The 72,089-nt window shown below is 40.3% G+C and overlaps 1 protein-coding gene across 1 annotated transcript; it reads right to left on the reverse strand.

Annotated features, from left to right (window-relative positions):
• Positions 1-14,709: 14,709 nt before the first annotated feature.
• LOC121652020 (teashirt homolog 2) lies at positions 14,710-58,864 on the reverse strand. The gene is made up of 2 exons (XM_042004545.1): positions 58,112-58,864; positions 14,710-18,455 (listed from the first exon to the last, which is right to left on the reverse strand). Exons 1-2 carry the CDS (start codon positions 58,149-58,151, stop codon positions 15,415-15,417), a joined length of 3,081 nt encoding a protein of 1,026 aa, XP_041860479.1. The 5' UTR covers positions 58,152-58,864; the 3' UTR covers positions 14,710-15,414.
• Positions 58,865-72,089: the final 13,225 nt, after the last annotated feature.

The raw sequence follows: 72,089 nt of genomic DNA on the forward strand, positions 1-72,089 counted from the left end.
TTCTTGTATTCATTCTTTTTCTGCTTTTTTGTTTTCTACCTGATCCTCTTCTTCTCTGGTTTGTTTCTTTCCCTGGTTGCATGTTAGTTGTTCTGCTTAGCACTGCCCCTGTGATTTCGGTGGTATTGCTTCGTCTTCTGAGTCAAGCGATGAATAGCCTGAAAATGGAACGAACTACGCACGTTACCGACAAACGAGATACACAAAACTGTCCGTCCGTCTCTGTATTCATCTTCTGCATTGAGCATAAATGGGCCTCAACACTGGACCAGCCTGCTCAAATTATTTAATACCACCCCCTTTCAATGTGGTCCCTGTATCTGAAAATGAATTTGTCTAAATAGTCAGTACAGAACTTTCTTTCCTGACCACTGGCCCATGGAACATGTTGATCTGTGGCTCATTGGTTCTTTTCTTCACTGACACAAGGACGAATCAATCAGATACTTTAAACCCCGTTAGGCTGCAGTGGATGTGGCTACCTGTCAGAACTGAGGAGAGGAAACAGAGGAGGTGCAGAGAAACTGCTCAATACAAAAAAAAGATGCTGCCAAATTTCCAAAAATAATTGACAGTTCGACCACAGCAGGACCTTCATTAATTTTCATGGATGATGATGATGATGACAGTAGAAGCTATGGTAAGCTGCACTGCTTTCAGTTCTGCTCTGAGTAAAGGGAACCATTAAATCCAGTAAGTCTGATCCATACGAGCCAGTTAGCAGTGAACACGCTAACAGTTAGCGGTGAAACGCTAGCAGTTTCCGAAGCTGTGATGAACTGATGAAAACACACCAATAAAACAGCTGTTTCATCACCACCTTGGTTTTTCTCCTTACTTTTATGATATTAGCTGATGACATCGCTGTTTCTAGTAGAACAGTTGGTCAACTGGTTATACATGGTTGATATTTACATTTACTGGAGTGCAAAGATTAGTGGTGTACGTAACCGTATATGGGCCAGTCTGGGCCAAAATGCAAGGACCAATTTTTTTGTCTCAGTCCACCCTTGGTTTACAACCAGGAAGTCAATCCTCAGTGATGACAATCAGATTCCTTACTGCCTGTCTTATGTTAAATCTCGCTATGAAATGACATCATTCAACTTTTTTTTGCAGCAGAATTTCCTTGTAATGAAAAAACTCTTTACAGTGTGAGGAAAAATCAGCCCTCTGAAGTGGATTCTGGTGAAACACTTAAAAACAGAACCTTCATCTGAGTCTGATAGGAACAAAAATGTGATACTGTTTTAAAAAGTAATTTCCCCTTGGACCAATCAGTGTAATTCTGATTGCTAGAGAGCATCAATGGGATCAGTTTCAATATGTTGTCAGGGGGAAACTATTTATTTTGGATGATCTTTCTGTTTGACAAACAAATGAGCAGTCTAACAGCTCCTTTTGGGCTCATCTGGTGCTGAAAACCTGAAAAACACAGCTTGGAGTTGAACAGGTAGCCCACAACTTCTCTATTAATGATTAACTTTATCAAAACTACTTCAGTCAATATTCCCAAACTTACAATTTCATTACATTTCATTATAAACTCATTTCAAGCCCACTGTGTTGGATTTATAGCTTCAAACTTTTCTGTGTGATTTATAGTCCCTGTGCCCATTTTCTTAAGAAAATCTTAAAAAAAAATTGTTAAAAATATAAAATGGAACATTTAATTAATCTTTTATCATTGATTCATTTCCATTTATCTTTATTTGTGCAGCATTAATTCACAACAAAGTAATCTCAAGGCACTTTTACAGACACAGTCCAGTTCAATCCAATTCACTGTATTCCAATTATAATCTAGTTAAAACGAATCCGTTATACGATCCACATTAACCCCATTTATAATGACTGTGTTCATATAAACCAGTTCATAACAACAATGACCAAACTCAGGAAACCAATGGATTGATTCAATCCTCCATCCTGAGCTACACAAGGAGACAGTGGAGAGGAAAACCTCCATCACAACCAGGAAGGAAATCCTCCATTACACTAGAACCGGGAAGGAAAACCTTCATCAGAACCGGAACCAGGAAGAACCGCCATCTTCCTAGACCAGTTGGAGGTGGAGACAACAGGAAAGAATAGTCAACAAGCAGCATAACTCTAGGCCAGGGATACCTGCTGAGAAAGAACAAAAGAAACACAAATTAATGACAACAACAACAACGTTTGATATTTCTACATGGAGAGTAAAGAGAGCGGAAAGGAGCCCAGTGCATCATGGGACGTCCTCTTTAGCAGAACTAAAGGGATGGATAAGGGTGACTAAGCCAAACCTACTATACGATTTATCAGGAAGGAAAGTTTGAAGCCTGATCTAAAAAATAAAGACAGTGTCTGCTTCCTGCAACCAAACTGGGAGTTAGTTCCACTAACTGAGTGGAGAAGAGTTTTAAATTTTATTCTGGATTTAACAGGAGGCCAGTGTAAATTAGATTAAACTGGAGAGATATGATCTCTGCTGATAATTCTCAACAGAACCATCACTGCAGCATTTTGGATCAGGTGGACACTTTTCAGAACATTTCTGGCACAGAACAATAATCAGGAATTACAGTCCGATCTGGAAGTAACAAATATGTGTGAAATTCACACCAACACAGCAAGACTGATAATGTGCTTCCATTTGTCTTACAGACAAGTGAAATCATTCAGTCTTTTTGTCTGTAAGTTTCAGAGCCTCTGTGTGAGATGTTACTTTCAGTAAACTGTAAGATGCATTGTTTCTGGCACCATATATCCGATCGACATCAGCTGCATTGAAAATTGTTACCATCAATGCTGTTTGGAGCAGAAACTCTTAGATACCCTAGACCACTGTAGAACTGAATCTAGATTAAATCCTTTCCACTTAAAATCGAAATGTTTGTGAGTGTTTGTGGTTATTTTAACCAGCAACCTTAACCTTCTGAGTGAGGTTTATTCCTGTCACAGCCTTTCATCCACCACCTTTTCCCTGCATGCATCACCTGACTTCCCGCAGGCAAACTTCTTCCACTCGTGAAATCAATTGACCAGTTTAGATTTAAAAGTCATGAGACAAACCTGACTGACTGGTGCAGAACTGCACTTTTACAGGCTGCTGACTGCTTTACCTTCATGCTTGAGCTGCATTTTTTTCTTAATAGCACAGAGACTGTGATGACGCCAACCATCCTGTCCACCACATTAATGACTGGTGAAAGCAAGGACATTGTTGAAAACTGAGCTTGAAGCAGTTTCAAAAGTTTAAAATTAATTGTTACAAACAGGTTGTCCCAATTTAAACCTGTCTGGTTGAATGACACATTTAAGTTTCTATACATCATTTTTAACTTTGTGAGGGAAAATCCAAGTTTTTGCATTTGGTTAGGATTTCTTTGTCTGCTTAAGTATACAAGTAGGCAAAAGCACTACAACATATATGTGAAATTAGCATTAGCGCTTTCACTTTCATAGGTAACGTGTGGCTTAAGCCATGTGGTTAAAGTCAGAATGTTTACGAATAAAGATTCAAAAAGCATAGAGGGCAAGACAGCCAAACAAATGCACAGATCTAACAATGTGTGAAGGAAATCAGAGAGTATATATAACAAGTGAGATAAATGTGTAGCAGTCAGGAAGAAAAACTAAATACAGGTAGTAATGCTAACTAGAACACTAACTAAAGAGCATGAAAAGTATAAAAGCAAAGAACCAAGATAAACTCAAGCAAGATTAATGAATAATTACAGTTTCATCTAAAACCTCCCATCTTTAGTTAGTTAGCTAGATAGGTAGGTAGATAGATAGATAGATAGATAGATAGATAGATAGATAGATAGATAGATAGATAGATAGATAGGCAGGCAGGCAGGCAGGCAGGCAGGCAGGCAGGCAGGCAGGCAGGCAGGCAGGCAGATAGATAGATAGATAGATAGATAGATAGATAGATAGGCAGGCAGGCAGGCAGGCAGATAGATAGATAGATAGATAGATAGATAGATAGATAGACAGACAGACAGACAGACAGACAGACAGACAGACAGACAGAGACAGGTAGGTAGGTAGGTAGGTAGGAAGAAAATTTGGGGATCATGACATATTTTTTTATGTGAATTATGTGAAATAGGCGAAGTTTTACATTATTTTATAAATTTTTGGCACTTAAAAATGTTTTGATGTTCCCACCACAGAAATAAAACGGCCCTTGTCAAAGTCTTGAACGATATGTAGACATAGATAATGGCAGAAGTTTGGTTTTGGTTTTGCTGAACTTAGCCGCTGTTGACTCAGGGCACATTCACACCAGCCTTTTTGATTTGAATCCTAGTCTGTTGGTTCAGAAAGTCCACTTCGTTTTGGGGTATTGTGAGTGTACAAACGAATTTGATTTGAATAAAAGAAGTGGACTCAGTCCACCTACAAACACAGGTCTTGGTCTGTTTCAAGTAGACCACATAGAGTGAGCGGGCTACCAAAAAAAGTGCATTGTGGTTTAGCGCATGAGATAGCGCATAAACATAACCAAAACAGAATTGAGTGTGGGGCGATAGACATCTCTGGATGGGAGAACTAGCTTGTTGTCAGATGTGGAAGAATTCGGTAAAAGTTTTAATATGTTGGGCCTCCTATTGTTTAACACCTACATGTGTATATATTTGGGCAGGGCACATTAATGCGTTATCATCACGTTATTCTTTAATTAACACTGTTCATTTTTTCATTGCACATTAACGCAGTTTTTTTTTGTTTGTTTTTTGTTTTTTTTTACTAAATGTGGTTTTATCTTGGTGGATTTGGTGAATAGGTTTTTAGGAAAGACGGCAAAGGTAAGACATGGCTATGTTTTAAAAACGTGAAGCATAAACTGGGCTTCTTTTACTTCTTGTTCAGTAAATTTTGGTCATAGTAAGATGAAACTTACAGGTTTGGAATCTGTGAGATGTCAGCTTTCAGTAGAGGAGTTGTTTATCTGTGTTCATGATGACAGGTGTACACGGGGAGCTGTAATTTGTGTTTACATGTTTTTTTGGACTGTATGTCTGGTCTTCTGTTTGTTGTCTTAACTGTTTGGTGGTATCATAGAAATGGTACCTGTCTGTTTACCTGATGCTGATATTCATCACATATTGTTCCTTCTGTGTTTAGAAGGAAGCAGCTTCACAGCTTTAAACTAATCCTGCTGACTTTTTAACCTTTAAGTTAGTAAATCCTGAAAATTAAATACATTTTTATTTCTATTTTTAAGTTTTAAAACACAGTAAAACATGAAACTTTTGCAAAAACAGGATAAACAAGACTTTCTTCTATGGGATGTAGATATTTGTGGAAAATTATGTAGAACAACAACAACAACAACAAATAAAAAAAACACAAAACAAAACAATAACAACAAAAAAAAAAAACATAGTTTCCAACCTGACAAGAAAAATAGATAAAAGAAATATGACTGGTACTTACTGGTAGTGTCACATATGTTGTGGAAAAAAAAAAAATAAATGAAACAGCAAAAAAAAAAAAAACCCTGCATTTGTTATTTTATCTATATTTAAAAACATTAAAAACATTTCTTTTGCATTTTTAGCCATGTATTAAAAGCCATTGTAGAATGTCCAGAGAGCCACTTGTGGCTCCAGAGCTGCAGGTTGCAGACCTCTGATTTATGTTTGTAAACCAGAATTTACTGTATTTTCTTCATATGAACTTCATATGGAAAGAGTTGGGGTGGAAAACAGCCTTGAAAAGCCTGAAGTCTGATTCAAACCTGAGTTTAAGTCAATGTGGTCTGAAAATTTAGTTGCCACAGCTTTTAATAAAACTAGTTTTTCAAATTTAATCTGCTTTTCCGAACCTCTCTGTTAAAACCTGTATGTTACTAATTCCAACAGTTACCAGCCAGAGTCCACATGTAGAGGTAGTAGGGGATGTTGGTGGAGTTGAGGAATTTGTTCCGAATTTAATGTACCAAAATTATTTAGTCAGATTTAAGGACATACTGTAGTTAAGGTATAATGTTATTCTCAGCAAAAAACAGTTGTCAGTGTTTGTGGTCTTTTGAATGTGCATGTAAAATCTGACCTTTGAAGAGAGGCCGTGGCGTTACCAACACCAGGGGGGAGACGACTAATCACACTGTCGCCAAATAAGAGTAAGACAAGCTTGGTCCTTTTTATCATGCACCCACATGACTTTAAAAGCTCCACAACATCATGCAGTGTGGAAGTGGTATGCTCATTTACAATATCTCTGTCTTCATCGGAGCTGTGAGCAGGAAAACCAGGTGAAATTCCACATCAAGCTGGAACTCCGACCATACATCTAGTGGTGCCTGGTCCTGCAGGAAGCTGTAGTCAGTTGTTATCTTGCTTCTTCTTGCACTGGTTGTTTTGCTCAGTTTATCTTTTAAGAACATTTAAAGCCCCCTTGTCATACACTGTGATATGAGAAGCTCACAAGAAATGACTCCAGCAGTAAGTCTTAATGGCTCCGGTTAGGATGAATTTTGTTCTCAGGCTCAGTTTCTGTTGTCCGTGTTTAAGCTCAAAATGTAGCTCGGAAACTCAGTTCCACATTTTTAGAACATATAACCATGTATTCATGTAGTATAGTTTCTGTCTGTATTTATGACTTATTTTTAAGCTGTAATTCGCCTAATCTTGACCAGTGATCTCAGTACTTTACTCATATAAAATTATCAGATAAATGATGTTTTATAACCCAAACTGATCGGTGAGGCTCTCTTCATCCTTGTCAGTACCTGGCTCCAGTTTATCGTTCACGTACTAATATATAAGTCAGATACCTCAATCAGGAATCAGGAGGATGGAGGTCTGGGAGAAGTTTAGGGGGGAAACTCCTTTTATGCCAATTAAATGCACCTCAAGAGACATAGGTTGAGACAATTTGTTACACTAGTTCTTAAAGTCTCTCTGCTGTGCTTCAAAAAACTTTAGATAATCATTTTTCACACATATAGCCGTTCCTGGATCTGTAATCAGATTATGATTCATAAAATTGGCCAAGTCCCCTTTAAATGATGAGAGCCTTTAAATATTGATGTTCCTGGTCCAGAGTAAATCATAAATGATCTGAAACTCTGGAGTGAATGAAGACATTGGGTTAAAAATGAACTCATCGCTGGAAAATCTACCTACCATTTTTAGACAGACTAATTTAAAGGAATATTCAGGGGTGTTTTTTTAAGTGCAGATGTGTAAAAATGGTTATGAGTATTTGTCTAAATACTGTACAAGCTGCTCTTCGTGACCATGATGTTGTACACCAAAACTGACAGGAATCAGTGGGCTCTAAGGTTGGTGAATTAGAGAGGAGGTTCGGCTGGAGAGCCAAGACAACAAACACTCAGAGAAAGGAATTTTTACAATATGAATCAAAGCAAACCTTAAAATTCAAGCAAATCTTCTAGTAAGGATATACTCTCATCAGACCATCATCAATGTTCATCACACAAAGTTACCAGTATAAATATATATATATGTATATATATACATATACATATATTGATATATATATATATATATAAACACATATGTATGTCCAGCTGTTGTATGACTCCCTGCCAATGATGGTCATGTCACTCTTGCCCCCCCCCCCCCACCCCCTCTTTCCTCCTTCTGTTGTCACAGATGTGATCAAACATGTTTTCAGATTTAACACTTATTTGCAGGCCATCCACTGATTCCTCAAAGCTTGCAGCTGTTAAATGAGTTGTGCGTGTTGTTATTAAGCCTCGTTTTAGGCGTGGGTGTCACCCGTGTTTTTTGTGTGTGGCCATTTTGCGTTTCCTCTGTGAGTCCAGAGATGCTTGGGAGGCACAAGCAGCCAGTCGGCAAGAATTAGAGCAGCATCCATGATTGTGCTGACGTCTGCAAGGGGCTGGGCTGGAGATTAAGCCCAATAAAAATGTGTGATTTGTTGCTTTCATATTTGGAAGATGTCAGCTTCAATTTGAGCTAGCACGCTGCCTTGAGGCAGGCTGGGTGACAAATATGAAGGATGCACTGATGAACTGCTGGCAATCAAGTGTTAGTTCTTTCATCCACTATATGATGGCAGTGAAAGCCTCCACACATTGTTAAACAGAAGTTTGACATCATTTTAGTTTAATATAACATCATATATCTGTACAACAGGAAGGAAATAGGAGTATTTTTGTAATCTTTTCCCTCATTTTGTTTTTGATCTGGGCTTCATGCAACTTTTTGGTGATTTTGATGACAGTTTTTCTTCTTCTATGTATTTTAACTCATTTGATTTTATTTATTTATTTTTTTTAACAAATAAATGAAAACCAACAACAACAATATAATAAGGTGAAAGAAATGCCTGAAATCACAGCACAAAAAACACAACATTTGGCTCAAACAGGAAAGAAAAAGAAGCATATTTCACCAGTAGCATTATTTGGTTTACCAAGCAGCATACATTTTGGGTTATTCTCCAGATGAAGAGCTAAAATGTTATTCCCTGCCCCCCCAAAAACCCTCAGGATTTTCCAACATGACTATAAATGGTGGGTTGAAGAGGCCATCTCTGTTTGCACTTCAGGTAAAGGGGGGGAAGTTTTGGATCAAACTTAAGCTGCTGAGACATGGGCTCTGTGAATGTCTGAATTTTAAAAAGCAAACGTTCATTGCTGAATAACTCTGAGTTGGTATGAAAGTAGTGTCCTTTCTGATTAAATCCCTTATCTGTAAATATCAGAAAAAGCATGGCTTTTGAAAGCTATATTTTTCTTTTAACTGACTAGAAGATGTTAAGTATGAATCAAATCAATAATAGAGGCTAAGCCTCAGCAGCCCAGTTCAGAAAACCAGCATCTGGAGAAAAATCAAGCTTATTACCTATTGGTGTGACCATGGAGGTGACCTGAGACCTCCCTTCAAGTCTCCTATAACTCACCATGCTTTAATAGCAGAGTTTTTAATCTAATCGCGTATACATAATTTTGGAGGTCCACCCTATGAAGGGGGAATAGTGTCGCCATTTTAGACAGGGTCTCTTATTCATCCGTATAGATGAGGAAAAAAACCATCCACCATTTAAGTTTACTGTAGTAGCTTTTATAAGCAGTAAATAAATATATAATAAACTGTTTATAACACACAATGATTTGTGTACGTATTTATTCACATTTTAATTTTTGCATTATATTCATCGGCTGTTTTTTATCATTCCATTTGATTCAAATACTTTATTTTGTTTTTTGTTTTTTTTATGTAGACAACAGACCCAGTGTCAAAATCTTGATTAACTGAGTTGATGTTTAGTCCCTAAATACACTCCCCACACTATCTTAAAACAAAGCTAGTGCTAGTATATTACTAGATTGGCCCAGCTATGTAGCTTTATGCTAACATCAGGTTAATAGCCTTACATAACATTAGTAGTTGTACTTGCATAGGAACAAAATCTCTTCTAGAAATATGTAGCCAGATGTCAATATTTTAAGAGCATGACTAATTAAAATTTACTTTAAACTGGTGTAGTGATACTGGTAATCCATGTAGGTATGGAAATATGTTTCTGTCCTTCTCTTCTAACAACCTGTCAATCACCTGAGGTGGCAGCTCCGTCCCTGGTACAGATTTATTTCAGGTTGCATTTACATTAAATTAAATATTCATAGCTCATAAATACTAATAAAAGAAATAAAATATATCAAAATAAAAAGGTTTGAAATGCAGCCCTCAGAGTCACTGTTAGGAAAAAAATCAATCACCTTTTCAAAGCACTGCAGTAATGAACATCTGTAATTATTAAATAATCGTTACATGTGTGCCGATAAAGGCCAGAAACAACCAGCTGAGTAAAGTTGCCTGAACATGACGAGGAGCGAGGATGGACTCTCTGTTTAAGATTCTGGAAGTTTCAAAACTATCTCATGCATTATAACTGAAGCACTTCCTTTGCTTCCCTGAGTTTAATCCTTTTTTTTCCAAGTGCTTCATCAACCTTCAGCTTTTCTGACAAGACAGAAGTTTCAGCATGTATGATTAATAAGATACAAATGTGCAACTGATATTTGATAAATGGCTTTGGTTTCATATTCATGATGTACAATGAATATGCAGCACCAGGGGCTTAGGCCTACTTGATTGATCAAATGTATTCCATTCATCACTTATTTTTGCTTAATTAGCATATTTGAAGCAACACCATTAACAAGGGAGGACTATGGGCTGTTTGGAAGATATGATGTATGTAGGAGAGCAGACATACATGCATAACTCTTTGTCTTGTAGTGCTCATATTTTCTAGAGGCAGAATTAATTATAAGGTAGATTTTACTCTAAAAAAGAAACAGTGTTGAGATGGATTATTTTTTTACCACCTTCGTATTCCTAATATTGCTCCATTTCTTATCCTCTTTGTGTAAAGAAAATTATGTCACAATATCTTTAATAGCACAATGTAGGACAATAAAATGTTAAGATAAGCACTACATGAAGAGAAAGAGAGATATAATGCTTTTTCTGGGATATTTCTCAGAGGGACGGAATAACCTGGGGACTTTGGGGAGAATAAATGGGAGAAAGGGGAGTTTGGATGTGGGTCGTTATGGCTATAAGTTGTAAAGCCCTTCATTAAACACATGAGCTAGTCATTACCCTGCTGCTGCTGCTGTGTGATGAACATTTTGAGCCCCCTCCCACCCCAGCTCTGGTTTACAGGCTGGATAATGCAGTGAATCCATGCTTGTCTGGCACAGGGTGAAGCAAAGTCAGGATCAGTGGAAATGTTTTTTGTGTGTATCGAAGCAGGCAAACTCTGATGCGTATTTGCCCTATTACAGCACATCAGCATCAGCCAGAGCACGCTAGTGTAAGCAAAGAGCATGCACTTATCATTATTGATAATATTTTTAATGACAGATTGACAAAGGGTTTGCAAATGTGAGCCGGCCTTGGGTTTGGTAAGGTTGGGTTTCACCGCGGTATGCAGTACACGTGTTGATGTGCAAATACATCAGCTGTTAGAATTGTATAGAAAGTATGTGTAGGCTGATGAATCATAAATGTAATATGTTTCTGCTGCTTGACTTTTGTCCATCTGTGATTGATATGTATGACACTCAACTTGTGCATGTGCATACGTGTGTGTCTACGGAGAAACTGACGTTGCTTTGTAATTAGTCATGACATGCTAATATACATGGTGCAATTAATGGTGTTAATACACAAACATCCTAAATCAATTAATAGAAAACATGTGAAGAATTATGGGCTTATTTCACTTCATTATATGTGATGTGTAAAAAAGAAAAAAAAAGAGTTTACAGTATTCTGATTTCCACAATACAACTGAAATGATTGCAGGATAAAAATCATATTAATCTCATTGTTGCACAGCTGTGCAGCATTTTTCTGTGCTAACAATAAATCCCTCATTGACTTTGACTTATTGGAGCAAATTATGGCCAGACACAACTAATTTCCTGTTGTAACTAAACTGATGATAGCATTGTCTTTCTTTGTGTTTTTTAAGTTAGGCCTTTCTAGGTTGTGCTGATTCCTCAAAATGCACTTGTGCCCTAAATATGCTCTGAATAATTATTTAAATCAACACATAGTAAATTGCTCTATAATGTTAAAACAGAAACCATTTCAGTAAAATGTGCACATTATTTGCGATATGAATTTAATGAATAAATCTAAACAAGCTGCTGTATTCTTATTGTTTCTCTGCTGCAGCTTAAGAACAATGCTTGATTCAGTCTAAAATAAGTTGCTCCTCTAAAACATAATGGCCCTGCCGACAAATCAGAGATCCACCGGTGAAGAAAGGCTCTAAATAATTTATAGCTTTAATCTGCTCACTGAGGTGTGTGGTCTTTGACAGTAATTATAAATGCAGGGAAAAATTATAGCTGAATACTTTAACTGCATTAGGAGTCATCTGATGAACAACGTGATTGCCTGCTCATTTCCAACAATAGGGGGCAAGTTGGTGTCACAGCATTCAAATCACCACAGTGCCCATGTGCTTTTCCCCATTTACCATCAAATGTCAGTTGATTGTTATAAAAAAGAGATTTGATGGGTGGAGGTAATTGAGGACTTGATTGCTTGAAAAGAGATGAATTGCATAAAATGTTTATGAATTTAGAAGGCAATTATTTTTAATAGCCTTGAAATAATAGAGCTGGAGGAAATATGTTTAATTGTTATGATAGTATCTTGCAGCAACAGCAGCAGCATTCACAGGGAAGCAATAAAATTCTGACAGGAGGATATATTTCTGAAGTGTATCTAAAAGTCATGAAGAAAGAAAGAACGCTGTACAGCAGAGGATAGGGTCCTTTGTCCTCTCTGTGGTTACAAAATCAGATAAGGTGCATTCAAGAAGGAACCACATCTGAAAACTGTAAAAACTAATTTTGGGAAAAATTTAAGTTTTGTATTTAACCCTTCTGCCCTTCTTTGTTCATTTTTATCACCTTTTTATTAAAATATGTATTATTATTATTTGGTGATCATTTTGCCTGTGTTATGACTAGTGGCATGATTTTTGTGCAGTAACTATTCTTTATTTTCTTTTTTAAATCCACTGTTTTTCTCTCACGTCTTTTATCCTTTTATGCTACTTTTCTCCATCTGGTGACCTTCCTGGCCAAAAATGTCCACAGAATGTTAGAAAAATTCTCAATGAACGACGGACACTGAGATCGATGAGAAGACACAAAGTAATCAAACATCTTGTTTTCTGATTCTTTTTTTTGTCTTCTCATAAATCACTAAAACAACTTTGGAGCAGCTCAAAACTACCAAACATTCAATCATTTTAAGACTCTTAACCCATTAAATGCCAGTTCAGTTATTTGAATAATTAAAAATTCATTAATTACGAAGAAAACATGAATTATTTTCAACATACTAAATATTAGGGGATGAGTCTTTGGTGGTGATTAGCAGCAAAATTGATTTGATTGCTTAAATTTTTTTAATCTATTAGATACTCCTGCTGGGGATCTTCGTGGCCATAAATGTGCCATTGACTTCCATTAAAACTACATAATTTAATCTCACAGTCATTCCAGTTGAAAATAATTTGTTCTTCAATGTCAGTATTTTATTTGGAAGAAAAATCCAGATAAATCACATTTTCACTGGATTCTACCAGATTCAACTGGTTTCCCATCATAGGCAGATGCAGGAAATCCTGGAATTTTTTGTCAATTATGTAACGTAGTCGTGGGACTACCAAGTAATTTCTTTATAAACGTTTAATCAGCATTTTCTTTAGGGATGCACCACAGCCACATTTTTAAAATCTGAGTACAAATGTACATTTGAGTTTTCACAGATACGAAGGACCGAAATGAATACTAATAAATTCCAGTAAAATTCACTGGTAAGGCGTGTGGACCAGAAAGTCAGATGTGACAACTGGTTAATTATGTGATAGGTTATATCAAATGGGTCATCATGCAGCCATCCTCTAAATGTAAGGCTTAAAAAACTGTCAGAACCTTCATAAGGAGGATAAAGTATTTTTTGATGGCACCTATATCCCCAAACTGAGCTTCCCTCACTAAGATGGGGCCAATTTTGGATTTTTAAAACAGCACCAGAAATATTTTCTTTGTTGACACCTGATGATAAAATCTATTTATTAATCTCTGAATTAACATGTTAATTTTGACAGCCCTAGTTTTTTTGTTTGTTTGTTTTTTGTTCTTTTTTTTACATTGGTGTTGGGTTGTGTAGTATTAGAACACTTTTATGAATACAGAGTATGAGCACATGCACATATATCGGACTGGTATTTGTGCACCCCTAATTTTCAAAATCAGCAATTATTTACACACACACACACACACACACACACACACACACACACACACACACACACACACACACATTTATACACTTAGTATAAATAACCAACATCCTTGATTGAACACACTCCTACGGGGCCCGACTAAAAAAAAATCTTTCACTTGCTTTTACAGTGTCTGGATCAGGTAACATGCAGGAAGGAACACAAACCTGGCAAAACAAACTTGGTGTGAAAATTGATGAGAACAAATGGGATCGTGCAAAAATTATATCAGGATATAACCATGACAGATTGTTAGTTTAAATTTCTCCACCAGGAATTGGGTTCTCAGCTTTCACCTCTCTGTCAGCAGGGACTTAACATTTATCGTGTTTGGCTCGTCCTAAGATTTGAGCATATGTCTTGCAAAAGCTGAGAAAATGCTTGGTATTGCTCTACATAAGAATCATAAATCCTGTGTTCTTGAATTTTTCGGGACATCCCAAGAGAAGATGCTCTTGATGGTGCTTGTTTTAACAGACTGTATGACAGGGATCACCACTCCAGTCTTCAAGGACCACTATCCTGCAGGTTTTAGATGTTTACAAATGTCTCCAACACACCTGATTCAAACTAACTGGATTTCCATAAGCTTGTCAATTTCTGCAGAAGCCTGTAAAAGACCCATTTGTACGAGTCAGGTGTGCTCAAGCAGCAAACATTTAAAACCTGCATGACAGTAGCACTTGAGGACCACAGTTGGTGTGCCACATGAAAGAATCCCTGACATGGATAACCAAGAAGTTTCTCACTAAAGCAACCTGGCATAAGCTCATCAGGAAAATTTGCTTGGCCTCCCCTCTAGCAAAATATGAAGCCCATATTGCTAATTTGTGTTTGCATGTAAAAACAAGTTAACAACGTTAACAAAAAAGAAAAAAAAGACAAGCCATTATCAAATGTTAATTCTTTATTTGAATAAGTAAAAAAAGGTGCAGGTATCACAGGTGTCGTCTGTTTTTGTTTTGTTATCGTTGTTGCATGAAAGTCACTGTTTTTCTCCTAAAACATATTTACATGAAATATCTTTGTTTCCAAACAGTCTAATTGTTTTTAAATCATGTACAGAATTGGCATCTAAACTGGTGATTAAACATTTATTAAAGTGCTTTTTTTTCTTCTTCTACATTTGCAACACAAAACATCTTTACATTAGCGATACACTGTACAGGCCTGCGTGTGTGGTGATGTGTCGGGCAACCTGCTTAATCAGCTGCACGTCTGTGCAGGTGGACTGCATCAGAAGTTGTACAAGTAGTTCAATTAGTTCATTATTTTGTCTTTGAAATACAATTGAAACTTGACATATACAAATAAATAGTAGTCATAGCCAGGGCTATTGCATGCAAACATCAGCAATTATGTTTCTTCAAGCAGTAATACATTTCATTACTGGTGGTGCATCTGAGCAGGGTGCAAAAGTTTCTCTTAGTGTTTCCTTACATCATCTCTAATCAGTGTGTCTTTGCTGTACTCCTCTGTCGTAATGAAGCACACTACACAATGCTAATCAAAAAATCATTGAAATATCTGACCCGTGTATTAAAATGAAAAGGGTAAAATTAAAAAAATGGAAAAAAGTGACAACAATAAAATGAAAAGCTACTCCTTGTCCATTTCCACATACTGTGAATGGTTGTCGGGGGATTTGCTGTGAGTTTTACTCAAATGGAGCTTGACTGCATGATTACTTGCAAATGTCCGACAGCAGAGCTTACATTTGAACTTTGAGTCAATGTCCTCCTCTGCGACCAAAGCCTCGTTAGCTCTGACGCTGAGGGCCTTGGACAGTTCTGGCTCTTCCACCTTTGTCTGGTGCTCCACTGGCATTTTGCACATGTCTTTGATTTGGAACCCGAGATGGGATTCCAGGTGGGAAATGAATGCGGCTGGTGACCTAAACTGGGAAGCGCAGTCATTGCAATAGAAGACTGGGTAACCTGTGTCCATGTTCTTCAGGAATTTGGTCCCTCCTGTTTTCCGCAGTTGGTATTTTACATTTGCTAACCAGTGGCTTATGGTGGTCATCGACAATCCGGTGAACTTGGAGATGTGCATTCGTTCTTGAGGGCCGAGATCTGAGAGCAAATACTTTCCCTCGGAGGTCTGGAACAGGCTGGAGGCGAACTGAGCTTGCAGGATGAGAAGGTGGCGAGGATTCCAGTTGGACTGTCTGCCTTTGCGCTTGTGGACGGAGTATACCTCGGCCGACACGTCCTCAAAACGCCTGACGTCTGATTCCAGTTTCATGGTGGGAATCCTGGACGGTATGGAGGGTTTCGGTGTGGTAGCTTTTGGAAGAACTTTAACCATATCTGCAATGTCAGACAGAGCATATTTCTGCAGCATCGGGGTGGAGGGCTGGAGCAGCAAGGAGCTGACCTTGCTGTGCTTAGATTTGGTCAGGTCTATTGGCTGGTCATCACTAACAAAGAGAAAGCTGTTATTAGGCCGGTTTCTTAAAGGACCTCCGAGCATTAAAGCCGGTTTCTCATTGGTACGGTTAATCTCAGCAAAAACAGATTGTGTGTGTGCAGATAGTTTATCTACTCTGGAGTTGTTGGGCTTATTTGCTTTTCCTAGATGATTGTTCAGAACTGACTGTAGTGCACTAAGAGGGTTTATGCCAAGTATATCTGGAGTGTCACTAAGAGGCTCTGAAGTAGTGCTGCGTCCATTGCTGGCAGTGGGGCTCGGTGTCTTGCCTCTGTCAGAGAAATCTGGGCTCAGCTTCCCTTTGATCGCTTCGCTCCCTTCATTCACACAGTCTGCATCAAGCTTTGAAGAGGAAGAGGAATCATCCTGACAATCGCTGTCATCATTCTCCACCAGATCTAACTTAATATTCTGACTTTCTTTACCATCGCTAATGCCAACCTTTTCTTTTTTGATGTCCACATTTTCATGCTGTCCCTGGGGAGCCTCAGCTCCCACAACACTGTGGTACAGCTTCGCCTTTGGGGCGATCGGCCTCAGCTTGTGGTTAAATGTCTGCTTGAGCAGAGAAGGGGGAGACGCAGATAGAGGGGCACTTTTGATGATGCCAGAGAGCTGATAAGCAGCGTGAATGCTTGGGTAGGCACTCCAGCTCGGGGTCCCTGTTTGAGCTTTATTGATGGCGGAGGCCACTGTATTGGCTAAAGATTTAAGGATATCCCCTCCTCCACCTGAGTCTTGTTCAAGATCCTCCTCACGGAGATAAGGGTACTTAAAAGCCCCATTCCCTGTTTTTTGATCCTCGCTGTCTTGCTTGTCATCTTTAGTTTCAGTTTCTTCCATTTTGTCTGATGAGCCTTCCCCCTGACTCTCTGTTTCACTGCTCCCAGGTGATGGATTTTTTGGAGACACTTTTTCTCCCTCAGTGTCACTGGCAGCGGGCTCGGCTAAACCCTGGATCTTCTCTACGGCCAGGGGGTCGAGCGCTAACTGCTTGCCCTTTTTTGAAGCTGAGTTTGTGACTTTGATGAAGTGTCCGGTGACCATCATGTGTGTAGTGAGTTGCTGCAGGGTGTCATGGGAGCTTCCGCACTCCATGCATTTGAGAATCTGAGACTTGCATGTCTCAAATTGCCACGTGTAACTGGCTCCGTTCTGATATCCATAGCGGTTATTGTTAGCATTAGAAATGGTGGCAGCACGCTGTGCCTCAGTGAAGCCGGATACTCCGGTCGTAGAGTCTGGGGAGCAAGGTCTCGTTGTTTCAAAGGCCCGTTTCTTGGCTGGTGGCAGTAATTTGGGTGTGATAACTGGAATTGGCTCTTTTAAAGGCACTTTTTGGTAATGCTTAGTTTTAATCATATGAACACTCAGATCCTGCAGCGAGTCAAAAGAATGGCCACAGAACATGCATTTTAAAACTTTCTGCGCATCCTCTTTACCCTCCATGTCTTGCAGATTTCGTTTCCTGGATTTGGAGGAGGAGGAGGAGGAGTTGCTCTGCTTGCTGTGGTTGTTGTCTTGGTAGTGTCCAGTCTTGTTCATGTGAACGGTCAGCTCCACCAGCGTGTCATAAGCAGCACTACAGTCCTTACAGCGGAAACGGCTAGCCCCAGTGAACACGGAGCCACACGGTTTGGTGGTCTGCCTATACAGGTGGACAGAGCTGAAAAGGTTGGGTTTGGATGCAGGTTTTGGGGAGAGAGTCTGCTGCAAGGTCTTGGAGAGTGCATCCTGGTGCCAGTCAAATTCACTCTTGGTGCTTCCATTGGTGCTGTCACAGTTGGCTTTGCTGGTGTTTTTACCCATTTTCAAATCCATCCCGATCCCCGTCCAGTAGGAATCTGACAGGAAGTTTGCATAGGCTGCCCTCATTTTCTCCAAGCTGCTGCCCATCTCGTCTTTAAGCTTTGAGCTGCGACTTTCTTCTTCTCTGTGGCTCTGAGGTGGTGATGAGGTTTTGAAGTCTGAAAGTCTGTCGCTGCTGTCGCTAAGGCGCGACTCCAGCTCTGCCTCTTGATTGGAAAGGACACTGATAGGCGAGTTCTGGTTGCTGAAGGTGTTGGTGCTCTTGTTGTCCAGCTCTCTGTCCTCAGACATTTTGGGGCTGGTTTTCTCTGAGCATTCCTCTTCAGTCTGTGGATCGTTCTCGCCATCTTCTTCAGTGATGCAATCCTGGAGGGCAGCATCTTCATCAGGCATGTACACTGGAAATGGTACAGAAGAAAAAATAAATTAATATACAACATTTAATAACTATTTTGTGTTTTTAAAACATCATTTTCAGTTTTTAACATTTATACAATCCATACAGTCTAATCCATTTAAGTCATCATAATAGCCACTGCTCTGTGCTGTGGGAGAGTACAGGCAGACATAATGCCTTTACTAACAGACTGCTTCTAGTGGAACAGCACCATTTGATTCACGACAGGCCATTGACTTAATGCTGTGTCCAAGGCTTTCCTGGCCTCAAGTTGAGATGTTTACAACAATCATTGGCTACTGAGTGACAAAAGGAAATTGATTCTTCTGGGGCCTGTTAAGTGTTATTGCAAATGACCTATTCTGCAGTGATTATGGATGCCTCAAAACTGCAATCAAAGTGTGAGCCTTCTGTTCTGGAGAGCATCTTAACCTCCCTCAAGCTACATGCGAGGAATAGAGGAATGTAAACTCAGACCTCCCACATCAATTCAGGAATGGCTTAAAAGACTTGACTGATAAAAAAAGAGAAAACATTAGTTTGCAAGAAATTCACCGATGACGGCAAAGTTTTAATATCCTTTAATTCAGCATCAGGGAAATGATTCTATGGACAATAAAAAACAAAACAAAAAGATGTTGCAAACATAAAAAAAAAGCTGATTCAGTTTCCACAGTTGAAAGAAGTCAATTATACAATTTCCAAAGATTACTGGCAATCTGTCACGTCGTTATGTTTCCCCCGACAGTCTGATGAACAGCAATTACTTCTTTCATTATTCACCTGTTTGTTCCCTCAACTCAGAGAGCACAAACATTATCACTTCAATTAACAGATAATTAAACAAAAGAATTTTAATTGACACGTTTCCCATCATCCAACTAACTAGTGGAAGCTCTGACTCAGCATGGCAGCAAAGGATTAAACACGATGACTTCTTCAGGTTTTTTTTAAATCAACATTATCACCACTGGTTTTTACTTCTCTTAGTAAATGCAGTTTGTCAGAATTGTCATATCTGTGATATTTTCCACCTCACAGTCATGCTGGAAAATGTGCATTTTAGGAGAAACGGTGCAGATGTGCTGCATTTTAAAAATGAATAAGACATAACAGCCCTGTCCAGGCACTTCTGTATTTCATGTGGTTAATATTTCTCTTCTGAATAGAAGGCACTCTGTGAGTGGATGGCTGCAGCCGAGCACTCAGGCATCCCACGCTGGGCGGCCCGGAGAATGTCTTCATCGTCTTTGCCTTCTGAAAATAAGACTTTTTTTTCTATCAATATTTTACAAGTGCCTCGAGAGAAACCCAGAGATAGACTGCCTGCCAGCTAATGGACGGAGATGGAGATGAGGTTCGGACTTTCAAAACAAACACAGACACACACACTGAAGAGCCCCGATGTGCCGTGACCCTGCTCCACCGCAAGAGGGAGGTTTTCATTGGCCAGACAAAATCAGTAATGGCCCCCAAAACACCCTGGATGCAAAGAGGAGAGAGCTGTCAGGAGCACAGAGGTATGTTTTATTTATTATCTTATATATAGTTTTCACAGTGAAGGAGAAAAGCCACTGCTATGACAAGCTCCCAGTTCAGCGTTAAAACTGGAGGGATGTCCAGTCCAGCGGTGCACTCTATAAAATAACTTAAGTTAATGTAAAAGAAATTGTGGAGAAAATTTCCACCTAAATCTATTGCTTTAACTGACTGAGAAAGAATTAATTTGATTTACCTAAATGTAAAAATGCTGTATTAAAGTTACAAAGTAATGAAAGACATTCACGTCTGCTGCAGTACTTCATTCCTCTTCGCTGGTCGGTGTTGAGGTGTACAGCCACTCAGTTTGTGGATGCTGAACACTGAGCTAGTTGTTCCGGTGTTAACATTAACTGCTTTAACGCTGCTGCTGGAAAATGACTGTTTTTACTTATTTATCTTTTTTCTTTTCAGTGTAAAGTTTTATTCCAACAAATCCAGTTTCTGTGTTTTTCTTTCCTACATCTGACCCCAGCTGGGGGTAAATATACAATTAAATAACATTTCTGATAAATAACTTAACTTTGTTTTGTTGGATCAACACAATTAAATCATGTAATTGCACTATTATCAAAAGCAGTAGTAACAACCCTTTAAAATTAAATGAAGCTCATCCGCCTGTCATACAAGCTTAAATAGGAAGATAAAGTCAGTTCCTGGTTAATATGTAATGTTTACACAACTAGCTGGACTAAACCATGATAATTAACTAACGCTAACCCAAATACCCAAAAGTTGATCCAGAATATTAACATTTAGCTCAACTAATGATTTGTAACTAGATCAAAGTATTTGATTAGGTGGAAATTATTTCCAACATTTTATTACCTTCACATAACAAGTTATTATTTTGAGTGTAGCACATTATACTAAAACAACAAGATTTAAAAGATTACTTTTATTTAATAGAAGCTACATGTTGGACACCCAGTTGGCTTTTTTTGAGTGTGGTCAGGTGGAAACAAACAGACCAGGTTCTGAATATTCCACATGCCCTAAAAGATTAACAAAGGGGACTGTTTTCATGGAAACAGCCACTTAAGTGAAGTTATATCACTATTAATGTGAGTGTCCTTATCTCGGTATTTGAGGATGGAATTGACAGAGATTAACAGCTGCCCTTCCTGCTGTTCTCTGCCTTTCTATCAGATGCCCTAAGTAGCAGAAATCCAGAGGCACCAATTAACCTTCTGGAAGAGATCAGTCCAACGTACCCGCATGCCTGACTCCACACCATTTGTAACAGTGCTTTGCTAGCTCTTGATCTACCACGGTGCTGCTGCCACTCTGAGCTGCATCGTTTTCAAACTCAGAGACAAAAACACCTCCAGAAGATGTGTTTCAGAGCCAATGCTGAACAAAGAGACAATAAGCTTCACAGAGCAGCATTAATAAAAGAATCTGAATGTGTGCATCATCTCCTGAAGGAAGAATGCATATTTAAGCCATGAGAGAGAAAAGGGAATGCCTGCTTTAAAAACGAGGCCAAGTGAGGCAACTCCTAGCCTGACCAGCCATACAAAACAAGACGCTGGCATGCCTTGCCTGAGATTTAGCATGTCATAAACTGCTGTAAAGCCTCCAATCTGTGTCAGGACAAATTTATATCTTCAGACAGAGATATGCAAATGTCAAAAAACCTGAGGTGTCCATCATAAATCAGGTGGCTGAAGTGTTTATAACCTTTATCCGTTAGAACAGACTCTTGGCGTAGTGAGGCCTGGATTTACAGAAGCTGCAGCAGCAGCCTGTTTCTAAGCCAAAAGACTGCCCCCCCCCCCCCCTCCATCCAGAGAAACAGCTAACTGCACAGAAAATTACAGATCATATTCAGAGCTAAATTCACATTAATATTGCCAACTGGATCAGTGCTAAAAGCTTACATGACAACATATTTATGCCTCAGCTGTAAGCATTAGTATCTTCATAGACTACAATCCCCCCGTCCAAAATCTGTCCATCATTTTTACAAATGTATGTGACAGCTGTAAACGGGTATTCTGTTTCTTACATTAGCATGCCAGAAAAAGCTTTTGCAATGGTGAGAGAACATCAGCGTTTATCCACTGGAAGGTCAACAATTCCTGCATTAATCTGACAAGCCACAGAGAGTTAGCAGTCTGAGTAGCTTAGCTAATGGACAGCTGCAATACTCATCGCAGGACTCCGTGAGTATCCGAGGTAACACTATCTTCAGAGAAGATTGGGTAATTCATAGGTGCTAGTGACAGGTCTGCACGTCTGTGCCACTTTCCCCCACCGCTCTCTGCTTGTCTCAAGCTACAGTTTTTGCTGCTCGCAAATCAATATCTCTTTTTACTTCTCATTGATTGCCTAGCGGTGGGACCAACCTAAGCAGGACTGTTATGACATTTCTAGATTTCCCCCTGTCCTTGGAACAATCAATTACACGCGCATGGCAATCAAAACCTCTTTGCAAAATGAACCTGCTCCATGACATTTTCATCTACCGGATTTATGCCATGAGATAGGGAGGGGAAAAAAGAGAGGAAGAACAGGAGGGAAGTGAATAGGCAGGTCAGGATCAGTAGAGACTCTGCAGGCTGCATCAGTAAGACTGTTTCTGACATGGAAGCTAATTGTGTCTGTACATCCACTTAGTCTCCGCACTCATCTGTTGTTAAAAATTGGTGTGAAATGTCAGTCAGAAAGTACTGGCAAAACAGAACATAATTCCACCTAAAGTTGGGAGCTTGCGAAAAAAAAAAAAAAAAAAAGTCAGCCTGATGTGATTTCTTCTGAGCTATCATTAGAATGAGGAACACACGCCACAAGGTTGAATATTTGACAGTGATAACTCAGCGAGAAGCACACATCATGATCAAATAGCTGCATTGTCAGACATCCTGATGATAGTCTTGATGACACATCTGAAGTTAATTCTAAACTGAATCACATGAGAAATGGTGAAGACCTAATTGTGAGCCCCGAAGCCATCTGTAAAGATCTGTAAACACCTCTCTCTTCATTGTTCCCTGTCAGGAAACAGCCTCCTTGGGCCCAAGGACGCTGCAAAGTAAAGACAGAACAATCACAGCCAGGCTGCTCCCTTTGACGACATCTGTCTGGAGGTTAATTGATATCACAGAGCCAGCAGTTTTTTGACTCTGCTTTTAAACAGGAGTTTCTCATTAGATTCCAGACGATATTTAGAGAAACTAACGGCAACCATCATGTTGTATTTAACTTATTAGAAGCATTGTGGCAAAAATAAACACAAATCATGTGAAGGGTGCTGGTTTAAACCAGGACTGCCAGAGGGTCCAGTAGGCCCGCAGGATGAATTTGGTAAATATGAAAAAAACATAAAGGATATTAAGTGTAATATTTTAATAAAAGTAACTGTAATATTTTAGGAACAGTAACTGTAATTACTAATGTGTCCATGTGAGGTTTATTTTTTTTGTTTAAATGCCCTGCGATGGACTGGCGACCTCTCCAGGCCGAACCCTGCATCGCCTGCTAGCTGCTGGGATAGACTCCAGAAAATGGATGGATGGACGTTTAAATGTCAAATATTTCTAAGGCAGGGGGACAACTTGTTCTATATTTTCTATCTTTCTGACTTTATAGAACTGACATGAATTTATATTATGAGGTAAGTCAGGTCAGGTGGTCAGGATTACTTCATACATGTGCAAACGTACATGTATCGTGTATAATCATTTAAAATAACTTCTAGATCTGGAAACATTACTCTGATTATTATGTGAAATATTTCACTCCCAGATAGGATTAAATGTTTGGTGGTTTATTGATCCATTGTGATCTGAAAGTTATAATGCACATGTAAATGAATAAATATGTAAAATAAATTAAATATGAAAATAAATAAAAAGAAAAACAGTGAATATAAATACAATGATAAAATGTAAATGTAATTTTTATTTTCTGTAATTTTCTGTGAACTTTAAAAGTTATAAAAAGATATAGAATTATATATATATATATAGATATATATGAATGTAGGAATAACCAATAAAAATAAATAACATGAAATATGTATAAGAATAGAATAACAAAATGATGTAAATGTGTAATTGAGGAAAAATATAGTTTAAACTTCACTTGTTTTCTTAAGAAATTACAGGTTGTGCATAATATTTTCTAAAAGGATAGTTCATTAAATATAAAAATCTTGATAATGTACTTGTACTTCTTTGTACAAAAACAAAGGGAAAACGTGTAGTTTTCATTAGTTATAGGTTATTATGCAGTTTCTTTACTTGTTCAACCCACTGGAGATCAGATTGTTCTGAACGTGGAACCTGAACTAAAATGAGTTTGACTCTTCTGGTCTAAATGCAGCTATGAACCCCCACAAAGTGGTTTTGTTGGATCTTTTGAGGCTTGCAGTACAAAACCATGAGACGGGAACACTCTTAGTTCATTTTTGTATGCATGAAGGAGATGTTACTTAAAACGCATTATGTACTTCACTAAACACAAGCTATTCATGCAGATAAATGCCTTGCTTTCATACACCCTCAACTTCAATATTTAATAGTCCAATATAATCGAATAAATGCTCAGTTAAAGAAAAAGAAGACATGGACGACTTGAGGACAGATTGTGAACACAACAAATGGCACAATGTGTTCAGATGGACCTAGAGCCAGATTAATATGATAGGATCGCAAATATGACACCATATCCTGCCATCTGGCTGTTCATTTGGGCAAAAATTATCACAATAATTATGGCAATTAATCAAGAATGTTTTCACAACCAACAGTCTGTTAACTAAAAACAGAGCGAAATCTCATGCAGGAATACACAGTGAGCCGACCACCGGGGCATGCTCACTGCAGCCACACAGGTGGGGATTTGTAACTGGGAGACATTTACTGGGCGGCATCCGACCAGATCTCTAGGAGGGCCTTCTCTCTGGCATGACACGGAGCGACGCTGCTCCTTTTGATGCCTGCGAGAAGCTTCTGCTCTGAGATGAATCGGTCGGCCCTCGGCCTAATTGGAAGTGAGCTGTGAGAGAGCTCTGCAAGCTGCACTCCAGCACCTCCGTCACCACCGTAAAGGTGCCACCTCCACCACAACTCACCGAAAGGTCTCCCATCAGTACCAGCATTTCCATCAGCCCTCACAGACTTCCTCCTTTTAAACAATTAGCAGCACGAATACATTTATCTTAATGGTAGACACGAGAGTGGGCGGGGCTACAGACATGGCCTTAAACTGAGAGTAAGGAAAACGATGAAAGAAGGGAGACAGAAGGTGAACCTTTCTGGGAGGATAAGAATCATTTTGATGAATTATAAATGTTGATATTGTCCTGAAATGTGATCCGTTTCTTTAAGCAAACAAGTTCTAATATTTCCAAACACATTTAGCTCTGTGTTTATTTTATGGAGTCACATGCAGTGGCTTTTATGAGTCAGTAAAGCAATAATAAAGATATAACTCATTAAAAAACTTGTTGGTTTTTTACTTACAGACATGTTTATGGCTTGCATAGAGCTGTAAAAATAGACTCAGATCAGATTATAGAAGCTGGTCCTATAGTTTGACCTGAGAAATAGCAATCCCTTCGGGCTCAACTCCTAACCCTAGATTCAGGGTTAATGCATGAAAAAGGTCATGTACAAAAAAATGCTCATGCTAAGAATCACTATGAATGGCATATTTCACCGAGACAAATATAAAAAAAAATTATGCTTAAGATTTAGACAAAATCTTCTCTTCCATTTACGTGTGTTAAACTTTAAATAAATATGTGCAGGAGAGGCTGTGTGTGCTGTTTAGCATCAGCTCTGACTGTCTTGTGCACGTAAACAGACATGTAAGATAACGTTACATGTGAAGAGACTTAAAAGCCTCGGCGTATATTTGCGGGATTCCAGATGATCTTCCAGATGACTGATAAAGTTCCAGCTGGTGGAGCAGAGGCAGGACGGCTTCAGCTCTGCTGCATTTTCCATGAGGGGAGCGGCGTCGCGGCGCTCTGTCACTTGCTTTCTGAGGAGCCTGTGACATGGCTCTCCAGGAGCGACATGATGAGGTCTGATGGTTCCTTTCTGCAGAATAGCAGTTTACCCCTCATTCACCCTTATCAGAGAGCAAACCCATCATCTTACAGTACGCCACTCAAACTGCTACGCATATTGGAGCTGACCAGTCGAGCAAACAGGGTGGTACTAATAAAAGACCATCTTGCTTCGGTTCAAATTTCCCTGATTGAATGTCAGTCAGGAATGTTTGCGTGGCAGCAGGGAGGAAAGTGGGCCATCGTTTAAAGGACCACTGCCTTCAACACATAAGGCCTTTGTTCTGGTTTTATGAGATACTGAGTGAAAGGTATGATGGCCTGTAGTCACCGATTGTTTTTCATGCCAACCAGCCCCCTAAATAAAGAGCTTCTCCATTTCAAACTTGCCTCACCTTTAGATTCTGTTTAATCTGGAATCTGAGCAGCACCATTCAGACTGAATTATCTTCAGCTTTTATTCACAACATTAAAAAAAGCAGCCGGTTCGGAGTCCTCTTCACTCTTTACTGTGGCCTTTCAGTTTTCCCTGGAGAGCAGAAGATGTATACACAGTCCATACAGGCCCTGCATCATAAACTTTGCTTGAACCCGAAACACTGGCCCTGCCAAACAACAGGGGCCCTCCATCAAGGTCAAGCCTGGATGAATCCGATAGTGCAGCTGGAGGAGACTGTGTGTATTCTATTAAAACAATCTGCATTTCACCAACTCTTCCCTCCCACTCTGTCCCTCTATGGATCTTTCATTAGAGTCTGGATGGGCTCCAGCCAAAGCTTCCTTGTACAAGCAGTTTTATGCAGTTTTCAGCAAAAGGATGCTTTTTTTTTAACATTCCAAGTTCATTAATAGTAGATTGCCACTTTTTCCCTTCATTAAATACAATGAGGCTACAGAGTGAATCTGCAGCTGAAGCATGGTACTGTCAGTTTCCAGGGTGTCTAAAGGCTTCTTCATGGCAAGCATAAAGGGAGCGTAAAGCGAGCCAGCCAAACCTGGGGCTGGCTGGGACGAGACAAGCAGCGGTAAGAGAGGTTTCAAAACAACCGGCTCCCTCCTATTCATTCATTTTAATGGCAAATTTGTTGTCAAGTGTCCTCGGTGAAATGATTAGGGCCCGCTGTTTTCTGAAAAGTGCAAACTTCTGAATTTGCCTGGTGCGCATTGTCACTTTGACAGCCCGTTCTGAGAACAATGGCTGCCCAAACACTGAGATGTGCTGAAAGTTTCCCCTCGCTGCTGTTTGTGTGTATTATGCTGTGTTGATACTCGGATGGTGATTAGAATGAAAAAAGCAGCCAGTGAATTGGACTCCCAGAGCAGCCACATCAACCATCAGAAGAGATTGACAGTCACACCACTGAGCCAATTATTTAGCTTGATATGACCTGTTTCTATTAAAACTAGTTAAAGACTGCAGTCATTGTTTGAGTGTGTGAATTAATCCGCTTGTAAAATTTACAGAAAAACAGCAGCATTTAATGGCGGCTCTGCCCATTTAATGGTGCTTTTACAACATGACATAATTACAGACATAATATTGTTTCCATTAAAGTGTTTAAGTCGAGCACAGTGCTCTTGAAAATGCATACAAGGCAAGTTCTTCTTAGGTCTGAGATGTAACAAAAATACTACCTCCGTTTCAAAAAAGTCAGAATGCTGGGTAACAGTACATAACAACAGAATTCACCGATTTCCAAATCTCATCAACCCATATTTTATTCCCAGTAAAGCATAAACAACATATCAGATGTTGTAACTGACAGATTTTATCATTTCATGGAAACATGAGCTCATTTTGAATCAAATGGCAGCAACACTTCTGTAAAAAGTAGTTCCAGGGTGATGTTTAGCATCGTGTAGCATCTCTTCTTCTAACATCTGTCTGTAAACATCTGGGAAGTGAGGAGACCAGTTGCTGGAGTTTTAGGAGAGGAATGTTGTCCTATTCTGATGCAGGATTCTAGCTGCTCTACAGTCCTGGACCTTGGTTGCTGGATTTCTGCTTTCATGATGCTCCAGATGTTTAGTATTGGTGAAAGGTCTGGACTGCAGGCAGGCCAGTTCAGCAGCCGGACTCTTCTCCTGTGAAGCCATGCTGTTGTGATGGATGCAGGATGTGGTTCATTATCGTCTTGCTGAAATCTGCAAGGCCTTCCTGAAAGAGACGTTGTCTGGATGGAGCAGATGTTGCTCTAAAACCTCCATGTACTTTTCAGCATTAATGGAGCTTCACAGATGTGGAAGCTGCCCAAGTCATAGGCACTAATGCAGCCCCATCCCATCAGAGATGCAGCTTTTCACCTGTCCACTGATAACAAGCTGGATGCTCCCTCTCCTCTTTAGTCTGCAGGACATGCCGTCCATGCTTTCCAGAAAGAATTTCACATTTTCATCCATCTGACCACAGAACAGTTTTCCACTTTGTCTCAAACCATTTTAAATTAGCTTTGGTCCAGAGAAGATGGTGGTGTTTCTGAATTTTATGTCAAGGAAAAATTTTCTGAAATTGTTCCACTATTTTTAGACCCAGTTCACCTCTGTCCAGATTTACATCTGAGACTCTGTCTCTCTGAAATGCTCCTTTTATACCCAGTCATGTTACCAACCTGTTGCTAATTAACCTTTTTAGTTGCCAAATGCTCCTCCAGTTGTTTTTGATTTATACCAGTTACTTTTCCAGCCTTTTGTTCTTCCTGTTCCAACTTGCTGCCATCAGATTCACTATCAGCTTAAATTTTCCATGAAATGGTAAAATCTGAAATGTTGTTTATGTTCTATTGGTTGGATAAAATATGGGTTGATGAGATTTGGAAATCATTGCAGTTTGGTTTTATTTACACTTTACTCAGTGCTCTGAGTTTTTTTAAACTGGGGTTTAAACAACAGAGACAGCGCGCTATGTGAGTGGGATGCATGTTCACTAATAGCTGACTACAAACATATCAAAGCTGCACAAACACTGCCATTGGAAAAGTCAGAGCAACAGAAATGTTTTCTCCTGGTTTAGCCTACAAGCGGCGTGGCATTTCTAAGGTGCTCAGATATAATGGAGGAGGAGTCGCTGAAGACGACGAGGCGAGTGCAGAGCCTTTTTATTCATTGCATGGGTGAAAGTGGTTAATTTATTGAAAAGAAGGTAGGCGGACGAAGCAGCGGAACGGAACTGATACCCTGCGTGGCTGTAGGTTGTGCACTGAGGGGGAGGAGACAGGAGTGGAAAAGGAGGAAGGTTGGGGGTGGGGGTGAGGGAGGCGGAGACCAGAGCGACAGAGGAACGGTTAATGGAAATGAGTGACAGGCTTTCAGAATGATTTACAACGGGTGGCGCTGCGGCAGAGCCGGCACTTGATGGATGATCCTGAAAGACGGAGACGAACCATAAATCATGTCTTTGAATCATTGACAGAGATAAAGGAGGGGGAGAAAAAGCAATGGCATTGACGTTCATTCTTCCAATAATGTACATTGACGAGTTACACTACGGAGCCTTAATTAAAAAGTGAACACGGGTCTTCTCCCTCTCCTCCCCCCACCCTGCTGGCTCCTCCATCCTTCTCCTCTCTATAGTGATATCAATGGTAATTAAAGATGCAGCATCCCGGCCTCTGTCCCACAGCCACTTCCTCCAGCTTCCAACAGCAGCCAGATTAGATAAGTGTTCTGCTAAAAGATAATGTCACCGCTCAACAATATCACTGAGGGTCTGGCTCATTTGTCTCTACATCTGTACACAAACCTGAGACACGACACAGGAAGAAAGCAGCTCACATTATGGCTTTAAATACCAAAGAACCCTAAATGGTGTGGAATTCAGGCATAGAAGATTTGCCTTCTTAAACCATCCTCCCAACATCCTACTCTTAAAAATTGTGTTGTTCTGCCTTGAGTGCAGATGGCACTTTGATAAGCAGGAGGAGCCCTGTAGAAGCTCCAAGCCCGGATGAGTGGCATTCCACATCAGCTGAGCTCCCTTAAAATGCACACAATAGAGCAATGAGGTGAAAGTAATCCTAAACATCTGTCTTTGTGTTCTACATGTACAGACAGTTTGTTCAAGTTCTAGGAAAGACATTAGCGAGGAGGAGAGTGCAGGATGTTTCAATTCATGCACGAGTTCTCCAAAGGGATTAAGCCAGGCCTGTGTTGTCCTTCCTCTCTGCTCTGACAAACAAAATGGAGATGGCTGCCATACAAATGCAGATACCCTCTTTCATGAGGAGCAACAATGAGCATTTGCTGTCTTGCCATGGAAAACTATAACACAATTTCTGACCTGGGATTAAAAGCTGGGTCAGTGACCTGTCCTGTTGGGCTGAGATCAGGTCCAGCTGGTCAGCCTGCAGCGTACAGGAATACCCACCAAGAAAACTCTCTCTCCTCCAACCTCCTTAGAGCATCACATTCTGCAAGTAAGACACCAAGGACCAGCATGGACACCAAAAATTGTGGATAATCAATATCAAAATCACAAACGCTAAATATTTCAAGTTAAACATATTGCATCACTCTGAACAACAAAGGGTGATCCAGTGTTGGTGATGATTTATTTACAGGAAGACTAAGTCTGCTGCAGCTAGCAGCCACTGACAGTTGTAGCATCAGCTCCGTATTAACTCTCCATCCTCTTTCCATACACACAGAAACCAGAAAAGAACTTAACTTCCAGCCAGTCACAGACCCTGAAAAGGACGAGACTTAAGACTCAATGGAACATTTTTGTACTTAAAAGTTACATTAATTCATCATTATACGGAATGTTTGGTAGTTTTGATCAGAACTAAAGTTTTTAAAAATGTTTGTCAAAAAAAGCAAAAAAATTATGAATCTGTAAAGTTTTATATCAATTCCTTGGAAGTGGACATTTCTATCCATAATGACAAAAGAAGGCAGTAAATTAAACTGATGCTGGAGGGTTAATAGTGGCAATTTACTTTAGAAATGCAGACAACTGAACTGGGGAGGGGAGGGGGGGTATAGGGAGCACCACAGGGCAGTTGTGCTTTAAGCATCCAAATGGCTAGCAGCGGCCCTGATCCTCCTCTTCCTGCTGCGACAGAAGACATTTTGGCAAGCTGAAATGGAAACGAATGCACAATGGTCATCGAGCATTAAAAAACTGTGAAAACTATATTGGTCCAGTAAAATCCCACCCTGCCTAGTGTGTGTGTGTGTGTGTGTGTGTGTGTGTGCGTGTTCATGTGTGATTTCATGCTGTAAAAGCTCACGCTCAGGCTTCACGCGATCTGAGAATCATTTTCATTTGAAGGCTTGAAATTGTTCATATCATGTCTGATCGCATCCTTGCATCAAAACACAGTTTGATGGACAAGAGAAATAATTACTTGTCACTCACGTGTCTGGAGTTTCTCTTTGCGCCTCTTTTGTTGCTGTTAAACATGTTCCTCTGTTAAACACTTTTCCTTCACCCAACTCCAAAACAATCTAATTCAACTTTAAAGTTGAAAAAGAAAGCATTTCTTTTCATTTACAGAAGAAGAAAATAAATGTGTGAACTCTGCGGTTCTCATCAGTGACTGTTGAACTGAATGAATCAAACAGTTTGAGCATAATGAACCTCTTGGAGACTCTGTCATTAGTGGACAATAGCTCTGGTTGATCTTAAATGGTCTTAAAAGATGATCCATATAGTAATGAAGCCAGCTCTGTTGCTGGCCTCATGCCCAAAACGGGACATAATCAAAGCCACAGGGGACACGCCGGAGCTTCTGTTACCACAGCACATCCCTCCGCTTCCTTATTGTATGCTCTTTGAAGAGTAAAATCTGTTTGTCATTACACTGTGGATTCGGAATATTCAAATTCCATGCATGTGTTTCCCGGCTGTCAGCTGGGAGCTCGGAGCAGCAGGACGGCTTCTAACCTGCTGCGTCCTTTGGAAAAGCAGCATGTAAGTGTCCAAAGCCCACCCTCCTCTGACTCTTCTGCCCGGACCACCCTGCTCGCTGCGTTACCCTTCATGACAGGACGGTGCTGCTCGGTCCTTGGACCCATCTCATTGTTTTTCTTGGACCGTGGTGAAAGCAAATAGCAGCTAAAGGGCCCCGCGCTCGCAGTAAAAACCAAAAACCCATGCAGTCATTCATCAAAGCCCAGACAAGTCGCTGCTCCCCCACCAACTACCAACCCCCCCAAAGGCACAGCCATCCCCTCCTACCTCCAATTCTGGGTTTTAACTAGGGCTCCAAATAATTCCAGAAATGACAAATGATACTTATATCTCTGGTCTGTACCGAATCAATAAGCATGCAGAACAACTATCCATCTTGAGAGGTATCGACAGCCGCGGCCCGACATGAGCGGAGGATCACTTGGTGGCTTCATTCTGGGCTGCGATGGGAGGGACGCTTGCTGAAACGCTGCACTCATCTTTAAATTACAATAAACCACCCACCACTGATAACCATCTCCTACAGGAAGTGCATTATCTTTTGTTAAACAGGCACACAGCATCACAACGAGGAGACCGGCTGATCATTTGTGAGCTCAGACAGAGGTTATTATGACAGCAGTTTCTGCACATGTTTACATGGCAGTTGTGTGCTGGTATGAGCTTTGGGGGGGGAGCGATACGGCCCCTCTCTGGTCCCCCGGCTGGATGGGAGCAGCTGACAGATAGTACTTCAGAGCAGCTTTAGCTGCAGCTCCCCTTGAGGGGCTGTGATTGATGACTCGCGCTGCCACCTAGATCCATTTTCTCCTCCAATCCGACTCCTCAAAGGTAGAGTGGAGTCCTGCTTCTCTCTCTCTCATCTCCTCACAGGTTTGAGTGCAAAACGGAGCAACTTAAAAACATCCACTCTGAGCAAATTAAAAACAGAGGAAATAACTAGGAATAAATGCCTCACAAAGCCATTCTGATCCTGAACTTTAGATATCAGAAAAGTGGAGAAAAAAAACTATGCGATGTTTGCAGGCGTAATGTCATTAGCAGGAAAATGTTAAGACCCAAGACCCCTGCAGGTCTGAAGGCATTTAAGAACAGTTAGCTAAGCCATCTGGTAGACAATTACACAGGAACAAACACACCGCCTCAGCAAATAAAGCTTGGCTCATCAATCACCGGAATGGCCAGAACTTGGCCTGTTATTCCTCCTGATTTAATAACCCGGTGAACTGCAGTGTTATCCACCACAAGGCTTCGACCAGAGAGCACTCTCACATCCACCATATATGATGCCAAATTACTATTTTTTTAATTCCAGCACAGAATTTAAGAGGGAAAAAAACATCTAGATTGCATCTCCCTGTGATCTGCAGCAGGATGCAAATATAACTGTAAGAGAAAAAGAAGAGCAAGGTTAAAAGTAGAAACATTTCAAACTGACAATGTTTCCAGATTCAAGTAGTTTACCTAATTAACATTTTCGCCTTGCTTTTAATTCTAATCATACTTCCCCACGGGACCTGAACGTGGTTCATCTGGTAGTTGCAGATGTTAATGTATGAGATTGTGACCCGATGTCAAGCTTATTTTTGAAAATGACAGAACATGATCAGGAGCACGCTGCCGCTGAACGAAGCTCTGTGAAGTTAAGACAACAGCAGGAGACCTCAGAAAGAAACGAGCATCTTAGCACTGAAATGGAAAACAAGAAGTCTGAATTTCACCTGGATGCAGGTCGGTCTTTGAGCCAAGAACAAATTGATGTGTGTTTCTGGGTTGTGGGCTGGACAGCCTGTGTGGAAGAAAAGAAGTAGGCCACCGCTGCGGTCTCCGATTCTCCTCAGTACACGTGTCACCTGCCAGCTCATGTGGCCCGGCTTAGATGTGAACAGGTCTGGCAAGAACCAAATGTTTTCATTTACCTCAGGGGCATCTACACTCTGCTTTAGCAGGCTAACATGTCAGGATACCGACTTGGGACTCTGGGCCTCTGAGAGAGGTCAGAAAACATCAAGTTTTACCTCTGCTTGGCTCTCTGGACCTCTGAGCTCAACATCCTGACAAACATCACAGATTAACATCAACATCAGACGCAGCTCTGCACATAAAGGACCAAGATTTGTTTTACGGCACATTCAAACACCTCAGAACCTGAAAATGTGCTTCATTACACCTCCACGCTCGGATATGATGTGCGTTCACGTTGTTTGATGGATCCACAGTCTGCTGGGCAGCAGGGGGTGGCAGAGCTTCTTAGGATAACCTCAACACATCTATTTCTAGCTGAGGACTTGCTGACAGCACATTTAACTTTGTGATCTGCACATGAGAGACAGCTAACAGTTGCTGACAGCTAAAACAAACCCATTTCCTCCATACCATACCTTATTGACACGTTTCATCTGAGGTCAACTTCAACTTTCAGATGAGAATAAGAAAATGTACCAAAATATCATAAAGAGACGGTTTATTCCAGTCAGCTTATAGAAACCAGTAGCTCCTTTGGGGAGGCTCTGGTTGGGGGGGGGTGTGGGGGGGTCTGTCTATAGAAGCCTGATTTATGATCTACTCAGCTTTGCATGTGTGTTCACAGGTTTCTGAAAGTTACACTCAATTAGAGCAGCAGGGGTTAGGAGTATGTTTTCAGAGGATAAGTTAAAGCTTGACACGTTTATTTCTGCCAGTGCAGCTGAGGAGCCGGTGACAGTCTCATCAAAAGTCGTTTTCTTTGATCACCCAGCTCAAAATGTGGGAAATGGTAACCGTCCCTGACACGTGAAAAGAAAAATCCAAAGGAACACAAACTGTGTATAAAGCCCAACCTTAAACATCAGTCAGCACAAGCGAGAGAGGAAAATAACTGGATGGGGAAGATGAAAATGTCGTCACTTAGCAGGACAACAAGAGGCCGACAAATGCAGGACTAATCAGATTTGTAAATTCAAATTAGCTTAAATATGATTCTTGCAAAGCGTGAGCGGGGATCGGCATTAAACCCCAGACTGAAGAGTGACTTAATGGATTCAGCAGGACACAATCCCCAATTACAAGTGAAATGCCATGTCCCCTCACAATTCACACAGTAAATCTGATTTCTGAGACTTCAGATGTCTGAAGCAGCCAGTGAAACAGTGGTTACTCATATCCCTGTTGAAAAACTCCTCCGTTTAATGATTCACCGCTAAGGAGAGTCCACACACTTCCAGAAGAATTCAAATCCCTTTTCCCACAGCCTCTTTCAGCCCGTATGATAAATGACACCCGTCATTCCGCCGTTGCCAAACAGCACAGAGGGGAATTGTACTGATATATGATTCACAAGAACAGGAAATAAACTCTGCCTTTCTCTGTAGCTCTCCCCCTTCTTGCCAAGTAGGACGGACCTGGACAGTGTCAAGGATCTCTTGGTGGAGGCGGTGGAGAGGCCGACGGCGCTGAAACCCAAAAAGGGAAAAGGACAGTGGGTCTCCAAACTGAACTCTCTCCTCTCTGAAAACGCTGGAGCTTCTGATGACTGATGAAAGGCACAAGAGCCACGGCATTAAAATAACAGCAGCATCTATGGGAACAAGCTTAGGAGGATAAAAAAAAAAGAAGAAAAAAAAAAAAGAAACAGAGGGTGAATTAAAGTCTGCAATTACCAAACAGGGGGAAAAATATAGATTGAGCAACCTCCTTCTGCCCCCAATTATAATGCAGCAAGTGAGGCTAATTACTGCGCCTTGATTATTTCAGATTTCTGACTGATGACGATGACAATGACTTCGAGAGATGGGGGGCAAGTTCAAAGAGGCTAAGTACACACAGATCCAGCACGCGGCATGTAGATGAGTACTGGAATTAGAAAATGAAAATATAAAAAAGAAAAAAAAATTAAAGACTTCCTGCCATCTACTCAGTTAACCCTTAAAACGCCACTAGATCTCCGGTGCCCCCCGAGTGCTCTCACCAACATCATTAACCGTTTCTAAGGAACAGTAGTGTGTAACTCTGTGGGGTAAGCTGTGATGGATAGTATACCCTTTAGGTGAACTACGGAAGTTTTCCAGGCATTTATATCCTGTCCACGAGGTTTAAAATCCAGCCACAAAATGTAGTGTTTCTCCATAACGCCATTATTTATCACATTTTCATCATAAAGAGACTAAGAGACTTCTATTTAGACCTGGAAATGATGATGAAGCCACTAACTGTCAAACTTTCCACCAATCAGAGAGCTTAAATTGATGGTAACGTCCAATCAGGAGGTGCCAAAAATCAACAAGTGAGCAGAAAGTTCTGTGTGTCTGGAAAGAAGAAAAATAATGCTCCTCTATGGTTGCATTTTCCATTACAGTTTTTTGCAAAATAAAAGTGATATTTCTAAAATTTTGACAGTGTAATTGTGGTTTTCAGGAGTTTCCACTGAATGGTGTTCATTGCATAAGCCGTAATTGTCGTTAAATCTCGTCCCTCGAGACTCCACTTTGAGGAGGATTTTTTTTCTTTAAATATTAATTAATTAATTAAAAGATTTCCATCTCCTCCTGCATCTACTCATACCACGCTATCTCTACTTGAAATGAACTGGTCACATGACGTCATGTCGGGGGACGTGTAAATCCGTATAGTGTTTCCATTAAACCCTGCAATATACCTCTATATTGACAAGTCTGAAAATACATCTCATGAGAGCTGAAAAACTTTTTAACAATATTTGAGAGTTTTTTTTTGGAAATTTAGGTGTTTCCATTACCAGTTTTTTAATTACGATATTTAGGTTTGGCACAATTCTGGGGGTAATGGAAATGCACCTTGTGGCTGGAATTAAGCCAAGAAGAAACTTTTGATCCATGGTGGCACCAAAAAACAGCTGAGTTGGAGATGGTTTAGTGAGGATAGCAGGTAAATAGTAGCATAAATAACTATAAATGAGGAAAAAGTGTAAATATGTAAATAGTTTCTGTTGTGTGTTTGTTTCAATGCCAATATTTTTCTCCTGAAAGTCAAGACTTGAGAGAACGATGTGCAGACGAGAAAAGGCTTGGTCACTGTTGATCTGTGTGTTATTTCTACAAAGTTCTGTTAGTAATAAACTCTGTTTTCTTCTTCTGGTCGGCCTTTAGGTTGCTTTATCTATTGATACATTCATTTTACATAATTTGAGCCTCATAATCTGACAACTGAGGCTGTCCTAAAAAATAATGCCTGCATGACTGGGATTAAAATGGTTGAATGCAGTTTTTTTTTATAAAAAAAAAATAAATAAATAAATTTTAAAAAAATACCTGTAGAACCAAAAATGTAAAAAAAAAAAATGAAGTTAGGAACAAAGAAGAGGAACATCCTGCTGCTGTGTGGCTGCACGCCTCCAGGCCGGCCCCTCCAGTCCGGCCCCTCTAGGCCAACGCTCAGCAGCAGGCCTCCCACTCGGGCTCAGAGCGAAGGGATGTGCCCAGGGCCAGGACCAGCAACACTCAATCACCCAGACAGCGACATCCTTTCGCCATCACCATCAGAGAGGCCCCTTTGGGGTGGTGAGAGGGGGGAGGGTTGGGGGAGATATTTATGGGAAGAGTGTTCACACACACACACACACACACCACCGTGCGGCTACGATTCTGTTGATATACTGTCGGCTGGACTGTGAGATGGAGCCATATAGTTCATCTCCTCCTCATTTTTAGCCCCTAAGCAGACCCCTCTAAGTGCTCCTCTGAGTTTTACAGGTTGGCTCTGATGCAGGGAGCAGGCGGCATACATCATGCCGTACGCAAACCTATCAGCCTGAAGTGATCGTTACTATCAGCGATCGCTTTGTTTGAGAATCTGAACCAAGAGAATGCTCACACCAGCTGAAGCATTTTGACACTGTTTGTTCCAACAGACATCCAAACATGATGAGCCACATATGTTTACCTATGAGCTGCATTTTAATGCCTCCTTACCTTTGATTTCAGAGCTGAATAATTACAGAGGAAGCCATGTAAAGCCCTGTGGCAGATTAGGGAAGCGAGCTGGAAATGGGTTCAAATTGTCGTTGGGAAGTAAAGAGGCTACTTTGCACCACAAGGGGTTTCTTTCCTCAGGCAGGCCAGGGGATTAAAAGAAGCTATAAAAGGTCTCTAATGGCATCAGTAATGTCTTGCTGCCATTAAAAACGGTGAGAAAAACATCTGCTTTGCATTTTTCACTCCCCTGCTACTCATTTGTCTTTCAAACTATCTGAGAAAGTGCCACGGCTTCGGCGTGCTCACATTTCCTCACAATAAGCTTGTTTTACTGACTTCATCCGAGGAGTGTTTGCATTAAATCAGGATTGTATTTTCTGATGCCAAAACAACGCAGAGGTCACAAGTTGTGAAACGGTGCATTTTCTATGTCTCATGAACAGTCTCTGTTTCATCCAACAGGCAGTGTCATCTTTAACTGCTTTCCAAAGACAAATTTTCAGTTCACACCCAGATCTCATCATCAGAGCCAGCTCAGAGTAAACACCTTGATTGCTTCATGGTTAGCCTCTAACTACCGGCAATGCCCTGGATCCTCCTCCTTCCCTGGGCTTCTGGGAAGCCGAGGCCCCGCAGAAATCTTTTCAGCCCTTTAATAAACCATAGCATGCTTTATGAACTTCCCCTCACAGAGTGATTGATCGGTGCCAGTCATAGAAAGCCCATCCTTGCTTTGCCCACCTCTCTTCAACTGACTAAATACAGCACTTCCTTTTTTCCTTCCAGCCAGCTACCACCCATCTCACGATTAAAGGAGTGTATTCAGTGTGAGCCAAAGAAGGAGTGGCATCAGCTGTGGATGGCAATGCAACAGTGTTCCTTTTGTTCAAAGGCTGGGTCAAAATCAATTTATGGCTTTCACCATACTGCGCAGGGATTCTTACAGGTCCACATTCTGCAACCCAAAAAGAAAAGATTTCAACAATGAGCCGTTCAGATTACACATATGAAATATAGAAATGGAAATATTATGGGATTAAAGGTGCAGTTTATACACAGAATGAGTCATTATTTTCCTGCTGTTAAACAGGTCTCATTAAGTTCCAGTCACTGTGCTCCAGTTTCACTCGTTTCAAGCATCACACTGAAAAAGGCCTTAAAATACTCATCAGATATTACCTGAGGAGCGAGGCAGGAAAGTGAGACCTTTATAGCGACATAAGAAACTGCACATGAATACTAATTCAGAGTACATTATAAATCTGCACTGTAAAATTTGGATTTTCTTAAGGAAAAATGGTAAACTGGCTTTTGTTAAGCTGAGTGAGTGAGTTTAATTAACTGGAATGATTTGAGTTCGTAGAACTGGTTTCCTCACACGAGGAGCTTTGGAGGTAGTGATCGTCAAGGTTGTCATGAAATTATGTTTTTATTTCGTTTTAGTTTGTATGATTGGAAAATGGACATGACATTATAGTTTTTTATTTTTTTTAAACTAAATCATTAGAAACCTTTTATGTGTTATCTGAATTTTTGATTAACTAAGTGAATAAAATTAAATAAAGTACTGGGTAATTTATTACTGAGCTCCCACATTAAAAGTAAAAGTTGCATAAAATGAATAACCCGTAATTTGTTGTTAACCACTAAAATGTCTCTAGTTGACCAGCACTGAGCGCTATCACTTATATCATCAGGAGTTTCTCAGGAATGGTCAGGTGCTCTACGGATGTTTTATAAACATTTACATCCCACCCAGGAGGTTTACAATCCAGCCGCAAAATGTAGTGTTTATTCAGAGACTGTATATAGTAAAAATACAATGACTATAATGCCATTATTTATCACATTTTTATTATAAAAAAAGATCAAGATCACTACTATGTTGCTAAGAGACTTTTATTTTGAACTGGAAATGATGATGAAGCCACTTCCTGTCAAACTTAAAGAAAGAGAGCTTTCTTTAATTTAAAGAGAGCTTAAATTGATGGTGACATATGAGCAGAAGGTTCTGCGTGTGTCCAAAAAAGAACAAAAATAATGCTCCTCTATGGCTGGAATAAAGCCAAAGTGACATTTTTTAAGAACAGTGGCACCAAAATCCAGCTGAGTTAAAGTTGGTTTTGTGAGGATAGTAGGTAAATAGTAACATAAATAACTGTAAATAGCAAAAACATCTGGAGGAAAAAGTGAAAATATGTAAATAGTTTGTTTGTTTCAATGTCAATAATTTTTCTCCTGAAAGCCAAGACTTGAGAGAATGATGTGAGGACGAGAAAAGGCTTGGTCACCGCTGATCAATTTAGCCTCATAATCTGACAACTGAGGCTGTCCTGAAAACATCATGTCTGGATGCTGACTGGGATTAAAAGGCTTGAGATTTGACATGTATTTTAATAAAAAAAATAAAAATAAAGCAACCCCTCCCCCCTGACACACACACACACACACACACTCACCAACTTTCAAATACTCATCTCATTTCAAGTTAATTACAATTATTTTATTCCACCTCTTGCCTTCCAAAGTTAAAAAAGGCGCACAAAACAATGCAACAAGCCGAATGCAGCTGATGGAAATGTAAAAACATGTAGGAGGTTAATGAAGCATCACTGGGATGTGACGTCTCCCTGTCCTCATTCAGGACCTGGACTTTCTGCAGTACCTCTGCTGTGGGATACGCCACAGAGGAGGAATAGAGATACAGAGAGGTGCTCCAAGCTGCTGAGCTGCAGTGATAAAGTCAGTAATATCGCTATCTCGCCCTCCTCTCTTAAGAATTGCTATAAACCTATTTCGAAAATTGCAGCCATATATTCAGTGAAGACAGTCGGCTCATCCCGGTGACAGAACAAACTTTTAGGCTGAATTACGCTGGCGTCATCCAGAAGGGTTTATCAAGGAGGGTCAATAACTCAGAGGCCCCAAAATGAGACAGACCGGCCCACTGCAGGCAGCTGCTGTGCCTGCTGCTGCTGCTCAGGACACAAGATGGTGCCCAGTCACACTACTGCACAGCAACAGTACGCACACAAAAACACTGTGTGAAACACCACATACACAAACCTAAACGTAGTCTTTTTATGACCCAGACACACACGAAACCATCTTTTTTCTCTAAAAGCAGTCTGAGCTCTTTCCCATCAGCTGCAGATGTCGCCACTAACTCAGCTCTGTCTTTGCCAACGGTTGTTAAGATGGGCAAACACAAACAATGCATACCAAAAAAAAAAAAAAAAAACTTTTGCTAAATTTGCAAAAACCTCAGCCGACTTTATCGCTACCATACCACAACACAGAAACATGATGCTGCTTTTGCACCATCTTAGACTAAAAACACATTTCATCCTGTCACTTATCTGCAATTAGCCATGTTAGATGTTTGTCATGTGCAAACACTTAGCAGGATCTGACATCCATCTGATGATAATGAGCTTTTCAAAGGGTTTTTTTTATGCCTGTAGGATGTCGCAATGCAAACACATGACTGTTCACAAAAATAATAATAAAAAAAAAAAAAAAAATTTGGTCTTTGAGGACAGAGTAAATTGGTATCATTTATCGTTAAATTGAAAGTCTTATATTTTCCTGAGTGGGACAGATGCTAGTTTTTCGCTGGGACTTCTTGCCCCTTTCCCTTTAGTCTGAAGGGTGATATCACCTGCAGCTGTTTACAATTAGCTGAACTGTGTCCCATGTTGAGCTCATGTTTTACTCATTGTCTTTAAAACTTGTATTTTCCAGATGGCCTAACACAAAGTTCCTTCACAACTTGACCTGCAGAGTCCATAATCTTACTTATCTAAAGAAAAGGTGTTCAGACTTTAAACTTTACATAGAGATGAATTCAGCTGTTACAGCTCTAATAGTTATCCTCTGCAGCTACATCAACTAGACACATTTTCACAAACTAGATTATATAAATGCATGGAGGCCACGACACAAACCAAAATGTAACCTGCACTCGTGCTTTGAAAGGCACTGGCTGCTGTATACAAACTACTTTACTGCACGAGTCAGCAGGAAAAGTGTGTTTGGGTCAGAGTGATATGTGCCCACCCGTTAATCTAAGCTGTATATAAGAGAACACAAAGTCTATCAGACACCCACAGCCATGGGCTAGTTTGCATCTTGCAGACGTCAGATGACAGACAGTTTCATTAGTAGCCACAATTTTATAGCACAGAGGGATAATTCTGTTATCAAGTGTGGTCCAGATCTGGAACCAAACAATACTGACTCAATTCTGAGCTCTGCAAATTGATTTTTGAAAACTTTGAGATTGAGCAGTCAGAGTGACAACGTGAGACAATCTGATGCTAAGCTGCCCCTTCACACTGTTTTCAGATATCTGAGATGACTGATAATCCTCCACATCAGCTTCCAGGGATAAATAATTCACTGCTGTGAAAACAGAGGATTTCCTGTGTTTTATTCACAAACTTCCCACTTATTATTTGAAGTTGAAGTAATTCTGGAGACGGTGCGAATCACAGGTGGAAATATGAAGTCCATCAGTGTGTGATGAGTCCATAAAGTCTCTGCTGGGCAGGAGTGTATCCCAGCATGTGAAGGTGGAAAGGAAAATTTCCTTTGTGTACATGCGTGTTCAGTGTTGTCTCAGCAACAAAGCACACGCTCCTTCATTGGGCCAACTGTCCCCACCCTGAACGCTGCTGTGCATGGCAGCGGGCATGATCCCGCTAGCAGAGCTAATCGGCTACCTGAGATTTAGCTAAGTAGGCAAATGTGTGTGTCGAGAATATAAGGCATCATCAAAGCATGCCAATAATTACAGAGTTGGGTTATTGCTGTACGTGACTGTTATTTTCATTAACATTCATTTCCCGTCTCCGGTAAGAGTAAATACCCACCCACCAGTGTAATCACAGGTTTATTTCAAACCAGTGCAGCTTCATAATATCATCAAGCCTTCATAACCTGACAGTGGATGAGTATTTATTTTATGAGAAGCAGACATATTGAGGGGCAGAGGAAATACTCTGCAGGAGGTAAAAACAGACTACAGTTAAAACTGGCTTCTCTAACAATGACGTTTATACAATAATCCACCTTAAAAAATAATAGAGTGTTGTGTTATTCCACCAATAACCCCACTGAGCCTCTCTTTATTTTAACATGGCATGATACAAAACAGGGCCCTGGTGGTGTCCAAATGGGAGTGTGTTTGCAGGTCTTTGCAGATTTACGTTGCATTGAAATGCAGGCAACCTTGGCAGGAAATAAGAGATGGGAAAAAAGCCAGCCTTTCATCATTTTCCCCAAATCAGAGGAGGAAATGAATATGGATGCCCTCAGGCGTGAGGGAAAGGAAATTCAGGGGCTGATGAGGTCCCTAAAGGATGCGTCTGGACAGTACCGGAACTTTTCAGCTGGGCCGTTGCCAGGGTGTGAGGGCTGCCACAGAGCATGTAGGAAACACATGCAAACACAACACAAGCAACAACAAAAGACTAAAAAAAGGAGATGTGAACACATGAGCAGCTCAAGAACCTTGATAGTGTCTTCAAAACCCAAACCAGACTGAACCTAAGATGATGATCAGGTCTGAATAAAGGGAGTTGAGTTACACTGGATTTCTTTATAACGGGGTGATTGACCTGGATGATGTAAAATACACCGGAGATCTCAGAATACAGAGATAATCTGTAACATACTCTGCTGCAAAACTGGTTACACTCACTGCGCTAAGAGCCCAAGATCAACATTGAGCCCCACCAAAAGAACTAATTCGCTGAGGGAGAGGGGGGTGCCTGGTTAGGGATTATAGCAGGATTCCCAACAGGAAAGCACAAGCAGCAGCTTTGAAGATAAAGAAAAACCACATTCCAAAAGATGGAAGTATGTAATTTCAAGGTAAATATTTCAGATCGTTGTAGGGGCCAAGCTCCTATTCAGCGAGCTGAGTTGATGTCACGTGTCCAGGACTAAGCTTTGTTTAGTCTTTGTAGAGTTACAAAATGTTTTGTGTCACAATGTCTCAGCATACAGAGAGGCAAACATCAACGGTCATAACTTTCTTTTTGAGACAGAGATGAAATCTGAAGAACTCCATGCAGTTTTATCTGGAGCCATAGCTTAATTTGGAGCTGTACTTGAATCTGGAGCGGTATTTTCATTTTGAGAAGCAGATTTAATCTGAAGATAAGAGACTGAACAATTGATAGGTTGGTTGGCAGGCTGATTATAGCCCTTTTTAAAATAATCATAATCGCCTGGGGTTTAGCCGATTAAATGCTGATATGTTCATCAGGAGTCGAGCTGAGTGATGTTGTTACGTCATTTGTCCACTAGAAGGAGCTCTGACTCCATTCAATCCTCAGTCCACACCGCTGTCAGTAACTACAGCAGTAGCTACAGCCAGGCAGCACTACAGGGGCAGGCAGAATGGAGCTTGACGACAGGTATGTTTATAACTATGTCGTGAAATTAAGAATGACTCAACTCTAGGGTTGTCAAAAATATCGATACTCCGAAAAGTATCGATACTCAAACGTCGTCTCTGGATATAAAACTAATTTGCCATGGTATCGATACTACAGTGCATGCACCCACAGTGCCCGTCGAGCGCACACTCCACATTTCAGTGCAGCAGGCTGGCCAGGCAGGTAGCGAGCCCACACCTCGACCTTTTTATTTCTACTTTTACAATATGGCCAATGTGCCTGCAGGAGGGCCAGACCAGACAATCCTGATCAAAAATTAAAAAGGCAAAAGCCTTGCTTGGAAGTATTTTGCATACCAGGCAAACGAAGAGGGGAAACCAAGAGACCTCGACAAGCCTGTGTGCAAACAGTGTTTTAAAAGCGGTGGCCACAAAGTCGAGCAGCACAACAAACTTGGCCAAACATCTGAAGGATCGACACCCTGTCCTTCATGAGGAATTCCGACAGGTTAGTAACTTAAAGCTCCCGTTCATCATTCAGCTTTATACATTAAACATATTACTGATGTTAGAGCGGCTGGTAGTAATGTTTGGTTTTGTGATTAGCTGTGGCTAGCACGCTACTAGGCCACGTTAGCTGCATTTAGCTTGCTGCTCGATTAATGGTGGTTGTTTTGTTATTTGGCATTAGCTGTGGCTAGCAGTTTTTAGCTAGCTAACATTATTCAAATATGTTGTTTTCTCTTAAAGTTGCAGAGTGAAGCAGAGAAAATGCGACCTGCAACCAGTAAACAGAAGAAGCATGCACAGCCAACTCTGCCACTTCTGTTTTAAAAACAAAGAAAATATGACCCCAAGTCACCAAAAGCTGTGTGACTGAACAGGGCAGTGGCAGAATACATCTGAGGATCAGGTTCCTATTTACAAAGTGGAGAAACCTGTTTTTATTGAAAGAAATCTTCGAACAGCGAAGAAAATTCAGGCCAGTGAGACTGACACTTAAACAGTCATTTATAAAGTGTACTTTTTCAACTCTTGTGTGCCTTCATAAGTTTTTTTTTTTTTTTTTTTTTTTTTTTTAAGTGTAGCTAAGAATACAGCATTTCAGTTCTGTTATGTTCACTTTAACTGGTTGGTGTCTACTGATATAGTTTACCTCAAAATATTGTTCTAATTGTTGTTTCTTTTGTGTGCTGTACTACCTCAGACTACCGAAAATGTTGTCATTGTTGCTATTTTTGTTCTTGCACTTTACATGACCTCGGAAAACAAGTTTCTTTTTGCACTACCGCAGACAAGTGTTTGCACATTTTTTACTATTGATAGTTCTAGATTTTTGATTAATTTGCACATTTAAAGAATAATACCTCAGACAACCTTAAAATATTTTCGAATTGTGTTATTTATTTACATTCATTTAACTAGCATCTGCGATTCAGTTAAGAAAGTATTTTCCATCTTGAGATTGTAAAGTTTTTCATGTTAATAAAAATATTTTTTATGCCTTTAAGTATTTGTCATTTTTTTAAATCCCTGTGGTATCGAAAATGGCATAGAGTATCAAATATTTTCCTGGGTATTGATATAGAGTTTGAAATTTTAGCATTGTGACGACCCTACTCAACCTATCTCCAGTTTCAGTTTAACTCTTTTTGCCATGTATGATAGTGATACGTGCTTCGTTGCTTCAGTCATGTTTTTTTTATTTACGTTGTGGTTATGCCAACCTAGCAGAGCATTAGCTAACAGCTTAAAAGCAGTAACTTCAGAAATAACCTAAGTGTACAAAAAATTTAAGAGTACAGAACAATTGTTCATCTTGCCATTAGCTGCATGTTGAGACACATTTAGGAGGAGCGATGTGAAGCAGAGAGGAGGAAAAAGTTAAAATAATGAAGATTACTCTTGGTCTTCAGCAACTGCCATGATGTCATGTCACTTTTAGTTTTACTTTTTCAGAAAATACTAGAGCTTGATTCAGGCTGTAACAGCAACTCACTGTGTTGTTCTGGAGTTCCACGAGTTCCAGAATATTTGTGACTATTAAATGCTTAAGATGTAATTAAAAGTTATTTCATTCATGCGTATAATTTTTTTAATTGGCCAATTTTTCAGTTATTGGAATTTTTCCCAAATATTGAAATCGGCATCAGCCATGTAGTTTAATCTGCAGATGTAGTTCAATCTGATGCTATAGCATAGTGTAATCTGGAGATATACTTTTAGATTTAACATGAGCAATATATCCTCTACTACTGTGCTATGACAATATTAGCTAATGTTAGCTCAGTAGCTAAAAGGCACGCTGAGAGCTGTTAGCAGGATTTTTCAGATGACAGCTGATATCTTCAGCTTTGATGAGTTAATTACTTAACTTACTTTGCTTGTCATTTAATACCATCTGCAGACATTTATAAAGCAGTCACCTTTAAATACTTATACATGCAATCACAGTGATGTGACTATTAATCTTAAATACAGGGCATGTTTTTCACATATAGAGATATTTAAATTATTCATTTATGCAAAAATGCATTTTGAAAAGTGCTCAGGTTAGTACCACAAGTCAGCTTTTAAAATTTCTTCCATCTTATCATTTTTATTATGTAATGAATATCAATCCAAAAAAGGAAGTAAATATTATACAAACCCAATTCCAAGAAAGTTGTGATGTTGTGTAAATAAATGAAAAATGTAAATAAAGCATAATGCAATGACTTCCAAATCTCATCAACTCATATTTCCCAATAGAACATAAACAACATATAAGATGTTAAACCTGAGACATTTCACCATTTAATGGAAAATATGAGCTCATTTAGAATCTGATGGCAGCAACATACCAACTGAGGGCCTGAAGATCACCAGAACTGAGTTTGACCTTTAGCCTTTTCCCATGCACACAGAGATTCCTCCTGATTCTCCTAATCTTTGATGATATTATACACTGTAGATGGTGGGATCTTCAAAATCTTCACAATTTTATGTTGAGGTACATTTATCTTAAAGTGTTCCACAATTTTTAAACACAGTTCCTCAGATAATGTCTCAGATTGGTGAACCTCTGTCCATCTTTACATCTGAGAGACTCAGCCTCTCTGAAATGCTTCTTTATACCGTCATGTTACTGACCTGTTGGTAATTAAACTAATTAATTGTCAAATGCTCCTCAGGTTGTTTTCCAGTTGTTCCAGTTACTTTGCCAGTCTTGTGTTGCTCCTGTTCCAACTTTTTCTAGATGTGTTGCTGCCATCAGATTCACAATGAGCTTTTTTTTTTTTTTTTTTTTTTTTGAAATGGTAAAATGTCTCAGATTCAACATCTGATTTGTTGTTTATGTTCTATTGGAATAAAATATGAGTTGATGAAATTTGGAAATCACTGAATTTGGGTTTTATTTACATTTCACACAGTGGCCCAACTTCTTTGGAATTGTACGAAGTAGTTCTCTGTCAGTAGTTTTAAGGCAGAAAGGGAGTAAATCTTTGCTTACTTACAACATCCATCATACAAAAAAAGCAGCTCCAAGTTTTTCAGAATAGAACATAAAATCATGTACAAGAGTTATCATAAATAATAATGGTAACAACGAGTTAAAAAGGTTAAATGCTGAGGTGTGTTCTGAGCTTTTTTGTCTTGTCTTTTCTGACGTCTTTAGGTCCTGAGTTCTGCAGCCCAAAGACATGATTCTAGTTGTTCTCCCGCTATTTTACAGCACTTTTAGTCAACCAGAAACAGATGATAACAGAGTTTTCAGGTTTATCATTAAAAAAAAATTGCTCATTTGGCTCGGCCCTGGTCCGTTTAAAGGTCTGTATGGAAGTAATAGGACACAGAACATCAGTGTAGAGTAGATAAAACTGGCTAGCTAAGACACGCTCCTTTCTTTCATGGTTCTAGTTAGTGGTCGGGTTGCAGAGCCCTGAATAAGACATGGAAAAGTTATTACAGTAATCAAGCCAGTTTGTAACAAATGCATGAATCAGTCTTTCAGCATCTTTTTGAGTGAAGAATTATTTCATTTTTACATATTACTAAGATTAAATAATGATGACTTTCTAACAAGTTTTTAAGCTTAAATCTGTGTCTGAACTAAGAGCCAGACTGGTGAACTCAGAGTTAAAACCCACAAGTTAGCAGGTAACATTTCTCTTTGGTTTTAGGGCCAACTGACAGAATTTCTGTTTTGTCTTTGCGTAAAAGCTGATCAGAGAAGGAGGAAGATTCAATCAGAGATAATCTCACAGATTTTTGTCCAGGTGAAAGCAGCAGTATGGTCGTGATAATGGAGGCTATTCTTCTTGTGCTTTTTCTAGATCCACCACTGATCAGCCGCTGCACTGCTGTGTCCTGCACAGGTCAGTCTGTGTTAAAGTCAGGCTCTTTGGCAAAAGCAATGATCTGTGCATGACCTCTGTTACATTTTATGGATGAGTGGGCCCCAGGCGACTTCACCCCAGATACACAACCCAGCACAGAGATGGCATGTCAGTCACTGACACAGTGCTGGAAGGACAGGTAGATATTCAGACTGAATAAGAGCTAAATATAACAAGAACTAGTTTGACAGAAGGACAAATTGCCATGCAGAGAGCAGAAAGGATGCAAATAGACATTTTCAACAAAGATTGGATAAATAGGGGGGGTTAGTTTTGACAGTTGAGTGTTCCAAGGTGTGTCAGGTCTGGATAAATGATGATTCAAAGAGACCACCTCAGACTAAATGTCTTTCAGGTTCCCGGCAGACTGAAAGGCTTTGCTGACTGCAACAACACTGACCTCCTCCTGACACGAAGAAAATGACCACTTTCTACGAGTCTAAAATGGCCATGGGGTGGGGGGTGTTTCATGGAGATACCAGCAGCGAAAATACAACAGATTATCGCTGACTCAATGTTTGTCAGGATGTGAGAGGGAGGAAAATGTGTCCTTGACACCTTGAGCAGTTTTGTATTGAACACAACTTATTTTGACAGTTAGTTCTATATCACTGACATTTGGGAGGAACACACACACACACACCCACACATGCATACTTCAAGACACAAAACTATTCTTCAAAGACAGACTCTACGTATTGAAAACAAGTTTTGGATGATAAAAAAAGGAGCGTAATCTTCTCGAGAGAGGTGTGAGGTGACGTGAGCTGGTCCAGCCAGGAAACCTGTGATCAGCACACCTGGATTATCCTCATCAGACTAATGAAAAACAGCTGCAACTCAACAACATTTTTCACTATGTTGCCTGAGGTGCAATGCAAGTTTCCTCCACCCTGAGGCTGATTTGTCCACACACACACGCACACACACACGCAGACACACACACACACACACACACACACATTGGAAGCCATAAAATACGACTGTAACAGATCGTACTATCATAGTTTGCTTTTAGAGGCCTCCCTGTCACTCAGTTAGTCTGAAAAATGCTGTTCTGGTTTACAAGTAACAGCTGAAAATCAAGCGGAAGAGCTCGGCCCTGTCTTGATGGACAGCATGACTTATGGCTGGCCTGGCCAGCAACCTCCTGAATGTCTGGGCTGAGATATATGATGAACAGGCAAACGTGGGAGGACACAGAGTCCCTGAAATTCTTGTAAAGGAGTGGGGTGATGAATCTGCATCTGTGGACATACTGTAGTTATGAGCAGCGAGTGTGAGGGTCTCATTATGTGTTTGGTAGAAAAGTGGAACCTTGAAGCGGTAAAAAAGGAAACCAAAAACATGTCAGTGTTGGCTTTTTCAGGGTTTTCAGAAGACATCTGCCTGCCGTGCAGCTGCTTTCCTGACTTCTGTGGGTTAGGATCATGAAATCTGGGTGATGATGACGTCATCCCTCACCCACATGTGTGTGACGTGTCTGTGCAGTTCCTACCAGCATGGTGTTTGCTCTCAGTTAATACACAGTTGGACCATAATTAGACAAGCTGCTTCCTGTACAAAGACCTCCCTGTGTAATATTAATCATGTGAGGATAAAGTTGTAAATCCATCCTCTGTGGAAATTCCCCCTCTTTCATGTGTTCTCAAAATGTTACTGGTGCACAGCGTCGGTTTAATCAGATGTCAGCAAATGCAAAAAGCTTCCCAGGCCTTTAAATCTGTGGCCAATAAGGATTTTAATCCAACTTTTTCTCCGAGGCCATCAAAGAAAAGAAAACATAAAGAGAGGATATCTGATGAGGGTGATATGCTGAGTGATATCCACATGCCCCGCTGACCTGGTCTCCACTGTGGAAACCCCACGGCTGTGATGATGCAGAAAAAAAATATTATGAGTAGATTTTATGGGGTATTTAGTGAAATTAGTTCGTCTTCATGGAAAATCATGGCATATAAAATGCCGCAGAATAATATTTTTGGTTTCCGAGCTTTCATTTTCTTCTCTAAATGATACCATTCGTCATGCACTCATTACAAAGACAGTCAATTCTGAACAAATTCCAATTCCCTCTAATTTCCAACTGAAATACTGCAAGATGCACATTTTTCATCTGCCTGACATCCACTGACTTTATTATTGTCTGAAAAAAAACAGACTGTGGCTGAATAAACTCACAGAAAACTCATAATTCACACTCTCAGATGAAGCTTACTGGAAGGTATTCCACTCTCCACACAATCTATTAAAATCAAAGTCAAATGAAGCAGAAGATATTTTTAATCCTCAGCTGAATCACCGAAACTCTGGGACGTTGCTTACTTCACACATACACACACACACACACGCACACACACACACACACACACACAGTTGCTTCAGATAAACGTGAGGACGGCCTCGGAGGCAGCGACACCAATAAGAGAGGATGCAAAGCAGCCGCTCGGAGCTCAGAGTCCGAGCCAGAGGCTGCAACACCGCCATGTTGTGTGATTCTCCTTAATCAAGTTGTAAGTACAACAGAATTATTCCACATTCATCACGGACACCTAAGCTGTCACTGCTGTTTAATGAGTATCAATTAAGCTGTTTCAACAGACCAACTCAGCACATAGAGCAGACACAAACAGGCGGCACAGCCCTGAGGAGACGCTTCCCGACACACACTCACACACACATACACTCATATATTCTGCAAATTAATACGCACCATCTGCATCTAACCTGCTTCAACATCTTTTCATCTACACACACAGTAAATATTTCTAGATAATGTGATATTATTATTATTATTATTATTATTATTGTTGTTGTTGTTATAATTATTATATTTTCCTTTTTCCCTCTCTCAGCGGGTATCCCTGGCTTGGAGTTATGCTGCTTGTTGACTCCTCTTTTCTGTCCTCTCCACCCCAAACTGGTCCTGACAGATGGCTGTCTTTCCTGGTTCTGGTTCTGGTGGAGGTTTTCCTGTCTACTCTGTACTGGTGCAGATCAGGGTGGAGGATTCAGTCAAAGAGAAGATTTTAACCCATCCGTTAGCTTCCTTAGCTAGCTCATTATTTTAATGAATTGGTTTATATTAACACAGTTGTTAGAAACTGGACTGATGTGGATCATAGAGTGGATTTGTTTTAATTAGATTATTACTGAACTACAATGAACTGGACTGAATCTATAAAATTACCTTGAGATTACTTTGTTGTGCAGTATAAATAAAGATGAATTTAAATAATCCCCCTTTCACCATAGTTTCAGTGTATAAACAGCAGTTTACCTGTTAGAATGATGACTGATGATGAAGATGAAGGACTTATAATTCATGTGACTGCTCTCCGGTCCCTGCTGGTGAACTTTCATGCCTTGCAGCGTAACAGAGAGGTTGGTGGTCTGATGTTATTTAAGCAAAGACCACGTCCACACCAGGTTCCTGCTACATTTAAATTCTTTGGTTAATCTCAGTAACATGAACCTGAACTGATCATGTGAAGCATCACCTCCATTCTACACAGATTTGATAACGTCTAGTTAAATCAATTTGACTCATTTTTAAAAATTATTTAGGAGATGAATAGATGCCTACAAACATGTAAGGGCAGAAGGACTTACATGTTATGACCTAAAATTGGTTAAAAAGTTAATGACAAAAATTTTTTTTTTTTATTTATTTTATTTTATTTTATTTTTTTTGCTAACTGGTTTGCAGTTTATATCCAACTGGTTAGATTTTACAGTCAAAACTAATCTGGAAGTTCAGATTTTGGCTTCAGCAATACAATACTGATGTGTTTTTATTTGTGTGTTAATGTGTATTATTATTATTATTATTATTATTATTATTATTATTATTGTGTTTAGATCATTATTTCTATACCTAGATAAATCTGTCTTTTTGAAGCCCTACAGTTTTTATGTTACTGTTGAAAATAAAGTAATTGTTTTCATTACATTGATGCCTCGCCATCATATTTCCCAATTATATTTCTACAGTAGCCCAGAGAGTACAAACCAAACAGGATGCAGCTTGTGCTGTAATATCCTTTTACTGTGTTTACATGCAGTTTATTATAAACTGATCTTCAAGCGTGATCTTGTTCTAATTCTGTGTTTTGTGTGATGATCCTAAACAAAGAGCAGAAAGAGGAGAATGATCTGACACTGAGATGGTTTGTGATGAGCTCATTCATGTGGACCGTGTGTTTACCAAAGACAAACACTGGTGGGAAGTAAGACGAGCGGTGAGCTGGAGACGCTGTTTTCTGCCACAGTATGACTGAACTGAACAAAGTGTGAAAGCCTCTGTTTGACCCCCGATGAGAGACGGACGATCGCAGGCTGGAGAGGTGAAGGGAGCCGTTGGAACATTGACTTGATTCATCAAATTAGGTTGGATGTAATTGTACTGCATGACGACTCATAAAGCATGTCGGCTATAAAGCTGTCAAGAAGCCATCAGCCGTGCGCTAAATGAAGTTACAAAAGGTGCAAGGTTCACAACTTCATACGCTGCAGCACTTCCTCTGGTCATAACCTCATCATCTGCAGTAACCATGGCGATCAGAAAACTAAAACTGGTCGGCAGCTTATAATCTCAGATTTATTTACAATGCAAGGTGCTTTTTACTGTTACTGAAGAAACTATCTTCAGTCTCTAAGTTAGCCAGTAATTATTCATAATATACAACAACAGCTTTAATATTTTTTGCTTTTTTAAATTCACCTCAACAAAGACTTAAAAACTAATTTTCCTAATCTCCTGATTTAGTGTGCTGACCTGCCGGAAACTCACAGAGCATGCAGTGTGAAGACAGTTTACCTTTGTAATTGTTACAGATCACACCATTAGCACAATATTGTCATAGCTGCTGCTCCTGCAGTCTGCAGCAGCTGAGGGTTAATTTGCATAATAAATCTTAATTGAAGCTCATTAAGGATTTGATAAGAAGCAAATCAGGTACACCGCGGATAACTTAAGATTAATGTTTTCTCTGTCTTTAGCCTTTCATATACTGAAGTGAAATGTCACATTCTTTCATTACTCCACATTCAACTTCAGCTTCATTACACACACACACACATATATATATGTGTGTGTGTGTGTGTGTGTGTGTGTGTGTGTGTGTGTGTGTGTGTGTGTAACATTTGGTGAAAACTGAAATCATAATTTTGTCTTTCGTATTTTTACTAATGTCTTCATTTTCTGCCACGTTGCCTTTGAATTAAGCTCACCTGTGTTCTTCCTCATCTGAAATCAGAGCAAACTCATTTTTAAAGATGCAAAGAGCCCCTTTGAAAAAAAAAAAAACTAAACATGATATGGTAACCTCTTTCAGAAGCATCTGCGGTTAGGTTAACCTGATCCGGCTGTAATTGTTTCTGAGAACCTTCAAACCATCTGGCCAACATGTACGCCCTCTGACTGACTACACATGTAGGTCAACTACTACAAGATGGATGTCTTCACTTAAATCATGGTGTCTTTGAATGGACGCAGATTATTTCTTGCTGTCTTTAGACACCAGCAGAAGTCCATGGTGCTACTGTATTAACTGTAAGCCTGTTCTGAATTCTTATCCTCTAAATCCACATAAATGAACAATCTGAGCTATAAAGTCTCCCTATTTTCCTCTGTAAACCACCGTCTCTGCAGGGACCTGGACAAAATACCATCATTTCTTTTGTACTAGCAGAAATAATGAGTTTTACCCTCCTTGCAATAAACTCTCCCAATATTCTAGCTATTGTCAGACTTAATGAGTTAAAAAAAAAAAAAAAAAGCCTAACAAGAAATAGTTTCTTTTCTGCAGTGATGATCACATGGAAACATTATCCACATGAATCACCCCAACGGCATATCAAATTGTGTCATTTGCCTGGAAACTAGTGCAGGTCTCAGAGGGAAGGCGAGGTGAACGAGCAGTCGCTGCAGAGAGGTGCACTTGCCTTGAGACCCATCATAACAGGCTGTTTTTTCCACACAGGAGAGCGCAGCGCTGAGGAACGAGATCAGTGCGCTGGAGGGCACACCAGTCTCCGTTCTTATCGCCTAGACAGCGCACCACCCTGTCTCCCCCTCATGCAAACAAAAGCTTTCACAAAATACCAGCTATCTAAACCTGTCACTTTCCTACTGTAACTAGCATGCATGATGAAATGCCCAGAGATCACACCAAAACCATCTGACTTGACAGGACTCTTTTTTTCCTGACTGTAGACAGAGAAAAAAAATAGCTGATGAGCAGAAAGTTATTAAGGGTGTCTCTATGGGGAGCGTTTGCATGTTGGAAAGCTGCAAGCTTTGCAACAAAGTGGAAGTTTGGTGTGCTCTCGAGCTAACTAAATTTTCAAGGCTGGATTTGATCAAAACCAAATATTCGCTTTGCTGACATGAATTCAGAGAAATTACACACATTTAATGACTGCTAATGATCACTTTTCTCAGTCTGGCGCTCACTAACTCACATACATTATTTGTTGTTAAGTGCAGCTTTTCAGTGAAGCTGCAGAATCGCCATACAAAACAACTCCAGATGCTTCCCAAACGCAGGAAGAAGGTATTCCTGCTTCTTTTGACTGAAGCACAAAACCTGGAAAAAAGGATGAAACAGCAGAAGAAGGTTTAAAATGACTAAAAAGGGACCAAAGATCCTACATTGCTTCAGGTTTTGGCCCAGAGAGCCTCGGTTCATCACTGGTAAAATAAATGGGAGCAAATCTCAGAGAAAAAAAAGCTGCTGCTACAAACACTTCAACCGAAAGGGCTGAAAACAGAAAGAAGGGAGTTGATCCGCTGTTTACAAGAAAAATCTTTTTTCTTCATTTTTGTCATTCAGAGAGGACTTCTCTTTTCCACCTAAACTGGATAAACAACATCTGCCTTGATCGTAGGATGTTTTCTGAACAAACCACTTAGGAGGAATTTCTGTTGGCCAATTCCCACAAGCTGCTGTCAGTCACTAGCTGGCACTGCAACACTTAATGCCTTTGTCTGTTCTCCAATTTATCTTGTTAACAGCAAATTGGGCTAACGGTTTGAAGCATAGAGCTATTGTAAAAGGAAAAAGAGAACAGTGAGAGGAATACTCCCACGGCCACTGCATAACATATGGCTCCCTTCACTCAAAAATGCATCCCCTGCACTTATAGGGCTTGGTGTTTACACCATATATAAACCTGATACACAAATTCAGTCCTGGAGTCTGTAGCCTGATAGCCTCTGGCTTTGTGATGCTTCTCAGTAATAAAGCAAAGGTTTAGTGCATCCTATTCTGGACCGGTGAGTAATTGGCATTTTAAATTACCATACAGAGCATGTTTGGAAAGGAAGTAAATCAGAGACAACTGGCCTTTACCGGTGTGGTTCACGTTAACAAATATGCCTGCTAATATAACAATTCCTACAGGAGAGCACGGCTGCAGAATCCTGTGAATAAATGTCGGAGCTGGGAATTGCTTTTCTTTCCTTTCTTTGTTTTTTCTTTCTTTTAACAACACCTTGCAAAACATAATTTCCACCAAGAGGGATACTGCATCTTTAAGAGCGCCACAAAAATGAAACCTATTCCTTTGCATCTCTCCTTGTTCCCCCTCCACACATCATTAAACATATTATTATAACATGACTGTCAGCCTGCGCCTCTCTTCGCTCCATTCTTGCTCTGCCAGGTAATCAATTTGTCGTCACTCTCTGTAACCCCAGTAAAGTCATCAAGTGAAATGAGTTACAGCTGCAAAGAGCCTTCAAGAATACAGGAGGAGAGAAAAAAAAAGGAGAAAAATGACAACACAGCCCAGGAATATTCCACCGCTTGATAGCACATCGCAGGTCTTGAAGATGAAATATTAATGCACAATTTGTTTATCTGCAGGCCCACATCTCTCCAGTGCCAAGCTGTTAATTTTCTATCGGCACAGACAACGGATCAGTCAGTCATGAACTCTTCACAGCCATTACCGGGAGACATTTTGATTAAGTATTCCTAATGTAGTGGATAGGAAAGAATGAAAACACTCTGCCTGCCAACTTTTGATTGACCATTAAGCCACTGATGAATGTGCCTGTCAAAGAGGAGACAATTACCTCAACAATGAAGAAACTCTTCTGGAAGGCTTATTTCTCTGTAGGGCTGACACATTTAGCAGAGTACAGGCGAGGCAGCTGAGAGCGTGTAAACGGATCACTTAGGCATCTTCTCAAAACTTCTAATAAAACCGGGGCCATTGTTTCTAAGAAAAAAACAAAGAACGGAGGGGGCCTTCTGGAGGCTGAAATGTGGGAAAAAATATTTATTGTGGGACTGTATGGCAATGAGCATCTGCGTGTGCGTGGAAACTGAGAGTGTGGCAGGCAGATAAGGGTCTCAGTATCTTAAGCGGGTATAAAGAGACGCTATTATTGGCAGAGAACAATCGCCATCTGGTTGCTACATCCGCAGCCGTAATAAAGACTGATAACTTCTCAACACACCCCAAGCCAGTAATTACATCCTGAAGAAATACTCCTGATCATCTGAACACGTCTAAGCCAGCAGATTCATCATCACTGGAGATGTGCTTTGGTTGGGGCAAAAGGTGGTGCTACCTTGTGTGTGTGTGTGTGTGTGTGTGTATGTTGGGGGGGGGGGGTCCTGAGATCCATGGTGTGATGAACGTGGGCCTCCCTGAAGATCTGGTTTTAAATGTTTTACTTCCACAGATTCAGACGTTTGCAGATCAACCTATCCTGCACAAAAAGTCAAATGTGGGTGTTGTGGAGATGTTTGTGCCCCCCGATCTTTCCTTGCCGACAGCGTGGTTTGAGTGTGTGTGAAACCCATTCTCCATTTGTCCATAAGATTATGAGGAGTTCATCCAGAGTTCATCTGCTACAGATACAGCAGCAGCACATCTTTCACTTCATGTGGCTCAAACCTAACACACAGGTTTTTTTTCTTTTTTGTCTTTTGTCTTCATCTTTTCCTTAAAAACTTTCTGATCAGTCAGTGAATAAATACCTTGTAACAAGTTAAATGATTACTGAGTGAGAACTACAGCTTTGTTGCCTGCTTTCTTTTTTCTTACTTATTAGTCTCATTCATTTCCAACCTGCCATGCAGCAACTCGCTTTCAACATGAGACTTTTTGGAGCGACTTAAGCCCAAAACTGGGTTGTGAGGACCCTGTTAGGGGTCCCTCAGGTGGGTTTTGGAAGGTCCCGAGAAAAATGTGAATTAGTTGTAAAACAGAAGCATGGTTTTCTTCATCCATATTTTCATCCAGGACATTTCCAGTTATATAACTAAATCCAGGATAAAAATGGGGTTGCGCGGGACTCTAAAGACAGGGGTCTTATCGTATCTGTTCGGGGGTCCCGCAGGATAAAACTTTGAAAGAGAAACACGGCGTTCTCACAGAATCCCACCTAAAATAATCCACACGTCTCTCTCTCTCAAACACACACACACACACACCAGCAGGTTTTTGTTTCTTACCCGCAGCCCGTTTGGGTGCCTGCTGTTTCCTCCGCGGCATTTTCTCTTTCTGTCTCTTCAGTTCACCACAGAACCACCAGAACCACCCAGGTGAAATCTGAATGCGGTCTACGATAGTCCATGAATACACACACTGAGTGTGTGAGTCTTTATCTCGGCTCTTCGACTTGTTTGGTCTCTCCCGGGATATAAAAAAAATCCAGGAAGGAATCGAGCTGAAAGCCACAAACAGATGTCAAATCGGGCTTCTTCCTTCTCTTCTTTCACCTTCCTCCTCCTCTTCTTCCTCCTCCGGGCTGCGGATCGTCTCTTCTCACCATCCGTTTTTGTCCATCAGCGCCGCAGAGGTTGATCGACGTGTGTCAGTCAGTCCGCGCGCACTTTTCGGTGGATTAAATGCGCGTAAAAAGCGTGTGGTTCTGGTTCGGCTTGTTACGCACGGTGCAGCAGGCGATGCCAGCAGACATCGATCCACAGAACAAACTGAACATTAAAAACTCCTCCCTCCTCGCCTGGACTTGATGATGGCAGCGAGACATTTGTTACACTAGATAACCATGAGTTTATTAAAGGAACAGAGGCCAGAGAAAACACACACACATACACACACACACACGACGCCTTTTCAGGCAGCTTTTCTTGTTGTTTTTCATACATTTCCAACTACTTCCGCTTTGCTCGCTGGATTTAGGACAAGTTTGGTATGAATGAAGCTGCCGCGCGCTTCTTCATGAAAACTGTTTCAATGTGATCATCAGGATACAGAGACAAGTTTTCACAGCTGATTCCAAATCAGTTGACTCACTTCTCCATAACCTTAGGACTGAAACAGACCACGAAGTGTTTAAGTCGCTTCAGTCTGGAGGATTGGTAATTGGAGTAAACCTTTAAAGAAACCTGAGTGATGAATTCAGATAAGTGCAGCTGCATCCGGCTGGATGGTCTCTGATCTGTTGGGGTATTTGAACCAGCTTGGTTAATAACTGTACCACTTAAAACTTTTAAAGTGAAATCGTATAATAAATCTGAAAACATTGGAGCAGTGTAAACTGGAACTGGAGCAATGTGGTCATGTGACCTGCAGCTCTCTGGACTAACGGAGAAACAAGCATTCAAGGTCTAAAGAAAACATCAGCCTAATCTGGAGGCGATAAAGGCATTACCACATTTTTTAGACAGCTTTGTAAAATAATAATAATAAAGGATTAAAATAATGGACTAAAATTCAGGATTCGGGTACAAAGTATTTCCTCAATAACAGGGTTACACCACCTGTTATCAACAAGCATCATAACCCTCCACCTTTACACCTACCACTCTGTCTGCAGTCTTTGTCCGAGGTTTCGGGATGCTGGAAACAACACAATGCACTGTAAAAAATAAATAAATAAATAAAAAAGAAAATCTGTCATATATAGTTTTGGTTGTTATAAGATTACAGAATATGTTTAATGTATAGCAGCATGAAAAAACTGTAACTGTGAAAATACATACAATTTCCCTTTTTTATAAGTAAATATAATTTTATTTCTCATAAAAAAGACTGATAATACGTTTTAACTTATCATAATTTATTAAAAATGTAATTAAAATAATACTTAAACTACTAAACTTCACCATGCTACTATGTTATTTTACTGTGACTTCATTTATAGTGGTAACCCTTTATTGGGCGTTGGTACACTACAATGGACATACAAAATGCACCTGCATGATAGGCCATGAAATCACTGGACCACACTGAGTTCTCTACACCAATCACCAAAGATCAGGCTATTAGTACTGACCGCTTATTACTGTATGACTTTTTTTCTTCAGAAAAAACTAGTTAAAGTTATAAAGTCTTGTAAAAACCTTTAATATTATAATATTGCACTTGGAAATCAAAATTTCCAAGCCAGATATATCTATTCCTATAAAGAAAGGTGCCGTTTCTCTCACACCTGTTGCCATCCACTCCTTGATGTACCTGAGTTTCCTGAATTTTAATGAAAAAAAGGAGGCTAAAGTTTTTGGGCCGAATGGCCCCAGTGGCCCCTCCCCCGTTGAGCTGGGCCACTTGTCTAGCTTTTTAAAACCAACTGTAACTAATTTGGGTTTTATATTGGAAAATGATTTTAAACCAGATCGGCAGATGAAATCGGTTGTAACATCTAGCTTATTTAACCATCGTCAACTCACTAAGGCAAAATCATTTTTAACTGTTCCGCATTTGAGACAGTAATTCATGGCTTCATCACTTCCGGGCTGGATTACTATAACGCTCTTTATCTTGAAGTCAGCCAGTCATCTCTCTCGTGTCTCCAACTCATCCAAAATGCTGCTACTCATCTTCTGGTTGGAGCACCTAAGCGAGACCACATTACTCCTATTTTACCATCATTTCGCTGGCTGTGCATTTTAGAGTTCATTTTAAGATTCTTTTATTTGTTTTTAAATTCTTAAATGGTCTGTCCCCGCTTTACCTCTCTGAGCTGCTTTTCACTTATTTGCCAGCCTGGGACCTGAGATCAGCTGATCAGCTACTTGTAGAGCTACCGAGGTCTAGGCGGAAGCTCAGAGAGGATAGAACCTTTGTGGTCGCTGCTCCTAAACTGTGGCCCTCTACTGTCAGATAATAATGCCAATAATGAAGAATGTGGACAAAAACATTTAGAAGGTTAAAAGTGTTGTAACATGTTGTACACTCCTAAGCTAGCCTTACATCAGAAGACTTTAAAAATATTAGGAAAAGACTCTTGACAGGTTAGAGGATCCCATCACTGTCCATTTTTAAAACCCACCTGAAGAACCATTTTTATGGTCTGGCCTTCGATCTAGCATGAGATTCCTGCTCTCTTGTTTTTAGTGTTTTATTGTTTTATCGTTTTACTGCTATTGTTTCTGTTTTTACTTTGCATTTTTAGGGGTAGGACTTTAACACGTTAATTACAATGAATTAATTACGATTAAATTAACGCATCTAGTTGCTGTTTGTACCAAACAATGCAGAACATTTGTCAGGGCATGCGTTCCGGTTCACTGATAAAAGCGATGCACACATCAGAGCTTGGACGCTATATTTAGCACATTTTCAGACTCCTTTAGCAATTCTATTTTTAAAAAGCAACTAACAACATATCTAAAGACTTTTTCTGGTGATTTTAGAGATTTTTGGAGACTGACGTGTAAGCACGCAACGTTTACTCTTCTCATTGAGCAGGGGTTCAGCCGTTGGCCCCTCCCCTTTGGAAAACTTTCAGCTCACACCTGTCTAAAGACAGGTGTTTAGAATTTTTCGTCACAACCTAGTCTCAGACTAAGATTTTACAAAAACTGTGAATCCTATAGGGTCATTATTTACAAGACTAAAACTAGATATACTTAATATTTTTTGTGATGTTGGACAGTTGATATAAAAAAGGCAGAGCTAATCTGCCATAAGCTCCACCATCCACTCCTCTTTCTGGACGGCCCACCTACAATGTTTCAACACCGGTACTTGTTAGTCTTTTTTTTATTTTTTTTATTTTTTTGGGCCGTTTTTTTCGTTGTTCTGACTGTCAAGATTCCTGTTCCTGCTTTTGTCAGAGCTCATCTGCTGGTTGTCGATTGTGTTATACTTCTGACTTGCAACAATATCAAACACATTTGATATATGGGAGAAGGAGGCATCGCACAACAGCAGTGCACAGTGGCTAATGGATCTTAGAGCAGACCAGAGCAACCTCCCTGAACAAGAACCAGTAACCATCACAGTGGCAGACATTCAACAAAGAGTCTCAGGTATGAAAAACTGGACAGCACTAGGGCCTGACATGGTTCACACCTACTGGCTGAAGAAGCTAACTGCACTCCATCAGCACCTGGCAGCGCGCAAATGACCCAGCTGCTAAAGGATGGGACCCACCCTGAATGGCTAACTGAAGGCTGGATAATCCTGATCCAGAAGGATCCCCTGAAGGGAACAGATCCATCCAACTATCTGCCAATAACCTGTCTCCCCACCACATGGAAGCTCATGTCAGGCATCATAGTGGCTAAGATAAGTGGGCACATGGATCAATACATGAGCACAGCATAGAAGGGCATTGGTAAGAATACCAGAGGAACAAAACACCAGCTGCTGGAAGACAAAACAATCGCTCGGGACTGCAGAACCAGGAATACCAATCTGTGCACTGCCTGGATTGATTACAAGAAAGCCTATGACTCAATGCCACACACATGGACCATGGAATGCTTGGACATGTATAACATCAAGAGGACTCTAAGAGCCTTCATTGCAAACTCAGTGCGGCAGTGGAAGACCACCCTTGAGGCCATCTGCAAGCCAATTGCAAAAGTGTCCATAAAATGTGGCATATACCAAGGAGATGCCCTGTCCCCTGTGCTGTTCTGCATAGGTCTGAACCCCCTCAGCAAAATAATCACCAAGACTGGCTATGGATACCGACTCAGGAATCGGTCCACCATCAGTCATCTCCTCTACATGGATGACATCAAGCTGTATGCCAAAAGCGAGTGTCACATTGACTCACTGATCCACACAACCAGGATCTACAGCAATGACATCGGAATGTCATTCGGACTTGAGAAGTGTGGGTTGATGGTGACGAAGAGAGGGAAGGTAGTTCATACAGAAGGGGTCTCACTCCCAGATGGCAGAATAGTAGACATTGAGGACAGCTACAAGTACTTTGGAATCCCACAAGCAAATGACAACCTTGAACAGGCCACAAGAAAAGCAGCCACAGCCAAATACCTCCAATGAGTAAGGCAAGTCCTAACACTGGAAAACCTAAAAGGTAACAATTGGATACCTTATAACCCTAACTACTAAAGAGGTATCACTTTGATACCCCTCTCCAGAACCAGTCGGACCAGTTTTGAACCTGTGCCGACCATTATGCTAACCAGTATGCTAACAATGTTGCACTGCTTTATTGGGCATTGATGGCCGATCGTCAGAGCAAATGCAAATGTGAAGACAAAAGCAGCAAGTTTTTATAGCAACTCAAACTAACTTCATTGCTTCTGACTCCAATCTTCCTCTTGAGAGCTTGAATCTTCCTGGTTTTTTTGTAAATATTTTGCATTGCTTAGATTGGACTACATAAAAGTTCAATTTAGTAAGAGAATGAAAACACAAACTAGAAACTGCTTATTTCAAATGGTTTATTGAAAAGTTTAAACAAAACAGAAAATCCAAAAATTCACACAACACAACACAATAAACTGTCCTTAGTCTGCGCAGACCTTGCAGCGCCATGGCTCTTCTTTTTTGCACATTCCACATGTGAACTTGCTACATTCAACACATCTTTTTGCAGCAAGGTTCTTTCTGCACTGGTTCCTGACTTGGCACTTTTTCCTTTTGGCAGGTTCCTCTGGTTCAGCAGCCTGTTTGCGAAGACCGTTGTCCCTTTCAATCTGCTTCGCTGTCACGTGAGACTCGGCCAACTCACTGGCAAGCTGCATCAAAAAATCTGGCCGCCTTTCCTTTCTTCCTGTGCAGGCTTGATAAAGCACATAGGCGTTCAGGGCTGCCATGTCCACCATGTTATAGAACACAGCCACTGGCCATCTTCTTGTTCCAGCTCGTACGGAGTATTCCCGCACCATCTAGTCCATGGAATCCACCCCACATTTTGTTTTGTTGTACTGGGTGATGGTGGTTGGTTTTTTTTTTGTGTGTGTCCTCAGTCTGAATGAGCCCATGCATGCTGCTCATGACATAGACCGTCTTCTTCCGGCTGGCTGCGTAAACAGTCAATGTGGCGTTAGTTGTTGTAAACACCTGAGTGCTAAACTCACTGCAGTTTTTCACTTTCGCAGAAGGAGGAATTTCTCTGCGAATCTTATTGACTGTCCCAATGATGGTGGTTTTCCGGCTGAGCAACTTTTTGGAAAGTGAAATTGACGTGAAGAAATTGTCCGTTGTGACGGTTCTGCCCTGATCCAGAAATGGTTCAATCAACTTCATAACCACACTCTCAGACAGTCTCTCTTCTTTGGGACGACTGGGGTCTTTGCCAACATAGGGATAAACATTGCAGATATACTTGGATTTCAGGTCGCACGCCACCCAAAATTTTATTCCAAACTTATCTGGTTTTGTGGCAATGTACTGCAGAAAAGGGCAACGTGTTTTTGATGGGTACAGCTGTTCGTCAATGGTGATGTGCCGACCAGGTCTGTAGAATTTGACACAGTTCTTCCGAAATGATTCCCATAGTTCTGAAATTGCTGCAAACCTGTCTGTCTGCACTCGCTCATGCCGGGTGTCCTTGCAATCAAAGCGAAGGTGTTGCATGATTTTTTGGAAGCTGTCTCTAGCCATTGTTGCCATGATCTCTTTGTTTCCATACATCTTGGACCAGTTGTCAGACAAGGATGGAACCTTCTTCACCCCTCGCCAGATGATAATTGCTATGAATGCCATCAATTCTGGAATAGCCATGAACCAATCCACAGTCTCTGTGTCTCTTGCATGCTGAATTGTGCAGGCTTGAATGGTGCGAAGCATCTGGAGGGAAAGAAAGCAGAGGAAGCTTTGGAGGCGAGTTGTGATCCTTGTTCTGGCTTCAGGTGTTGGCTTTTGTGTCTTCACATTTGCATTTGCTCTTGACGATCGGCAATCAAGTCCCTAGCAAGCTGTGTTAGCTTACGAATGTGCATTGTTTTTCCAGCAGGTTCGTGGTTGGCCATTGAATTGGCCATTGAATCTCAATAGGGATTAAAATTACTTCCTCATTCCACAATATTCAGTTCTACAGGGTATCGGCACGACACCAGACAGGAGAACAAGTTAGTACGGAAAAACACCAGGTTTCCCAGTGCTAAGGAGTCAGCTCAATGGCAAGAACAAGGTCCGGGCAATTAACAGCTATGCCCTGCTGGTCACCAGATACTTTGCGGGAATAATAAGCTGCCCAAAGGAAGAGATTCAGACCACAGATGTGAAAACACGAAAGCTCCTGACCATGCATTGAGGGTTCCACCCCAAATCCAGCACCTGGAGACTGTACACTAACCGCAAGGAAGGAGGCAGAGAGCTAGTGAGTGACAGAACCACTATCCAGGATGAAACATCCAACATCCTTGAATACATCAGGAAGATGGCCTCAACGGACGAAGTGCTCGGTGAATGTCTCAGGCAGTGGAAAACAGATCATGTGGTGATGGAGGAACCATCATGGGAGTAAAAGCCACTCCATGGAATGTACCACCAACACATAACTAAAGTGGCTGATATCGAGACATCCTACTAATGGCTAGAAAGGGCTGGACTAAAAGACAGCACAGAGGCACTGATCATAGCTGCACAGGAACAGGCCTTGAGCACCAGAGCAATAGAGGCCCAGATCTACCATACAAGACAAGACCCCAGATGTAGACTGTGCAAAGAGGCCCCTGAGACAATCCAGCACATAACTGCAGGGTGTAAGATGCTGGCAGGGAAAGCTTACAAGGAGCGTCATAACCAAGTGGCTGGAATAGTGTACAGGAACATCTGTGCGAAGTACAGACTGGAAGCCGCGAGGTCAAGGTGGGAAACACCCCCGAAGGTGGTAGAGAATAACCTAGCTAAGATCCTGTGGGGCTTCCAGATTCAGACCGACAAAATGGTAATGGCAAACCAGCCGGACATTATGGTGATGGACAAACAGCAGAGGGAAGCTGTTGTGGTTGACATCGCAATACCAAGCGACTGCAACATCAGGAAAAAGGAACATGAGAAATTGGAGAAATACCAAGCTGAGAAAGTATAAACTATCTGGAACATAAGAGATGTGCTCTATATATCCATTATATAATTTTTGCATGAACCACAATCAATTTTAATCAGGTTTAAGTTGTTTTAGATGGTCAAAAACTTTGCTCTCATCTGGCCATCTAGGTAGCTCTTACCTTTAGCTCATCAGACAGCTTCAGGTTATATCAAAGGCAGCAAACTCAGAAGTATTTCATACAGCTCACTTTAAAAATGGCTAAATATCCTTTGAGCAGCACAATATCTAAACCAATAGATTTCTTTTCCCCTGGGGAAATACATGACCAGAGATACTGCAACATCATTGTAGAGAACATTTCATAATCCAATCAAATGGAATGAAAAGGTGAATAAAATCCAGCATAGACTTCAAACGGTTCGATTTCCAGAAATCTCATATTTTTAATATAAGAAAGAAAAGCAGTGGATCGTGACAGCTGATACGATGATATCATGTGTTTTTTGTTTTTTTTTTCTGTGACCTCAGTCCCTGAACATGACAATCAGAGTGGAAAAAGTAAAATGATGGAATGATGGAATAAATGGAAACTAAAATTAAAAGAAAAAGCTGGTAAATGAGTGTTTGGTGGATTATTTCTTTCTTGTAACAATGTTCATTGGTAAAAAAAATCTGATACTGTTGGAAAATCTGTTTATTTTCCTTTTAAAGGGAATAACATTTGTGAGGAAATGCATTTGTGGGATGAGCAGCAGAGTTGAGTATGCGAGATGTGTCTATGAAAAACTGTCCAAATCTTCTCTGCTCGACTCTACTGACTCCTGTTTCTTACTCTGAACCAGAGGTGATCCGATTTCTCCACAGTCTGGGACTGAATTCCATCCACCAGTGCTGACCCCACAAAATAGGATTTATCAGAAACTACCTCCAGAGGATGGATGACCTGCCCGCAGTCCTGACCTCGACCTCACTGAGCACTTGTTGGATCGTCTTGGGGTGCTGTTGGTAAAAGTGTGACCAGCATACCCACACTGGCTGACTGGTGCCAGTCAGAATAGGATGCCATCTCACAGCAGTGTTTAACCAGCATGAGGAGGAAGTACCAGGCTGTTGTGGCTGGTTCTGGTTCTTCCACATGATACTCCTGAGCACTCTTTACTCAGATATAACGCACTTTCCCGTTTGCAGTTAGTGCCAGGAAATGCAACCACATCACTCCTGTTTTATCTTCTTTGTACTGGCTGCCTGTACATTTTAGAATTGTTTTTAAGATTTGATTTTTTGTATTTAAAGCTTTAAATGGACTGGTCCCGAAATGCATTACAGACTGACTCCAAATTTACACTTAAGTGCGTGCTCTGAGGTCCGAGGCCCAGTCCCAGCTCGTGGTGCCTAAGACAAGACTTAAAACTAGAGGGGACAGGGTCTTCTCTGTAGTCGGCCCCAGACTCTGGAATGTTCTTCCCCTCCATGTCCGATCTGCCCCCACAGTGGAGAGCTTTAAGTCTCATCTAAAGACCCAGTTTTATTCTTTAGCTTTTAACACCGCAAGTGGGTCTCTGTGTATTTTATTTATTTTATCTTTCACTTTTATTCATTTAATTTATTTTATCTTTTCATTTTTATTATTCATATATATTTTTTATTAATATTGTTGATTATTGTTGATTGTTGATGTGCAGCCCTTTTGAGACCCGTTTTTGTTTTAAAATGTGCTTTATAAATTAAGTGGATTGGATACTGAGGCTCATGTGTGTTAAATTAAGACATTGTTAAACCAGAAGCACTTAAAGAACGCAGACCTCCACCGAGCGATAGGGTCACTCATGTGAGAAAAACCTTGAAAAGCCCAACAGTGCAGTTACCAACCCCATGCCAACACTCTTATACTTCAAGCTAATATTGCTATCTATTTCTATCATCAGGATAGATGCCACATCTTATTTAGAATCCTTGACCCTGGAAACAATATAACAGTCTTGAAGTTATTAATGAAATACAAATTTTCTGTAGTGGTGGCAATCTGTGCTAAACACAGTCTGGGTTAGCATTTAGTGTGTTTAACATCTACCATCAGGTCATCTAGTTTTTTATTTTTTATCTTTTGCTGCCGAAAACATAACCTCTACCTCCACTATTATATCTTATTTCTTAAGACTTCAATCATCCAATCCAATAAAAGCCATCAAACAAGGGTCAACAGCAGAATCAGCTGTTTGGCAGAGAAGATTTGACCAGTTTTTCACCCACATGCTTAACTCTGCTGCTCATCCCACAAATGCTTTTTCACCACAAATGTGACTCCATTTAAAAGGGAAATAAACAGAATTTACATACAATCAGATTTGTTGTTACAACAAAGAATTATTCCGTTAAACAGTTTAATTTTTACTCCAGATCATCTGCTGATCTTATCACACTGCGCTGAGTAAAGCTTCTGTTTCGCTTGAAATGCTTCTCATGGTCTAATCAAATATGAGGTTGAGGTGATGGATGACTTCATTTCAGAGAGACAACACCCCTTAGAGATCCAGGCTCGCCCCGCATTACAAATGGCTTCCTGATAATATTCCATCACCCTCCTTTGTGTCTGTCACTCATTTTGCCAATGATACCAGAGACCTCCTGTGAACTCCTCTTGAACCTATGCGATCAATCACTGCTGGGATCAGGTTTGAGTCCTACCTGTCTGACAGCTCTGAGCACCCTGGGTTTACACAAAGCATGTGTTGGTGACAGCCGTTACATTGGTGCCCACCATCTCACCTTATCTCTCCCAGAATGGCCTCGCTCTGTTGCCACTCAAGTCTACATTGTACCTGGCAACATCAGCCTCGTCTCACTATTACGCTCCAACATGAAAGGAAAAAGTTTCTCATCAGAGCTCATTTCCAAAACTTCCTACCACTCGTTCATGCACGACATCAGCGTGCAGATGGTACAATCCGTCATCCACAAAGTTTCAATGAGCTTCTTCTCACTCACGTGGTTCCAGCTCTCATACCTGGCTGCTTGAGGATTTTCCAGTATACAACTTCAACAGATTTTCCTTCAGTGTGTTCTGCCTCTGTGACATATGTGACAAACGTGCATCTTGTTAGTGCTGTTTTAGATCCACCTGTGGTACTCCTCCACTCATCAGGAACTAGTAGAATTTGCACTTTAATTAATCATAATTAACATGTTAATGTCCCACCTCTAATTCATACTTCACATACATGTAATCAAACTCTACTGCAGCATCTCTCTCTGTCTTCTAAAAGAGAAAGACTGTTGTAGCTTATCTCCTTAAAAAAACTCAGACATGGTCTTTGATTCTCAATCCAAGAACCCATGTCTGCTCCGGCTGGAAACTCTAAACTACAGAGGAGTTTAGGCACTTCTGCAGCCTTGTCTTCAGACACACACACATAACTCATTCTGAAGACTTTCTACATGTACAAAAAATATTTAACATAATAGCTTCAAAACAGTTTTGAAATGGCTCAACACCCTTTTCTTTATTCAGTCAACAAATGTAACCCTATCCATGTCTCCACTCCACCTTAGCTGCCAGTTTAACAGAGTTTTGTCAGATTTAGAGACTTTGCTAACTTGATTGAAGCTAACAGTGCATTAACGTTCAGCAGCTGAATACCCGAGGCCTGCACTACGAAGGAGGATTAACATACCTGGGATATCTCTCTGTTACCTGGGTTGACTTACCCAGACATTTGCAATCCTAATAATCGGTACAACAAAGCTGGTTATCAACTGGGTACTTCAGCCAAGGGTTTTCCATTTCGATCAGTGTGCGCTCACATCAAAAGGGGTGGTATTTGCAGCATCTGGCCAGTCAAAAACATGGAGAATCCCTGCAGAGCAGCCTACTTCACCATGGAGGAGGAGACAACTATTCTTCAAAAATACGAAGAATTTAGACACATCATCCAGGCAAAAAGCAATACTGTTGCCCAGCAACAGCCAGGACGAAATGCTGGGAGAAATTTGCCGACTCTGTTAATGTGTAATCGTGAGATTATAACATAAACGGACAACACTCTGACCTCTCAATTTCACTTTATTACAGCACAGACGTTTCAGGCAGAGCTTTCTCAGTTCCTTCCTTTCCTTTATGTCATCCATTGAGTTCTTTAGAGGCGCAGCACTCTGTGTGAGTATGTTTTGTGTTGGAATATTAATTTCTCACTGTGACAACACAAGCATTTGTGCATTCCATAAATTTGTGGTTCTGCAGTATGCCATGTGTGAATATTATTCTTGATTGCCTTATTTCATATGCAACCCTAGTAGTGCCTAATGGACTTTTGAATAAGTCAAGAACAAAAACAGACTTCAAAGTGGTCAGTGACAAGGCTTTATTTCTTCATCAAAAGGATGCATCTGTCCCTAAAAACTCTCTTTCCTAAGCGCCTTTCTCATGAGCCATGTACCAAGCTAACCACAAAGTTACCTTCATAAGAGAACATCCCGCGTCCTGCATCCAGCATTAGAGTACAGGCCTCTGATCTGTTTTACCACCAAAACAGCACACAAAAAAAACAGACAAAATAGCCACTTTTCTTTACTTCAGCTCAACAGAAACAGACTGAAGCACATTCTGGATGTTGAGCTTTAAAATGTTCATGTTACAACCCAATACGAAAAAGCGTTACAAAAGACAAGAACTGTGCACAGATGTTAACAAAGTAAGCAAGTAGATTTATTGTGGAAAGGGAGAATAAACTAATGGTGGTAATGATAAGTGCTGGGATTAGTGAAGCTGCTCAAAGTAAAAACACAATAGAACCGCTATAGGCCATAGAATGAAAACTGGCCGGAAGAAGAATGAAAACAAGCACAACAACTGTAGAAATTGCACAAGCTTTTGAAAAAAGACTATATGTGAATGTTAAGGGCGTGTTAGGCGGTTAGAAACAACCTTATAGTGACACATTACTGTCGCCAAACGGTGTCGGAAACTGATGTCGGCTCATGGGAATGAACTCTGAACGTACTGCCCACTAGAGGAGGAACTGACTTAACAGCAATGGCAACGAAGCATGAAGGTATGTGGACGATGACGTACGGCAGCTTTTGAAATGTACGTTGCTATTTACGTACGTAAAATAATTCTAATTCCTAATTCTCCTCTCATGTCGTGTTGTCTTAAGCTGGATTTATACTCGCGTGGCCGTCTCCACAACTAGCTACAACACAAAAGCTGTTACGGAAGTTATACAGCTTTTTTTTTTTTCAGAAGTTATGCCACAGGAAGTGAGCGGAGATAGAAGTTACTACCTCCAACAGGCCATAACTCTTTATTTACACATCAAATACAATGCTAATATAGCTTAGTAATATTTGATGCATTTAATGAAAAAGGAGAATTACATGTCCTTTGTCCATAAAGTTATTATTAGATGAAAATATGAAAGACTGAATGTCCAAACTCAAGCTCAGATACCAAAGGAAATATAAAAAAAATAATCATTAAAAACCCATATTTTATATATTAAATAAATGAACTTTTTTAGAAGTTCATCTTGGTGCCAAAGTTACTTTTTGTTGTTCTTCTTTCTGCCAGGATAAGACTGACTTGAGTTATTATTGGTTCTTTCATTTCTCTACCTGGAACATGGAGACTGTCTTACTTCACTTTGTGGACACTTGGGTTAGCTATGATGGACTATTTCTAACATGAAAACCATTTTATGAACATGTTGAAACTTAAATTTCCTTCAGATAAGGACATCTTTATGTTTACTGTTGTGCTATTTTTGATAAAAAAAAATAAATAAATAAATAAATTAAATTAAATTAAATTAAATAAAAAAAAACATATTAAACTGTAGATAAAAAAAAAAAAAAAAAAAAAAAAAAAAAAAAGCTGTATATGATCCCCAAAGTCAGAAGCAAACATTTAGCATTTAGCCAGGAAACAGCTATGTTTTTATGTTTTTCCTTCAGGAGCTGGTAGAGACCAGACTAGACCTGAGAAGAGACCATCAGACTGACATCAGATAGTTAGAAACATTACTGTAATTTAATCCTGAATGTATAAAGACACATGTGTTTGCTGTCATGTTGATTATATATTTTGTCTCAGGGTTTAATGAGGAAAACACATGTTAAAATGTCTGTATTTATTTTTTCTGTCTTTATGAATCTTGCTGGCGTTATTGTAAATGAACATCAAGTCTTGCAACAAGAAGACAAACAGCACAGCTATTAAGCTCTTTTATTGCTTTTCCTCATTTCTGACATTTAAGTCGGTCTTCTTC

Source organism: Melanotaenia boesemani, chromosome 13 (assembly GCF_017639745.1).
Source record: "Melanotaenia boesemani isolate fMelBoe1 chromosome 13, fMelBoe1.pri, whole genome shotgun sequence".
In the NCBI taxonomy this organism is placed as follows: domain Eukaryota; kingdom Metazoa; phylum Chordata; class Actinopteri; order Atheriniformes; family Melanotaeniidae; genus Melanotaenia; species Melanotaenia boesemani.

Coding starts and splice junctions, on each gene's coding strand:
- LOC121652020 (XM_042004545.1), bottom strand. CDS start 58,151: ATGCCGCGGAGGAAACAGCAGGCACCCAAACGGGCTGCGG. Junction 18,456..58,111: donor GGCACCCAAACGGGCTGCGG/GTAAGAAACAAA, acceptor TACCATTTCCAG/TGTACATGCCTGATGAAGAT.